This window comes from Bubalus bubalis, chromosome 10, assembly GCF_019923935.1.
Source record: "Bubalus bubalis isolate 160015118507 breed Murrah chromosome 10, NDDB_SH_1, whole genome shotgun sequence".
NCBI lineage: Eukaryota > Metazoa > Chordata > Mammalia > Artiodactyla > Bovidae > Bubalus > Bubalus bubalis.
The window spans coordinates 367,350-438,210 of NC_059166.1; the positions used below are offsets into that span (position 1 = coordinate 367,350).

At 56.3% G+C, this 70,861-nt stretch overlaps 1 long non-coding RNA gene across 1 annotated transcript; it reads left to right on the forward strand.

Moving 5' to 3' along the window:
- Positions 1-26,164: 26,164 nt before the first annotated feature.
- LOC112587305 lies at positions 26,165-33,212 on the forward strand. Its single transcript, XR_003111756.3, has 3 exons — positions 26,165-26,302; positions 27,446-27,578; positions 33,045-33,212. It is a non-coding gene; the product is annotated as an uncharacterized LOC112587305 (long non-coding RNA).
- Positions 33,213-70,861: the final 37,649 nt, after the last annotated feature.

Consider the following 70,861-nt stretch of genomic DNA (forward strand, 5'->3'; position numbering starts at 1 on the left):
CTCTGCTGCTGGCACCACCGTGGGAGCGGCTGGACGCCCCTGGTTTCCGTTTTACTTCAGTAACAGTCGTAGCTGAGAAATGTCATCAATGTGCTGATGGGATGCAAGGAGCGATTTTTAAAAGTTCAGCAGCCTAAGACAGTCACACTTTTATCCAAAAGGAAACAATGGACTTTCTGTTTTCAAATTGACCTCAATCCTTCATTTGTAGACAGTTCCAAGGATGTATATTCAAGTTTACAGTCAAGTCTAAACTGATGAAAAAGAAGTGGGTCCCAGATTCTATGAACTTGGCTACAGTCGGTGGTGGGAGCGAGGTCCTGCAGGTGAGGTGTCTGCACGCTGGCATCCGGGGTGCCCCGCCTGCTCGGGGGGGTGTGTGACACCCGGGGCCAGAGCCGCAGACAGACACGTGGTCAGCGCCCTCACAACCCCATGGAGCAGGGAGCCCTCAGCAGCGTGGGCTGAGGAGAGGGGGCGCTGGATGGGCGGGCTCTCGCAGCCTTGCTCTGCCTGCTCCCTGTCGGCAGAGTCCCTGCAGGGGCCATGACTTGGGTCAGGAGCTCGGGAGGAAGCAGGCACAGATCGTCCGTCTTTCCACTGGGAAGGCTGGCCCTGGGTGTGACTGTCACCTTCAGGACTGGACCTGGAGCCCTGCTTCCTCACCCCTAGGGAGACAACCACCCAGACTTATCAGGTGGCTGGCAGACTGACCATGGCCTCAGCCTCCCCTCCACTCTACTGGGGAGTGTCCACCCTCAGCCCAGGCGGGGCCTGGCGGGCCTCGGGGCCCCTTGGGGCCACTCCTCTGCCTCACTCTGACCCAGGGTCCGGGAGTTGGGTGTGATGGACTGAGTCCCGCGGGCTGCCTGCGGGGCTGGCCCTTCTCACAGGCCTTCGGGGCCCTCTGGATGAGTGTTCCTAAGTGTCCTCAAGGCGCTTACGAAAATTTATTTGGAAACAGTGAGTCGAGTTGTTTTCTCTTGGGAATAAACCAGATCATACTCTCAGATATTCCTGACCAGCCCACAGTGAAGCCCAGGAGGCTTCACCACTTCTGAAACTCCCCGACGTGTTCCTCAGGGGGAGTCGGGGAAACAGGCTGGACCATCAGGCAGGACCGAGAAACCCCCGCCTCGCCCTGACCCCGGCCAGGACAGGAGCAAACAGTTCTGAGGCTGAAGGGATTTCTATTCCGTTCTGTTCCAGGAGCTCCGGCTCTTCCGGCCTCGGGGGATCTAAGCTGAGGGCCCCTGCTCCCAGGAGGCCGCCCTGCATTCTGTCTCCATTTCCTTTCAGCTGACCTCTGACTCTCGACCCTACACCTCCCACCCACCCGCCGCCCTTGGCCTCTTCCCTGAACAGGGCCGTGGGGCGGGGTTGGACAGCCTGCCTTCAGGGTCCGCAGAGGGGGGCTTCCCCCCACGCCTCCCGAGGGGCCCGTCCTGTGTTTGCCCTGGGTGGGGGTGGTTGTCCTAAGCGAGCCATCAGGGTGACTGTCTCCTCAGGCTGTCCCCTGGCTGTCCCCCGGGCCACGTGCCTGGGCTCCGTCCACTCCTGCAGGACCGTGGGCCCCCCTGCAGCTGTGTCCCCGGCTGTCATCCCGCCCTGCCCCAGGCTCCGACGCTGAGAGCCCTGGGAGCCCACACTCCTGTCCCTCCTCCCCTCCTCAGTGTCCCCCGCGTCTCGCACTGCCGTGCGGAGGACAGGCCTCACCTCACAGAAACGCTGGGCCAAGTCCTGGAGCCCCACCTGCCAGCACCTCCTCCTGGGTGACGCCGCAGCCCTCCAGGGCGCCGACCACACAGTCCTGACCCCAACACCGAACGCTTTGGCGTGTTATCTCCGCGGGCGTCTAGGACCAGATGGGCGTTACACAGAGGCCTCTGGGTCGTAAGCCCGTTCTTTAAAGGGAGGGCGGGGACACCCGTGAAGTGAGTCTCAAGGACAATCCAGTCTCGGGTCAGCCAGGCCCTTACACTTCTGATTCCACATGTCCTGCTGGCATCAGTCCTTCTGTCCAGCAAAGACGGTTTAAGTGTCTGACACGCTGAGGACCGCGTGGGCCTTGGGCCAGAAAAGCAAGTGGCTGTGGTGCTGGCCTGGATGGGCTCACAGACTCAGGTGGAAACTGACGGACAACAGCAGTGATGATGGCAGAAGCCACCTGCTCGGGGCCGTCACGGCACCTGCCCGACGCTGAGGGCGCCTGAGGCCAGTCTGCCTGCAGAGGCTGGCGCAGCAGGGGCGCCTGACTTGAGGCCTCTGGGCAGGAGGGGAGCCCAGGGGCAGGTGTCCGGCCACAGGAGCTGCCTGTGCGGGGCCGAGGTGGAAGGTCAGGGGGCCTGGAGCCTGGTCCGGGCTAGGAGGGCCCTGGAAGTGTTCTGACGGACGAAAGGGCGGCCCCACCGGCCCGGGTGCAGGAGGGAGGCGGAGGCTCCTCAGGAGGACACGCGTGGCTGTCGCGTGAGCACCGCCGCCTCTGGGCACGTGGACGACACCTGGTCATGGGTCTGCATTTCTCTTAGGTCTGTTTACAAACGTCAGCGTGTGTCTTCATTCTCTCAATACACACACCCAGCTAGCATCTGCTGATGCTGTTATGCCCACCAGGCGAGCCCCCTGGTGACATCCCTTCCTTTTCTTTCTGATCCTCTCCTGGCTCCAGTTCTGGCCATGGGGTGGGGGACGGGGCAGGGTGGGAGTCAGGAGAGTGGTGGGAGATAAACGCAGCGGACGCTCCTAAAACTAGAACAACTGCAGCTGAACCTCCAATTCTGCATGTCTTCCTCCCCAGGACAAGATGCCCCTGTTTGCAAAATTAAATCAGACAGAACAAGATGTTCAAGTGGATGCTCCCCCAACCCCACTCACCAGAGGCAGGTCATTTTCTGAACCAAAAAGCTCTTCAGATAATTCTGTGTGTTTGTTTTATCAGTTGACCATCCTGATAGGTGTCGAATAGGTGTGGCCAAGTGTGAGATGTGAGCTGTGTGATGTTCCACCGGGAGCTTGCACCCCTGGGCCTGTCTCCTACCCTATAAAGGGCCACAGCATCAGCACTCTGTCCTTAGAATCTATTGAGACAGACAAATAAAGCGAACAGAAGTATTAAAGTAGTGCTTAGCCCAAGCGCACGTTCAATAGAAAGCTATTTTAACTAACAATAGGCTATTCTGTCTACATGTCTGGTGTTGTTTTAAGTTCTTGTGTGTGTGTGTTCAAGAATGTATCTTTGTGTGTATGGTATATGTGTGGTGTGTGTAAATGTGTGTGGCATTAAATGTTTGTGGTATACAGGATGTGTAAATGTGTGCATAAATGTATGTGGTTTGTGTGAATGTGTCATAAGGTGTACATGTGAATGTGTGCGGTGTGTGTGGTGTGTGTGAATGTGTGTGGTTTGTGTGAATGTGTATAGTGTGTATGGCGTGTGTGAATGTTTATGGTGTGGGTGGTGTATGTGTGAACGTGTATGGTGTGTGTGTGTGAATGTGTGTGGTCTGTGTGAACATATGTGGTGTGTGTGGTATGTGTGAATATGCGTGAACATGTGTGGTGTGTGTGAATGCATGTGATGTGTGTGGCGTGTGTGAATGTGTGTGGTATATGTGGTGTGTGTGGTGTGTGTGATTCTGTGATGTGCGTGAACATGTGTGTTGTGTGTGTTGTGTATGAACATCTGTGTATGTGAATGCGTGTGTTGTGTGAGCACGTGTCGTGTGTGTGAACTTGTGTGGTGTGTGTCTGGGGCTCTGTGGTGCTGACCTGGTGGCCAGGCTGCTGAAGTGAGTGTTCTGCAATAGGACCCGGGAGGCAGAGGCAGAGGGGAGCCACTTCTTGGAAACCAGCTGAGGGATCCTTCTTTAGATTCTGAAGCCAAGACTTTATGTTGGAATTTGATCTCCAGCAAGATGGCCCAGAGCACGGATGCCCCAGGAGCCCACGTCTTCCCTTCCCAGGGCCTCCCCTGGAGTAGGACGGCCCAACCGGAGGTCTGCTGCCACAGGGCAGTGGGCGCCCAGCATGTGGACAAGGCCGTGCTGTCTGGGCCACACTCTGAGACCTTCCCGTCAGCCACGCGGCCCGGCCCTGGGAGCACAGGCAGTTCCCAGCACCTCTCCTCCAAAGGGACGCACATGTGTTGCATTTTAATGCAGCAGGATGGCTATTAAACTGCTCAGTGAACACTAATGACTCATAAGAAGCACATTGCTTGAGGTTTTCCTTATAAAAGACAGATATCTAGCTACACTGTGGCCAATCCTCAGTGCATACGTTTTTAATAACCGATTGGTCTGCTCTGAACAATGGCCTCAGAGGCCTTTGCAACTAGATGAGAAGCGTGTTTAGAAGCAGCTGTTGAGACCAGACTGGCTTTGAGGGCCGCCCTTCTCCCTTCTGTCGGGTGCCCAGGGTTCCGAGGGGCTGACTTGGGGCCATGTGGGCCTTGCAGCCCTGGAAAGGCCACAGGGCGCTTGGGTGGATGAACTACATCTTCCCTGGAGGTGGGTGAGGAGGCCACGGGGGCCTCCAGGTGCTTGCCCCACCTTCTCTCGGTTCCTTCGTGTTCCTGTGAATGTTTCAAGGCTCCCCTGTGCTCACCACTCACGGAGGTGTCATCTGAGCGGGGAAGGTGCAGACATGGGACTGTACGTGCGGGGGGCGCCATACGTATGGAGAGCGCAGTGTGGGGGGCCTCGACAGGCCTTCAGATAGTACCTTCTGGGAAGCCCTCTCTACCTAAGGAGGATTCAGTCCACGCAAGGGCCAAGCACAAGCGTGATGTCCCTGAGACAGGACGACGGGGACACCCCTCTGTGGCAAAGCCGGGCTGAGCAGAGCATGAGGAGGGAGGAGAAGGAACTGGATCTGCGGTAAATCAGGGCCAAGCTTGCAAGCTTGTGTCAACAGGATGAAAACGCCTTCACTTTACAGGTAAAAATCTGTTACAGCATCTTTTATATCAACTTTACTGAGGCACAATCCATATCCCATACAAACTGTTTAAAGTAAGTGGCAGTGGTTTTTAGCACTTTCACAGAGTTGTGAAACCACCATGCATTCTAATTTTAGAAAATTTTCATCATCGTGAGGAAACCTGATACTCACTGCCCATCACTCAACATTTCCTGCCCACACCCCAGCTTAGAGAATGAGATCTACCTGCTGTCTGCATGAATTTTCACATTCTGTACACTCCGCATGAATGGATCACGTGACACGGCCTCTGTTATTGGCGTCTTTCGCTTGGTAATGTTTTCAACGCTCATCTGTGTTGTGTCACTGCTTTATTACCTTCAAAATCTAAGACCATGGCATCTGGTCCCATCATGCATGGCAAATAGAAGGGTAAAAAGTGGGAGCAGTGGCTGACTTTATTTTCCCGGGCTCCCAAATCACTGTAGATGGTGACTGCAGCCATGAAATTAAAAGATGCTTGCTCCTTGGAAGGAAAACTAGGACAAACCTAGACCACATATTAAAATCAGATACCAGTAAAGTTGCAGTAAAGTTGCAGGGCATCTGATTTTAATATGTGGTCTAGGTTTGTCCTAGTTTTCCTTCCAAGGAGCAAGCACCTTTTAATTTCATGGCTGACTGAGGAAACCAGAATTGAGAGAGACACGTGTACCCCAATGTTCATCGCAGCACTGTTTATAATAGCCAGGACATGGAAGCAACCTAGATGTCCATCAGCAGATGAATGGATAAGAAAGCTATGGTACATATACACAATGGAGTATTACTCAGCCATTAAAAAGAATACATTTGAATCAGTTCTAATGAAGTGGATGAAACTGGAGCCTATTATACAGAGTGAAGTAAGCCAGAAAGAAAAACACCAATACAGTATCAGATCAGATCAGATCAGATCAGTTGCTCAGTCATGTCCGACTCTTTGCGACCCCAAGAATCGCAGCACGCCACGCCTCCCGGTCCATCACCAACTCCCGGAGTTCACTGAGACTCACGTATACTAACGCATATATACGGAATTTAGAAAGATGGTAACAATAACCCTGTATACGAGACAGCAAAAGAGACACTGATGTATAGAACAGTCTTTTGGACTCTGTGGGAGAGGGAGAGGGTGGGATGATTTGGGAGAATGGCATTGAAAAATGTATAATATCATATATGAAACGAGCTGCCAGTCCAGGTTCGATGCACGATGCTGGATGCTTGGGGCTGGTGCACTGGGACAACCCAGAGCGATGGTACGGGGAGGGAGGAGGGAGGAGGGTTCAGGATGGGGAACACATGTATACCTGTGGTGGATTCATTTTGATATATGGCAAAACCAATACAATATTGTAAAGTTAAAAAATAAAATTAAAAAAAATTTTTTTAAAATGAAACATCTACTCAATATTCTGTAATAACCTATATGGTAAAAGAGTCCAAAAAAGAATAGATACACGTATATGTAAACTGAATTACTTTGCTGTATACCCTAAACTCGGAGAAGGCGATGGCACCCCACTCCAGTACTCTTGCCTGGCAAATCCCATGGATGGAGGAGCCTGATAGGCTGTAGTCCATGGGATTGCTAGGAGTTGGACACGACTGAGTGACTTCTCTTTCACTTTTCACTTTCATGCATTGGAGAAGGAAATGGCAACCCACTCCAGTGTTCTTGCACAGAGTCGGACACGACTGAAGTGACTTAGCAGCAGCAGCAGCATACCCTAAACTAATACAACATTGTAAATCAACTAGACTCCAATTAAAAAAAATAATAAAATAAAATCAGATATCACTTTGCCAATAAAGGTCCATATAGTCAAAGCTATGGCCCAATAGTCACATACAGCTGTGAGAGTTCATCATAAAGGAGGCTGAGCACAGAAGAATTGATGCTTTCGACTTTGGAGTTTGAGAAGACTCTTGAGAGTTCCTTGGACAGCAAGATCAAACCAGTCAATCCTAAAGGAAATCCCTGAAATCAGTCCCTGGAAGGACTGATGCTGAAGTTGAAGCTCCAATATTTTGGCCACCTGATGTTAAGAGAAAAAACCCTGATGCTGGGAAAGATTGAAGGCAATGGACATGAGTTTGTGCAAACTCCAGGAGATAGTGAAGGACAGGAAAGCTTGGTGTGCTACAGTCCATGGGGTCACAAAGAGTTGGACACAACTTAACAACTGAAAAATAAACCTACAGTAATCAAGACAGTGTGGTATTGGCACCCTGATAGACAAATAGATCAATGGAATAGAATTGAGAGTCCAGAAATAATTTTGACAAAGTTTCAAAGGCATTTCAATGAAGTAAATTTAGCCTTGTCAACAAAAGTGAAATGTGAAAGTTGCTCAGTCATCTGACTTTTTGCAACCCATGGAATATACAGTCCATGGTTTCCATGGACTCCAGGCCAGAATACTGGAGTGGGTAGCCTTTCCCTTCTCCAGGGGATCTTTCCAACCCAGTGGTTGAACCCAGGTCTCCCATGGTGTAGGCGGATTCTTTACCAACTGAACCACAAGGGAAGCCCAAGAATACTGGAGTAGGTAGCCTATGCCTTCTCCAGGGAATCTTCCCAACCCAGGAATGGAACCAGGGCCTCCTGCATTGCAGACGGATTCTTCACCAAAGATGCTGGCAAATTTTGATATCTGTATTTGAAAACAGAACATTATGCCATGTACCTAAATGAACTCAAAGTGGATCATAAACTTAAATGTAAAACCTGAATCTGTGGAACTCCAAAAGAAAATACAGGAGATAATTTTGTGACGTTAGGTAAAGATTTCTCAGATACAACACCAAAAGCATGATTTATAAAAGAAACATGATGAATTATAGTTCTTTAAGAACTGCTTTGTGAAAAATGGACTTCCCTGGTGGCTCAGATGATAAAGAATCTGCCTGCAATGCAGGAAACCCAAGTTTGATCCCTGGGTTGGGAAGATCCCCTGAAGGAGGAATGGCAGCCCACTCCAGTATTCTTGCCTGGAGAATCCCATGGACAGAGGAGCCTGATGGGCTACGGTCCATGGGGTCACAAGAGTCAGACACAACTGAGTGACTAACACTGTCACTTTCTGTGAAAAATCCCATCAAGAAAATAAAAGGACAACTACAGATTGGGAAAAACCGCAAACCACACATTTGATAAATTCCTTATCTATAGAACGTATGAAAATGTATAAGCCTACAATTCACTGGGATGAAAAGAAACAATGCAAGTTGGCAAAAACTGTGATTTGGCACACTCCTAACGTGGATATACAAGTGTCAGAGAAGGGTGTAAATGGGGCTGAGTGTCTCCAGCCCCCGGAAGTGTGTGTACAGCCCTGTGAGAACTAGAATGTGTAAGTTAGGGGTGCTGCAGCCAGGCTGGGGTGACACGGAGGCTCCGGGACCTCATTCACTGGTGAGCACAACGTGCTGCAAGCACTTGGAAGCACTTTGTCTGTGTCTTGAAAAGGTAAACACACGTCTCCTATGTGACCAGCCACCTCCTCCTTGTATTTCCCTGAAAGAAGTTCATGTATTCATCAATGAAAAGATCTGTATATGAATTCTTATAGCAACTTTATATGTGATAACTAAACACTCAGTTCAGTTCAGTTCAGTTACTCAGTCGTGTCCGACTCTTTGCGACCCCATGAATCACAGCACTCCAGGCCTCCCTGTCCATCACCAACTCCCGGAGTTCACTCAGACTCACGTCCATCGAGTCAGTGATGCCATCCAGCCATCTCACCCTCTGTCGTCCCCTCCTCTTCCTGCCCCCAATCCCTCCCAGCATCAGAGTCTTTTCCAGTGAGTCAACTCTTCACATGAGGTGGCCAAAGTACTGGAGTTTCAGCTTTAGCATCATTCCTTCTAAAGAAATCCCAGGGCTGACCTCCTTCAGAATGGACTGGTTGGATCTCCTTGCAGTCCAAGGGACTCTCAAGAGTCTTCTCCAACACCACTGTTCAAAAGTATCAATTCTTCAGCGCTCAGCCTTCTTCACAGTCCAACTCTCACATCCATACATGACCACAGGAAAAACCATAGCCTTGACTAGACAGAACTTTGTTGGCAAAGTAATGTCTCTGCTTTTCAATATGCTATCTAGGTTGGTTATAACTTTCCTTCCAAGGAGTAAGCGTCTTTTAATTTCATGGCTGCAATCACCATCTGGAGTGATTTTGGAGCCCCAAAAAATAAAGTCTGACACTGTTTCCACTGTTTCCCCATCTATTTTCCATGAAGTGATGGGACCAGATACCATGATTTTCGTTTTCTGAATGTTGAGTTTTAAGCCAACTTTTTCACTCTCCTCTTTAACCTTCATCAAGAGGCTTTTTAGTTCCTCTTCACTTTCTGCCATAAAGGTGGTGTCTTCTGCATATCTGAGGTTATTGATATTTCTCCCAGCAATCTTGATTCCAGCTTGTGCTTCTTCTAGCCCTGCATTTCTCACTGAGAAAGCCCAAATGTTCGCCCACAGGTGAAGGGGTGAAGAGCCTGGGATGAACTCACACACGGAGGGATCAGGTATTTTTTTCTATAATTGTATTTATTTATTTTGGGGCCTTTGCTGGTCTTTGTTGCTGCATGGGCTTTTCTCTAGTTGTGGAGAGCAGGGGTGCTCTCTAGTTGGGGTGCGCAGGCTTCTCATTGTGGCAGCTTTTCTCGTAGCGGAACACAGGGTCCAGGGTGTGTGGGCTTAAGGTGGTTGCAGCGTGCAGGCTCCGTGGTTGCAGCTCCCGGGCTCCGGAGCGCAGGCTCAGTGGTCGTGCACCGCCTTAGCTGCTCCACAGCATGTGGGGTCTCCCCCAACCGGGGACTGAGCCAGTGTGTCCTGCATTGGCAGGCGGACTCTTGTCCACTGGACCACGAGGAAGCCCCGGGGATTGACTGCTACCATATATTAACAGCCTTGGCGAGTCTCACAATCCCGCTCAGAGAAGGAAAGCAGATGACGGAGTGTGTGTGTGAGAGTGTGTGTGTGTGTGTGTGTGTGTTTGTGATTCACACAGCCCTGTGAACCGCAGAGCAGTTTATGGTCAGAGAAACCTGCAGCCTGCAGGTTTCGGGGTGAGTGTGGGGCAGGACAAGGTGCTTCAGAGGGAACCTTGTGGGTAATGGGTTTGCTCAATCTGTTCACTAAGGTGATGGATCCACAGGCGTATATGTCTGTCAAACATCAAATTACACACTTTACATATGTCTGGTTTAGTGTGTGTCATGGTAAATGTCCATAAAACTGCCTCTGAAGATAAGTATCATGGAACAGACTCAGAGAGACTGAGCTGCTTGCTGGGGCCACAGCACAAGGTGGGGCTTAGCTGGCATCCTGAGAGTCTTCCCCCAGCTTCCAGTTTCACATGGTTCTGCCCTGGCCGGCAGGTCTGGGAGCTCCTGAGCTCCAGGGAAGTCCAGGACCTGAGCGGCCTCAGCTGCGCTGCAGGTTGGGTCTCCCTGCAGACCTGTGCTCCCTCTGCGGGGCCCTCACACCAGCATCCCTGGATGGGGCAGAACAAGGCCCCTCCCCCGGTGCAGCCAGTGACCGGGGTCCCCTGGTGGGGCTTGAGCGGCTGTGCAGCGGAAGCTGGTTCCAAGGCATCTCTCAGGCAAAGGGCACACTTGTGGGGCTGTGTTAGCTCCCAGCTGCTGCTGTATCAAACCCTGCAGACCGAGGGGCTCCCCCATCAGGAGCTGTCCTCTCCGTCTGTCCTGTGTCCTCCGCGGGCCTCACGCTGTCAGCTGGCCACGCAGCCCCTTGGTTTTGGGTGTGTCTCCACGGCCCCCTGGCCCCTCCTCAGTGTGTGTATGTCCCCTCTCGTGAGGAAGCCAGTCCCGGGATTGGTCCCAGCCTTCTTCGGGGCAGCCTTCTCCAGAGCGGCCCCCAGGACGGCCCCCGCCCAGGTGAGGCTGCAGGCTGAGGTTCCAGGAGACGAGCTGAACTTGGGGAGTACATCAAGCCTGGGCCGAGGGCTGCAGAGCTGTGGGCCCTTCTTCTCCTCCAGGTCCCCGTGTCCTTCTCAGTCTCCCGGCAGCCTCTTGTGACCCACGTCGAAAGAGAGAGCAGCCAGCAACTCCCAGGAGGTTGGCCCTGGGGAGAGGCCCCACACTGGGAGGCCAGGGAGCCACGAATGGATGCTTGCTCAGCTCTGACAGAGGTCAGCGAGACCAGTATCCCCCATCCTTGCTCTGGGGCCCAGCAGTGTCTGGGCCAAAAGCCACAGCCTGGGTTTGGCCTGGGTGCGGTGGTGGGAGCCTGAGCTGGAACCTGCCCCGAGGGCTCAGCGTGTCCAGGCCGTTTCTTCCCTGGGGCCACCAGACTCCTATCTGGGGCTTCACTCCCCGAGCCGAGCCCTGATTGAGCCTCTCTGTTCTCAGCAGGATGAGGTGATGAGGCATGAGATGTGTCCTCTGGGGAAAATAAAGTCTTCCAAGCTGGCAAAGAGCTTTGGAGCCATAAAAGAAAATGGATTGGCTGCCTGCTGTTCCCAGCGTGGCTTCATGCTAATGAGCCCCCATGATGCCATTTACAGAGAAACATCTGAACCAGGCTCCCCACGTCCAAGTGGGTCCCTGCCAGACACAAATCATCTCAGCAGAGGACGCCGTCCGCCGACAGGAGCTGCAGAGCCTGGGCGTCCGCCGCTGCAGCCATGACGTTTCCCAGGTGTGGCCTCCACGCCCTCAGCGGGATGGCTGGGCATCGTCCTCTGTGTGGCCTGTGGTGGCCTCTGCTGAGGGGAGGCTGTTGTTCAGGGCCTGGGTCAGCCTGGGTTGCCCTTGGCCCTGGGCCACTGGGCCGGGCTTGGCTGTGTCCCGACCTCGTGGGCACAGCAGTCAGTCAACGGCAAGGCCTTGTGGGACCGCAGAGCTGTGTGTGCCCCGAGCAGAGGACCTCTCCAGGACTCAGAGAAGAGTGTGAAATCAAATGAGAGAGTCGCCCTGAGCAGAGGACCTATCCAGGACTCAGAGAAGAGTGTGAAATCGAATTAGAGAGTCCCCAGGCTAGGACATCCCAGAGAGCCGGTCCACAGGCATGCAGACAAGGCCTTCTCAGAGGTGCCCTGAGTGCCTTCTTCTCTGGCTGGAAGTCTCCGGAGCACGTGTGTGCAGGGCAAGGGCTGGGTGGCCCCATCCAGGGCCCGGGAGGAGCCCTGTGGGAGGACAGGCAGGCAGCCAGGGTCCTTGCAGGGTTGGGGTGGGGCCGGGAGGCTGAGGAAGGTCGGCTGTAAGGACCTAAGTGCTGACGCCTTCGTGGGTCCAGAGCTTGGCCCAGAGACAGCCAGTCACGCCTCCCCCGGAGCCCCAGCCAGGGCCAGCCTGTGCCATCCTTCCTGGAGCCCTCCTGGGGTGGCCCTCATCTGCAGCGGGCAGGGGCTCACCAGAGCACTCTTCCCTCGGTCCAGGCAGGGGCCCCAGCAACCATGGCGTCTCTGACCCTGCAGCCCCCACGGGGCAGGCTGGCTGGTCAGCTCCGCCACATCCTCCTGTCTTCTCTCAGGTCTGTTCAGGAGGCGAGGCTGCAGACGCTCCCAGAGTCCCAAGTTCCCACAGGAGGGAGGCCGCCTTGCACTGGGAGGGGCCTCCGTCTCACGGCAGCATCTGGCTAATCATGGCCCCGGGCCGAGGCTCTTGTCCACCCACATCTGCCAACCCCAGCCACTTATTTGTGAAGGGGCAGTTAAAGCTCACTTCACAACCATAAGTCACATCAGCGGAGAAGGGGGCACCGTGGGCGCCTCCCCGCCCCTGTGCTTCCACGCCCCCGCTGGGCCGCTCCCCGGGTTCCACCCAATCCCGCGGCTGGCCGCAGCCCCAGACAGGGACCTTGAGGCCTCAGGGGTAAATGGTCTGAGCTGCAGAGAAACATAAGCAACCCAGCAGCCGCAAGGGTGGGACAGAGGCCCACAGTGCATCAGCAGCTGCAGAGGAGGGCCTCTCCTGACAGATAACAACACCCGACAGATAGCAGACACCCCAACAGACAGCGGACACCATGACAGAGACACCCCGACAGACAGCGGACACCCCGACAGACAGCAGACACCCTGACAGACAGTGGACACCCTGATAGATGGTGGACACCTTGACAGAGACACCCTGACAGACAGCGGACACCGTGACAGATAGCAGACACCCTGACAGGCAGTGGACACACTGACAGAGACACCCCGACAGACAGCTGACACCCCGACAGACAGTGGACACCCCAATAGATGGTGGACACCTTGACAGAGACACCCTGACAGACAGCGGACACTGTGACAGAGACACCCCAACAGATAGCGGACACCGTGACAGATAGCAGACACCCCGACAGACAGTGGACATCCTGATAGATGGTGGACACCTTGACAGAGACACCCTGACAGACAGCAGACACCATGACAGAGACACCCCTACAGACAGCTGACACCCCGACAGACAGTGGACACACTGATGGAGACACCTTGACAGATAGCAGACACCCCAACAGACAGCAGACACCCTGACAGACAGTGGACACACTGATGGAGACACCTTGACAGATATCAGACACCCTGACAGACAGAGACACCCTGATAGATGGTGGACACCTTGACAGAGACACCCCAACAGACAGTGGACACCCTGACAGAGACACCCTGACATACAGAAGACACCCTGATGGAGACACCTTGACAGATAGCAGACACCCTGACAGACAGCAGACACCCTGCTAGATGGTGGACACCTTGACAGAGACACCCCAACAGACAGTGGACACCCTGACAGAGACACCCTGACATACAGAAGACACCCTGATGGAGACACCTTGACAGATATCAGACACCCCTGACAGACAGAGACACACTGACAGACAGTGGGCACCCTGATGGAGACACCCTGACAGATAGCAGACACCCTGACAGACAGCAGACACCCTGCTAGATGGTGGACACCTTGACAGAGACACCCCGACAGACAGCAGACACTCTGACAGATAGCAGACACCCCGACAGACAGTGGACACCCCGATAGATGGTGGACACCTTGACAGAGACACCCCGACTGACAGCAGACACCCTGACAGACAGAAGACACCCTGATGGAGACACCCCAACAACAGACACCCTGACAGACAGAGACACCCTGACAGATAGCAGACACCCCAACAGACAGCAGACATCCCAACAGATAGCAGACACCCTGACAGACAGCAGCTCAGACAGAAGCCCAGCCAAGGGGGCTGAGGGCCCCGCCTCCCAGGGCTGACAGGGACCCGCCTCGTGCTGGGTCCTCGTGGACAGAATTCTTTACCCTGGGTCCTGGGCCAGGGGCATGCCCCATCTTACAGACCACCACGGTCTTTGTGGAGCACAGACGTTGGCCTGATTGCAGCCTGGCTCAGCGGGCTCCAGAGGCTCCTGCGCAGGTCGCGGTCATGGCGCCTGCCCTCGTGTGAGCCAGCACTGGTCGCTGGGGAAAGCCCGGGTCTTGTGGGAGGGGCCGTGGCTCTGTGTTCCTGGGTGGTCCTGGCTGGTGAGAGCTCCCCTGGCCGATTCCAAAAGTTTACATGTTAGAACAACACAGCAACATCCTCCACGGACCCTGGAAATAAGAGGCAGAAAGTGGCTCATCTGTAAGCACGCCCACATGCTCTCAGACACACACACTCACACAGGCTCACACACACTCAGACACACACACATGCTCACGTGCACTCAGACACACTCACTCACACACACTCAGACACACACACTAAGACACATGCTCACACTCAGACACAGGCTCACATGCTTTCAGATACACACTCTCACACAGGCTCACAGGCGCTCAGACACACTCATACATACATGCACTCAGACGCACATACACACACACTCACATAGGCTCACACACACAGACACACTCACACGCGCACACACGACTGGGAAGCTGGAGGAGCCCTGTGCTGGGCGCACCCCCACACGTGATCATCACTTGAGTGTGGGGGGCCTAGGGCCTCTGCATCCCTCACTTCAGGAAGGCCATACCTGGGATGGATTTCAGGGCTTGAAGTGTCCATGGCTCCTTGGAAGCTGAGCCAGAGGGAGGAACCCCAAGTCTGCCTGCAGGTGTGGGGCTGGACCAGGCTCTGACCCTCCCTGTGCCCCCCTGGAAAGCCCCCAGTGTACAAACAAGGCACTCAAGTGGGTTGGGCATCTCCCCCTGGTCAAGTCCTGGCTTCTCTCCCACCCCACCAGCGCCCTCCCCTCTGCAGGCCTGCACCAGCCCCTCCTACGGCAGGGCCCAGACCTCGAAGGGCTCCACAGACCTTCGGGGAGCAGCTTGGGCACAGACACCAGGAGACCGGGAGTGTCCCGGGCGCGGCCGGGCTGCAGGGGGGCTAGGGACTGTCCCCTCCAATGCTGCCCGCAGCATGGGGCCCAGGCAGCCTCCGGCCCCACTCAGCACTCAAGTGGGCAGGTGGCATAGGTTTCTCCGGACCTGTTGACCAGCAAGGGGCCGTGAAGAAGGCGCAGAGGACAGAGAGGACGCGGGCAGGGGGTATTCCCTGTTCCACAAAGCCTTCTGGGCACCAAGCCGTTCTTTCAGGCTTGAGGGCCAGGGGCAGTCTGGGGGTGCGGCTGAGCAGGTGATGCTTGAGAACCCGGGTCCTCGGGCCTGGCAGGAGCTCGACCGTGGACAGAGGCTGGCCTGGAGGTCTGTGTGCAGCAACGTCACCATGGTCCCTCCTGAGCAGACGGGGGTCCTGGGCCCGGCTGCCGCCCGCTGACTCAGCATGGGGAGGCCCGAGGTCGGGGGGCTGGCTTGTGACCTCAGAGCTGCACCGCCTTCCAACCTGACGGCCCCAAGGAGCCTCCTCAGCAGGGAGAAGGGCCTGGGGGTGGGGCAGGGCCCCGGCCTGCAGTATCCAGAGGCCGAGGGGCCGTGGGGTTTGGTTTCTGGGAGTCTGGGCTCCGCGGAGCCCTGGGAGTTTGCTCAGCTGCAGTGGCCGTGGAGCCCGGGGGTCAAGGCCCACTGGGAGTTGGGGACAGACCGTGAAATCCCACAGGGCTCCTGCCCCGAGCTGGGCTCTTCACGGGCCTCACAGTTGCCCTTTGCGGCTGGACAAGCTGTCTGCCTTGAAGCTGGTCGGGCACCCTGTTCAGCAGAGGGGAGAGCGCTGACTCCCCCAGCCCCCTGCCCTCTCAGCTGGCCGGCAGAGGCCGGCAGGATTGTGAGGATGGTGGCAGCCTCTCGTGAGGGCAGCCGGGGGGGCAGGCTCCCTGCAGGAGGGGCCCGGCTGACCACAGGCAGGAGGGACAGGGCCATCCCGGGCTGCGCCGTCATCCCCGCACTAAGCTCACTGCTCTGGGGCTGCGTCCCAGAGAGCGGCCGTGGGCTGTGCACTGGCCCCTGCTCCGTCCTTGCAGGGCCGGGTCAGCAGGGGTGGCCCAGGGATGCCTCGGGGAAGGCAGGGCTGTCTCCACAGTGTCCAGAGTGGCTCCCGGGAACCTTGGACGGCGTGGCTGCGTGACACGTCCCCACCAACCTGCCGTCCATGTTCTGGCCGCCTCTTGCCCGGCACTGCCCCACGCTCAGCGGAACGCACCTTGAGAAAGCGCCGCCAGGCTTACGGCAGAGCCAGCAGCCGAGCTCCGTCTGCTGCCAGCCCACACACACGTTCCCCACACCCTCTGTGCCAGAGGCAGGACGGAAACCCAGGGAAGCGACGGGGTGATCTTCTGGCCCCGACGGCCGGAGGGTGTCTTGATTTTGAAGCCTAGACAGGCCTCCAGGGCTTGCACTGTGGCCATGATGCCCGCAGACTCGACGTGCAAGCAGGCTGTCTGGGGACCGAGGGCCATTCTCAGTGAGCTGGGCCAGGGCACCCACTCTGCAGGCTCTGGTCAGAACTGAAGACTCTGTGACGGTGCAGATGGCTTCGCCCCTGCTGACCAGGTGGGCGGGCCCACGGCTGCCAGGCCGGACCGCTGACCGCCCTGCTCATCACGCTCCTGGCCACCCTCACGTTTCCCTTTCCCCGTGAGAGTGAGGCTGCTGAGACGACAGAAGAAAAGACAGAGAAACTTGGAGAGCGAGTGGCCTGGGGGGCGACAGGCTGTGTGTGTGACCGTGGTGTCGGCTGCAGGGCTGCCTGTCCCGTGCGGGACTTCACAGGCCGAACACACAAGAGCAGAGACCATTCTGTCGAGGGCAGGTTGGGGACATGAAACTAGTTCTGGCAACTTAAACATTTGTCCTATTTTAAGTAATTTATGATTGGTTTTATATTATAGAAATAGATAAATTGGCATGAAAAAAAGTGAAAGCAGTATTCCACACAGTTTAAGATAGGAAGTAGGGCTTCCCGCCTGGCCCCGCTCTCCGGGTAGCGGTCATGGCGGGGGACTGGGCGTCACCTGAGCGTGCTCTTGGCTGCCGCCTCCCTGCACCCGCGGGGCTGGCTGGACACGCTGTCGTCCGCCCAGGCCCTGGAGGTGTCAGGCTATTCCTGGTTAGGTTCTGACACTCCTACACGGCTGGGCATCCATGCATTTCTCAGCACTTTTCTTGGCTGTTGCACGAGTTCTGGGACAGGAATCCTGGGATCTGAGGATGCCAGACTCCAGTGCACATTGTCAGACCTCCTGGCTGGTGGCCTTGAGGCCAGGACACAGGGCAGAGGCTACCTCGTCCTCGGGCACAGCTCCTGGGAGGTTCTTAGCCCCGACCGCAGACAAGTATCCTCAGGTTCCCCAGCTGTGCCCAAGGACGGGGCCCCGGGGGGGGGTCGCATTGCCTCCCCATGTGGGCAGTTTACAGAATTACTTGGGAGGCTGGACACTTGGCTGCTGCATCTGAAGGCCGGTTCCACCCAAGCTCCACACAGTTTTAGTTTGTTTGCCAGCAGGACACGGAATCCCCAGGTCAGAATTCACGTCACTGCGTGAGGGGCAAGTGAAGAAGCCCTTTCACACGAGGGTAGGTTTCAGAGACGGCTAGTGAACGCAAGGGCATCTGCACCTCACACCCTGCTGTCTGATGGGCATCCCGGTGGGAGCCGTTTGAAGAGCCTTCTCTCCTTCCCTCAAGCATTCTGCTTTTAGGACAAAATAAGCGATGGGGACGCTGGGCCCAGAAGGGGCAGCTGTCGGTTCCCCAGGGGCTTGCTGTCCAGTTCAGCAAGCACCAGGCCACTCTCCCCTCTGAGGACGCTGGTGGCCCCGGGGCAGCCTGGCAGAGTTCAGGTCTTACGCAGCAAAGCCGCCCAGGAAGGAGAAACTTCCCAGCTCTGTCCCTGGTGCTCGCCGGCTGCGTGGCCCACTGAGCTCAGACCATCAGGGTTCAGCACATTCAGTCAGCAAACCCCAGGACAAAGTCGTCACATCTCTAGCAGATACTTTGCGAAACACTTAAGATCAGATCTGTTTTCCAGGGCCAATCTACAAAATGGCTGGGAAGTTTGAGAAGGAACAAGTTTTTATCAACCGAACGGGCCCCTTCTTCTCCCCTAAGAACAGTATCCCTGTGTTAACAGAGGAGGGGGTGTCTCAGCTGCTGTCGGGGGTGGGAGGAACTCTGCTCCCTCTGGCAGGCTGAGGTCCCCTCAGGTCAGTACTGAGGCCAGATGCTCAAGGGAACAGACCTGTTGTCCAGTGGATTAGCTACTAGATTTGGGGAGAAATCATTTAGTTTGTGGACAAACATTTGGCTATAAGATCTTTGCACTGTGCTTTGTAACAGGGAAAAATTGAAACAAGAAAAATAAATATTTCAATACATTAGGGCACATTGACCTGACAAGAGCATAAATGGATACAACGTCATTAAACGTTGTAAGTGGCCTGAGGTGTTCACCGCCCTTCTCAAGCTCCAGCCCCGCCACTTAACCCTGTGTGACCCTGGCGAGGTCACGCAGCCTCTGTGCACCACAGCCTGTCGCAGCACCTGCGAAGGTCGTGACCGTTCAACAACCAGCACGGCGGACAGTGCCTGGCACTCACCCGGTGCCGCCCTGACTGTGTCACGAAGGACGAGCAGCTCCTGATGCTACACGTACAATTTTGTTTTTTTAAAGATCACATGCTCATTAGAAGACTGTATACTTGTCAAATCACATCTACAGATGAGAGATGTAGATAGACATGCAGAAAATGTCCAGAAAGATACTTACAATGGTGCTTTTTGGGTGGTAAGGTTATGGGATTGTTTTCAGTTCTCATCAGTATTGATCTGTGTCTTTTCGTTTTTCTGCAATGGACATGTGGTGCTTTTGCAGGAGTAAGAAGTCAACAGTGGTTAATGTGAGGAATGTAAACTGTATCCAGATGGCCTCCATGCCAGTATCCAGCCCTCCTTCCAGGAAATCCTTTCTCAAAATCCCAGGATTTCGTTGGTGCTAGTCCGCAGAGCTTCTGCTTCCTCCTCTGGTAATCCACGACTTGCCGGATATTTGTCAGCATCTTCAGTCTCAGATTTCCCCAGTGAGTCACTTCGGTAGTTTTCAGCAAACTCAAAAAACTGCTTTTCTCTTTGTTCATGACCTGTTTCTTTCTCTCCCTACCTTCCTTTCAATTATGGGCCATTTCTTTCGTATCAGAAAATTGTGATGGGAAAGGATACATAAAGCATTGATGTTCTCTGATCGTACGAGATGACTGGAGAGCAATGATGAATAAACGCATGGGTATAATTTCACGACAGAACCAGTGAATCATGTGTTTGTAACAGTAACTTCCGCAAGAGCTCAAATTAGAAATGTCCAGGGGTTGCATATCGTTTGTGGGTCCTCTGTGGAACTGTAATCAGGCTTCCCGCTTGGAATTCTCCTTCCTTCCAGCCACCACGCAGACTGCAGCCAGAGAAACTCCAAGAGTGGACTTGGCCCAGGCGTGTCCTGCTGGCCGGCCCAACCCCTGCCAGGCCTCAAGCCCCCAGCTTCCCTGGAGTGGCCTCCCCTGCTCCTGCGGGAACCTGGCGTCGAGGCAGGACCCTGACCGTATCCTCTAGGGCACACCACACCTGCCCCTCCGAAAGCTGTGATGGTTTTTCCTCGGTCCCTGGTATTTGGGCTCCTGATTCTTTTTTCTACACTTGCACTTGTCAATGAATACACCTGATTTTGCATCGATTTCTGCCCGGCTGATCAGTCATCCTCACGTTCTTCCTTGTATTTTGGACTTTAAGGCCTTCAGGGCCCAGAGTTCCGTTCCCAGTAGGAGCTGCCCAGGTGACTTGCAGGGAAAAGGGCCAGCTGGACATGAACAGCTGGACAGTCCCTGAAGTGCTTGTTCAACCTGCACTTTTGCCCTAAGAATCGAGGCTGGACTGTCATGGCTGAGCTTGAACTTCCAGAGCATCCCCGGTGCCTCTGCCAGTCTCCTGGCTCCAGCCGTGGCAGGACACCACGATATCCCCTGTTGAAGAGGCCTGCTGTACATTTGTCCCAAGGCCTACTGCCCTCACCTCAACTCCAGCTCTCTGAGCCAACCACCAGCAACCACACAACTTCTCACCCTCGCTAACCTCGCCCCACCCCACCTCACCTCACCTCATCCCGGTTCACCCGTCTCACCTCACTCCAACCTCCGTTCACCCCACCTCACCCCTACCTCATCTCGTCCCGTTTCACCTCATCTCACCTCACACTCACCCCTAGCTCACCTTACCTCCCTTCACCATGACCTTACGTCACCTCACCTCGCCTCAACTCACCTCAACTTCACCACAACTCACATCGCCTCACCTCACCCCCAGACCCCCCCAACCTCACTCCATCTCACCTCACCCCTCCTATCTCATCTCACCCCACACCACGTGGGGGCAAGTCGCAGAGACAACACACCCCACGAGCGGGGACATGTCACAGCAGACACTGACCCTCAGGGCTCTGGAGGCAGGCTGTCCGTGGTCAGGGTGCATTCTGTGTCCGGTGAGGCTGTCCTCACGTGGCAGTCAGGGCGAGGGAGCTGTGCGGGGTCTCTGCCATCAGGGCCCTCTCGTGACCTCTTCACCCAGCCACACGGGGTTCCACCTTTGCAGCACGGATGTGGGGACATGAGCGTGCCGTCTGTGGCACCGTGAGCCTCTGAAGGTGATCAGAGGGAAAGGGCACCATTTCCCCTAGATTTCTTGGCTGATTATGTCAGAATAATGCAGCCTGAAGGGCAAAGCGGTGCAGTGGGCCTGAACTCCCAGAGCTGGTGCATGTGGGATCAGCCCAGGTCAGGGCATTCGACACATGCCCGCCACCCTGGTGCTTCTCGGGATAACCAGTCCATCTTGGCTGAAATCTCAGTTCTGCTTATTAAAACATATGTGGAGTTGAGTGAGTTATTGAAGTTTTTCAAGCCTCAATTTTGTCTGGAAAAAAAAAAGGAATAACACAGCACAAGCGTAGGTTGTTGTGAAGCTGAGCAGAGACAGAGCGGAGGGTCTGGACTCACTGCTCACGTTGTTCCCGGGCGGCTTCCGTGGTCCCCGCACCCACCCGCGTGAAGCGAGTTCCCAGTGCAGTTCGGCTGGGTGTCCTGCTCCACACGGGAAACCTGAACGTTCCTCTCACGTCTGGAACAGGCTGCTTCTGGGCAGAAAAGGGCCCAGGGCTGGGCAAGAAGGCAGCCTTGTTGGAAGGCAGGTTTGACCAGTATTTTAACCTCTTTACTTATTGGTGCCATGTTGGATAAAAATCCAGGGGACACTCCTGACCACAGGCGGTTACTCTAACCCACACGACCAGGACCCAAGGCCTCAGGGTGTTTGGTCACCAGCCCTTCTGAGCTCAGTAACTTGTAGTTTTCTGATGAAACCATCTACTTACAGAGGTGGAGGTGTGTGGGGCTGTCTGTGTGGGGCTGTCTTCTCACCTGCGGAGGTGCTCAACTCCAGCTTTTGAACTCTGAATGTGGGTGAACCTGGCAGGCAATTAGCCAGGCAGACACGCTCAGGGAACTTGCCCTGTGACCTCACGTTACAGGGCAAGGCCTGACAGGAACGGCCTTCAGGGGAGGCCAGGTCGGCATCATGGAGACGAGGCCCGTGGAGGTGCGAGCGCCGTGGTGTACGCACGAGGAGGAGACAAAGAAGGCCAGCTGCTAGAAAACGGCAGACAGACCCAGCTGAGGGGGCTGCACAAAACACATCCTCCCGCTCTTCAGAAGGGCCAGGCAGTGGGGGGAAAGGACAGTCCAGGGGCAGGCATGGTGGGGCTGGGGGCTTCAGTGGGCAGTGGGGTGTCAGGGCACACGTGGTGGGGCTGGGGGCTTCAGTGGGCAGTGGGGTGTCAGGGCACACGTGGTGGGGCTGGGGGCTTCAGTGGGCAGTGGGGTGTCAGGGCAGGCGTGGTGGGGCTGGGGAACGGGGGCTTCAGTGGGCAGTGAGGCTCCGGGGCCCTGTCTCCTGATCCTAGGGCTGCCTCTGGTTGGGGATGCGGCTCACACCCAGGAAATGCTCTGTGACCCTGAAGTTAGTGCAACAGAAAAACTTAGGAAAACAAAATGTCTGACGTCATTCAAAATCCTTTGCCCGTCAATTGGAAACAGAAGGAAATGGGCATGCCCCACCCCAACCCCGTCTTGGGAGGCGACAGGAAGTAACCCACGGCACCTATCAAAGGTTAACCTGATGCATCAAAGACCAAATTTGTGAGCGTAGGTGTGAGTGTTTCCGTCTGGTCTGCCACTTGGTTGCCTGATCCAACCAGGGAAGGTGGGGGAACTTTCCAGGCAGGTCTCGAGCCTTCCCCGAGCCTCCCCTTGGAGCCCACAGAGCAGAAAGCATAACTTTCTCAAGGTGATTCAAGGCAGCAGATCCCTGTCTTAAGAAATGTGCCATTATGCGTCGAGAAAGTTCACTGAAGAATTAAAATGTAGCTTGTAAAGGTGGAGATTGGCCTGCACGTTTCTGGGCTGTGATGACTGGGTGTCCACGACGCGGGATGAGTGAGGCTCCCACCTGATGTGCACAGGGTTGGGGCGTGCTGGGTGGGGGAGCCTTCCGGGGTCCTCACACCCAGCAGCCGTCACCCGGGGGCAGTGTCCCTCACTGCCAGGGCCCCATGCTCTCTGAGCGCCCCTGGCCCCCTGACTCACAGGCCCCGACTCCACCGCCCGCCACCCCGGGGAAGGCGCTCTTCCCACTTTTGTGAAGCTCGCTCTCCCCGGGACCCTCCATTCCGTCTCCACTGCCCCCTGCCCTGGTCCCCACCGGCACTGTACCTCCTGCACATCACAGGTGACCACTGCCCGTCAGGGGCACTGGGCGTCATCTCAGCTTGAGGCAGCGGCCCCTGCCCGTCCCAGGACAGCACCACCAGGGACCGTGCTCATTCCTTTCTCCCTGGATGCCGAGCTCCTCTCCCCTCCACAGAGGCTTCCAGGCCAACAGCAGACCCTCTCCTCCCCGTCCTGGGCTGGGCAGGTGCCTGACCTGGGCAGGTCCCAGCAGCACCAGCCCGGGGAGGCTGGGCACTTGTGGCAGCAGGGTGCCCCCCTTGGGGGCCAGTGTGGGGAGCGCCCTGTGGGCCATGCCTCCCCACGGAGCCTTGCTTAGTTCATGCAGGGACAGCCTGGGCTCATTTGTCACCTCCTAACAGTGACGAAGTGGCAGGAAGCAGCTTCTTGGTGGTTCTCGAGGAGAGCCAGCTGTTCCATGCCTCCACGAAGGTGCCAAACTCTGGGTCATGTTTTTGGAATGGAACGTTTTAATTGAAATATTTGGCTGAGATAAATAAGACTTTCCATATGTCTCATTTGCTGAAAAGTTAGGAGATGGGAAAGCTTCGGAGTGTCGTCGAGGACAAATCACAGCACTGGGATGCCACCTCCACCAGGATCTGGACAGGATGGGAGAGGAGGAGAGCTGCTCAGCCCATGGACGCGTCCTCCAGGAAGGCCCCCTCGGCAGGGGGGGAAGGTCAAGGGTCTGGCCCCCAGGAGCTGAAGGCGACGATCGACCCTTGTCAAGGCCAGTGGGAGGGAGGAGCTGAGAGGACAGGGAGGGCGCGGGAGGCGTGGAATCCCCAGGGAAGGCCAAGGGTGGAGAGCCAGGCAAGCAGGGCCCCTGTCTCTCATGGCACCCACGCTTCCACGCTGGGGCTGGGCTCCAGCTGCACTCAGAGCAGGACGAGTGTGAACCCCGAGGAGCCGGAGCCGGATGGGAGAGTCTGCTCAGGGGCTCAAGGTGCTGAAGGACGCAGAGGTGACAGTTTCACCCTCCAAGTAAAAGTCAAGAAAGAATCATTTAGAAATATGGTTTCCTTTCTGAAGAGGCCAGTTCGAGGGCCTCCCTTAAATGCAGACATTCTTGGGGGTACTGAGTGTGCAGGTTGGTCTCTTTAGAGTTCTTCATTCCAGGGACCACCACGCTATAGAGGGTCACTGTCCTTTTTACTCAGTCTTAGAGAGTTTCCATGACAAGCATATATATTTTTTAAATTTGTTTATGACCAACCTAGATAGCATATTCAAAAGCAGAGACATTACTTTGCCAACAAAGGTCCGTCTAATCAAGGCTATGGTTTTTCCTGTGGTCATGTATGGCTGTGAGAGTTGGACTGTGAAGAAGGCTGAGTGCCGAAGAATTGATGCTTTTGAACTGTGGTGTTGGAGAAGACTCTTGAGAGTCCCTTGGACTGCAAGGAGATCCAACCAGTCCATTCTAAAGGAAATCAGTCCTGGGTGTTCTTTGGAAGGACTGATGCTGAAGCTGAAACTCCAATACTTTGGCCACCTCATGCAAAGAGTTGACTCATTGAAAAAGACTCTGATGCTGGGAGGGATTGGGGGCAGGAGGAGAAGGGGACGACAGAGGATGAGATGGCTGGATGGCATCACTGACTCGATGGACGTGAGTCTGGGTGAACTCTGGGAGTTGGTGATGGACAGGGAGGCCTGGCGTGCTGCGATTCATGGGGTCGCAAAGAGTCAGACACGACTGAGCGACTGAACTGAACTGAACTGAACTGAAGTGTCTGGGGCTGCGCTGGGTCTCCGTGGCTGCGTGCAGGCTTTCTCTAGTGTCAAAGGTTACTCCCTGGTGGAGATGCACCGGCCTCTCGTTGCAGCAGCTTCTTCCATTGCCGAGCACGGGTTCCAGGGCTCGCAGGCTCCAGTGGTAGCAGCACGCGGGCTTAGTTGCTCTACAGCATGTAGAATCTTCCTGGGCCAGGAATTGAACCTGTGTTCGGCATTGGCAGGTGGATTCTTAGCCATTGGACCGCCAGGAAGTCCCAGTCATGTATTATTTGACTTAAATTGATAGTGGTTATTTAGGAAGCGTAAGAACAGCTGACAGACATGTAAAAATCGTAGCAATTCTGGAAATGAACTTCAGGGTGATCGTGAGGGGCTTCCATTTACCAAAATCCCTGGACAGCAAGTGCGTCGGGCACTGAGAGTCGGAGGGGCTCCCAAGGACCCTCGTCCCTGACTGCCCTCCACTCGGGGTCAGCACAGGTCCTCGTGCCGGCAACGTGCTCTCCACGAAGAAGAGCTGCCGATGTCCCCGGGCCCGTGTCCTTTGGGAACAAAACATAACCACGGGGAAGAAAGGTCTAAACTTTGAATCACGGTTTGAGGGAGTAATTCATGAAAGCAATTCCATAAATTAATATACATCTGCCCCTCAGTACGCCCCAATAGTTTATCTTAAGTGTATTGATGTATCATGAGGTTTTTTACACTATTAATTGAATGCAAAGAAAACATATATTACTTGCTAAATGAGGAACTCACATGATTTTTATTAATGGTCATGTCTAAATGAACTTTATAATACATACTTTAACAGTAGATAAATTTAAAGAAATTACTGGAGATATCAGTCACTTGGCAGGAGTCGGGGGAGAAGGGTCAAGAGAAGTTCAGGACAGGGCAGGCAGCCTAGGAGTCAGATAGAAAAGATACGGTCACATGCCAGGTTAGCCCTTGGCTCCAGCCCAGTGATGTTGATTTAAAAGGGAGGGGGGCCTGGAACAGAGGGCCCATCAGTCCAGGGCCATCAGAGGAGCTGTCCCTGGCCTCTGTGTCCTTTACCCCGGGGGCAGGTAGCTCCCCAGTGGCCCTTTTGCCCTGCATTTTGGGCAGTGTCTGGGGGAGTTTTTCTCTATTGGCACATTCCTCCGCCCAGTGGCCAGGCTTCTTGAGAGCCAGACGCAGGGCTTGGCCTGCAGTAGTAGGCCTGGGCCCCCCAGATGGGCTGTGTCCTGGTAGGGCTGCTGATAGGTCTGCCCACGCTCCTTCCTGCTTCTCCTTCTCTGAGCCTTGGCCTCCTCTTCCTCTTGGTCTCGGTTATAAATGGTGGTGGTGGCTGCTGCCAAGAGCTCCTCCGAGAAGGTGTTAGACGTCGTGTGAGCTGTTGGAGCTTTCTCTGGGTGTCTGGAGCAGATTGGGTGAGGAATTACCCTTTAAAATAATCATTCCCTCAAAAGAGTCCAAGCTGAGGTTGGTGTGCTTGATTTGCTTCAGCTCCAGCAAGGTCAAAGGCTTCCCTGGTGGCTCAGATGGTAAAGAATCCCCCTCAGTGCAAGGCACCCTGGTTTGGTCCCTGGGTCGGGAAGATCCCCTGGAGAAGGGAATGGCAACCCACTCCAGTATTCTTGCCTGGCGAATCCCATGGGCAGAGGAGCCTGGCGGCTACAGTGGGCTACAGTCCATGGGGTCACAAAGAGTCAGACACGACTGAGTGACCTTCTCTTCACTGCAGTGAGGTCGAAGGCTTGAATAAGTTGGGTCTGCATTCCACTGGGGCCTGCACTAGGGGGCATGATCTCAAGGACTCTGTCCGAGGTCTGGCTTTCCTGAGTGACGAGGCAGAGGAGCAGCCAGAAGAGGTATTGGAAAGAGGACAGTCTGGTGGCAGAAGGGGTTCTTTAGGGAGCCTCTCCCTCTTCTCCATCTCAGTCAGCTTCCCCAGCAAGCAGGTGACGTAGGTCCCACCAGAGCTGATGCTACAGGGTCTGTCTTACAGACCTTACAGGGTTCTGTCTGTCCCCAAGGGCCAAAAAAGGCCCACATGTAGGGGATTTACTCCATCCCCTGCCTCTTACGGGACAGCCCAACTGAAGGAAGGTGCTGTAGTCGATGCTACCAGAGGGGCATTCCTCCTGGTCATCCCCACTCACGTAGGGGCCAGGTGGAGTTACAGAAAAAGATCACTCCCTCTGCTTTGGGGTCTCAAGATCAAAGCCTGACCAGTCCTTGAGGAGGCAACCTAGGGGTAGCAGGTGCAGGAGGCCAGAGCTGTGGGTACCAGCTGAGAAGAAAGAACTTCCAGCACTGGGATCAGGGCGGTCTCAGCCTCTGATGTCACCGACCGTCAGCATTCTCCTCCCGAGGCCTGAGAGAGGCCATCCTTTCCTTCCTGGATTCACCTGGAGAGCCGACGGCTGGGTCAGCAGCACGCCCGGCCCTTCCTTCCTGGATTCACCTGGAGAACCGACGGCTGGGTCAGCAGCTTGCCTGGCCCTTCTCCTGGGGGGCTTGTGGCTCTCTGGCCCTAACCTCGTGATGTCTAGTTGTCCTCCTGTCCCCAGTGCCTCCTTTTGGCTGCGGTTCCCAAGTGGACAGCAGAGTCGCAGAGGCCACCCTCCTGATGGTCCCCTGCACACTGGCCCTTGACGGAGGCTGTGGAGGAACAGCGGTGACAAGCGAAGGCGACGGCCCCAGGTAGGCACCTGAAAGGATTCTTTTATTATTTCCTGTCAGCTGGGCCCTGCCAGCAGGGAACATGGATCTATCAGGAGCCCTCATGGGTCACAGGAAAAAATGTCTTGAATGGTCACCAACTTGATTTAGCAACAGAAGGAATCCCTTCAGATATTCAGAGATAGAAAGAGCCCCAAAAAGGAAACGGAAAAAGTATTTCCAGTGAAACCAGAGGACGCAGGACAGAAAAAGGTGGGACCCAGGCAATGTCACTGAAGCCACCTGCTGCCTAAGCCTGGACCGTGGCCCTGCCCCTCAGGGCGACCGCTGCCAGCAGGGAGAGGCTATCGGGGCATCAGCGGGAGGGCTTGACCAGTGCCTCGGCCAGCGGAGTGGCACTCCCTCAAGAGGCCAGGTGTTGGCGGGTGAGCCGTGCCCTCTCTCTTCTCTTTCCCAGGCACTTGCTCTAAACCTGGAGCAGAGGGCAGGGCCCAGCACTCGAGGGCGGGCCTGGAAACTGCCTTGTCCCTGCCTGGCTTGTCCTGCCGGTTCCTCCCTCCAGGGTGGACGTGGGCGCTCGTGGGCCCGGGCCTGGTGAGGAGGACTCATTTCTTGGTCCTCGCTCACCTTGCAGTGCCTCCTGCTTCTGGTCCCCACTTCCTTGGCCACCAACTGGGCAAGATGCTTCCTTCTGATGCCCGCCTGCAGGCCAGGGACACTGGGCCCTTATCTGTGCCCACTGGAGAGGGGACAGACAGCCCCCAGGGGACGGCACTCACTCCCCTGGGACCCCTGACCCCAAAGGCCCTGAGAATCTGGCCCCAACCGCCGCTTCCTGCCCACAGGAGCTGCTGCGTCAGCACCAGCTTGTTCTGCCTTCCTCCCCGAGTGTCAGTTCTCCCGCAGGCACCGGATGCCCTGAGCCACGGCCCAGGGTGTGGTTGAGCCCCAGACGCCCTCTTTTGTCCCCTTTGGGTCTCAGATGTTGGGTGTGGCCCTCCGAGGATGCCCAGCTCACAGGGGCCTGTCTCTGTCCTCGGCCCTGGGGGGCCTGGCGGCCTTCCTGCAGGACTCCCAGGGACATGGGTCACCCCCGCCCGCCATGACGACCAGCACTCACTGCACTAAGCCAAGTGCTTGTCAGTGCCACACGCTCAGAATCACACTTCCACACGCAGAGCGTCACACAGGGACACGAGGGGCCGCCTTCTCCCATGAGGGGACCGGGGTCTTATTCCTCCAACTCCAGCTGAAGCGCCGGGGCGGCCGTTGGGCACCGTGTGGAGGTGGCACCCGCCCCTCTGGAGGAGGATTCAGACCTGGTGCCAGCCAGCTGGGCCCGTGGGGCGGGGTGACCCGGTTAGCGGGGAGCTGGGGGAGACCCGGGCTTTAGGGCATCTCACCGCCGAGGAATTGCAGAGGGGCTGCCTTCCGTTTGGCTGACAAGTTTGCTCTGCAGAGAATGAGCAGGATGCCCAGCGCTCTGCATGCAGAGCCCGGGGGCCCAGCCCCGCCCGTCGGGAGGGTGTCCTCGTGGCTGGCGGGCCCCCACCCACCTCCAGAAGTCCAGCTGCGACCAGGCGAGCGCCTCTCAGCCGCTCTGTAAATATTTACTGGGCGTCCAGGCTGCATGCTCGGAGGCTGTTGCCACATCACAGAACAAGCAAGTTCCCGAAAGTGGAGCCTCAGAGGAGGGCAGGGGTCTGGCCGAGGAGGCCCTGCTCTGGCTGCCCTGGCTGCTATGGTGGACAGGGGGTCACTGCTGCTTTTATTCCCATCAGGCAGCTGAAGAATGAGGCTCTGAAATCTGTCCAAGTCAGGCAGCTGCCAGTGGCCTTGCCATTGGACCAGCGCTGGGATGTTTACACGGACACAGAACAATCACCCGAGGGCCCGTGCTTCGCTGGTCAGCGTTTACTAGCCCCTGCCACCACCCAGCTTTAAAGTGTCGCAAAACATACCCAACATGAGCTTCACTCTGCCACAGGGGGCTCCTGGTGACCCAGGCGTTCACGCTCGGAGAACCACAGTAAATTGTCGATATTCACTGCTTGACCCACAGAACGACAAGCTGTGCGATCAACCTCTGTTGTGTTATTTTGTGAAACAAGAGGGAAGAGAAGCCCTGGACGTCACAGGGGCTCCTCCTGCAGGTGTGAAGGAGGCCCCGCCATCCCTGTGTTTCCCGGACACCAGCCTCAGGCTGTGTGCAGCCGCCTGGCAGAAGGGATCCCGCAGGCAGGGGTGGACGCCCTCCCAGGCCTGCCCTGCCATCCTGTACTCGAGCACGCAGCAGCTCCTGGGAAGATGCTGGCCAGACATCTTACAGCTTCCGAACCAGCACCTGCACTTTCCTCAGGCTCAGCCGCGATGGTGCATGGAGCCGGCGAGAAGATGGGGCGGGGGAGGGGGTCCAGCGGAGCCAAAGGCTGGAGGGGAGGCGGCAGGGCCTGCAGCCACATCAGGCTGTGTTCTCTTACTCCTGAGCCTTCCAGTCACCTGGAGGGGCCGGTCGTCCTTCAGGTCACGTCCCAGCTGCCATCTGAGCCAGCAGCACCCCGCCCTCCCCGCACGGATCTCCCTCCTCGGGGGTCTGCAGCGCCTGGTTCGCCCGGATCAGAACAGCCTGGCCGCACCCTCCCCGCTCTGAGGAGGTGGAGAAGATACATGCTGTGTTCCAGCAGCCGGCCCTGCTCGTGGCGTGCTCCACCAGTGTGTGCTGGGTATGCAGGCGGGTAGGGGATACTCCAGGCTGGGGAGCAGATGCGCAGACGGCCACATGCATTTTCACGTTTGTGTCTTCAATAAGGAGACCAGGAAGAGGGAAGACCTCAAACCTTGAACCCGCCCTCCCTGTGGGGCTTCATCTCCTCAGCCCGTCCGTCCTCCTTTGACCTTTCAGTGGATGTCTGGGGAAGGTGGTGGCCTCAGTGATTCAGGGCTCGGGCTCTGGGGTCAGATGGACCCCCAACCATCCCCTGAGCCGTGGGGTCCTCACGGTCTGGCCTTACGGATACGGGGGGACATGGTGGATCTGGTAGGCTGTGGTGGGACCTGGCGGACGCTGTGGGACGTGCTGCACCAGGAGGAGGGATCAGTGGATGCTGTGGGACGTGCTGCACCAGGAGGGGGGATCAGTGGATGCTGTGGGACGTGCTGCACCAGGAGGGGGGATCAGTGGATGCTGTGGGACGTGCTGCACCAGGAGGGGGGATCAGTGGACACTGTTGGACGTGCTGCACCAGGAGGGGGGATCAGTGGATGCTGTGGGACGTGCTGCACCAGGAGGGGGATCAGTGGACGCTGTCGGACGTGCTGCACCAGGAGGGGGGATCAGTGGATGCTGTGGGACGTGCTGCACCAGGAGGGGGATCCGTGGACGCTGTGGGACATGCTGCACCAGGAGGGGGATCGGTGGACGCTGTGGGACGTGCTGCACCAGGAGGGGGATCAGTGGACACTGTGGAACGAGCTGCACCAGGAGGGGGTCGGCCCGGCTGTCCTGGGGTAGCTGCTGTCGCCATTGAGCAGCGCCTTGAAACACTGGAAACGTGGACAGAGTTACTGAGACAGACAGACAGACAGACCTTCACTCACCGTAGGTCAGGCATCTGCACTGAGCCTTGAGGAGGCACACAGCCCAAGCCTAGACTTTGACCAGGGGCAGTGGGGCCTTGGCGGTGCGGGAAGAGGAAGCGATGTGCAGGGCAGACCTGCGAGGAGCTGAGGCCAGCACGAGGTGGAGAACTGGCCTCTGGAGCTCACCCGCAAGCCCCCTGGGGACCAGCGAGCTCTGTGTCTGAAGCCCATGAGGCCCGGAGGAAGTCCTGTGGCTCCTGGAACATTCTTCCTTGTCCCACTCCTCCAGGCCCAACCTGCATAGCACATGTGTCCGGCGTGGGCCTCAGCGGAGACGGCAGGTTGGGAGGGTCAGGCAGGGTCCTTGTGGATGCGGCTGCAGGGCTGGACAGGATGGCTGTAAGCGCCCTCCCCTTGTCCTGCCCGAGCTGGACGGCACAACCCCCTCAGCCCCAGACCCTGGAAGCCCCGCTTCTGTCCCGCTGTGTCTGGCCTTCGATGCCACACGAGTGCTTCTGGGACCCGCTGGAGGCCAGCGTGGGGCCCGACTTGGGGTCCTGCCTCATGGGGACCACAGTCTACAGGAAGCTGAACAGAGAGCAAGTAGCCACACCCAAGTCGCTCACTGCAGCCGCCCTGAGTGCCACGACGTGGAGGGCGACCGTCACTCTGTGCACAGGAGGGAGGATTCGGCTCAGGACCAGGGCGGACAAGGCCTTTGTGGAGGCCACCGGCAGAGCCCTGAGGCACCAGCAGGAGTCTGTGGAGACCGAGGACCGAATGCCCAGGTGGGGGGCAGTCACAGGTCACGGGCAAGGACCCCAAAGCCCAGGCAGTTTGAGACTCAGGACCTGGGCTCAGTGGGGTGCAGGTGTGGCCCGAGGTGAGCCCAGTGGGAGGGCAGGTCTTCATGGGAAGGAGGCCAGGTATCCCCTGACTGAATGGTACCTGTGGCCACGCAGGACCATGTTCACCGGGGCCTTGGTGCTTCTGAGAAGCTCATCAAGATTGCCGGGAGAAATATCAATAACCTCAGATATGCAGATGACACCACCCTTACAGCAGACAGGGAAGAACTAAAGAGCCTCTTGATGAAAGTGAAAGAGGAGAGTGAAAAAGTTGCCTTAAAACTCAACATTCAGAAAACTAAGATCATGGCATCTGTTCCCATCACTGAGGAAACAATGGAAACAGTGAAAGACTTTATTGGGTTCCAAAATCACTGCAGATGGTGACTGCAGCCATGAAATTAAAAGATGCTTTCTCCTTGGAAGAAAAGTTATGTCCAGCCTAGACAGCATATTAAAAAGCCAAGACATTACTTTGCCAACAAAGGTCCATCTAGTCAAGGCTGTGGTTTTTCCAGTGGTCCTGTATGGATGTGAGAGTTGAACTATAAAGAAAGCTGAGCACTGAAGGTTTATGCTTTTGAACTGTGGTGTTGGAGAAGACTCTTGAGAGTCCCTTGGACTGCAAGGAGATCCAACCAGTCCATCCTAAAGGAGATCAGTCCTGAATATTCATTGGAAGGACTGATGCTGAAGCTGAAACTGCAATACTTTGGCCACCTGAGGCGAAGAGCTGACTCATTTGAGAAGACCCTGATGCTGGGAAAGATTGAAGGCAGGAGGAGAAGGGGATGACAGAGGATGAGATGGCTGGATGGCATCACCAGCTCAATGGACATGAATTTGGGTAAACTCCAGGAGTTGGTGATGGACAGGGACGCCTGGCGTGCTGCAGTCCATGGAGTTGCAGAGAGTCAGACACAACTGAGCGACTGAACTGAACTGAACTGATCCTCGTGGCGGCCCGCCACCTGGACCTCGAAGCTCCCCACCCCACCTCCCCGCCCCCCGGGTGACTTCAGCCTCCCGTCACCACCTCCCTTTGCCCCCCACCCTCCAGGTGCTGTCTCACCAGGTCCTGCCTGTGGCTGTCTGAGGCACACGTGATGCAGACTCAATAGGCCTCCTCTCAACTCTGGGGTCTCCAGTAGCTGCCTGCTCCCTGGCCTACCGTGAGTCCGTGAAGCCCCTCGTGGCCTATCTGCCCCTCATTCACCTCTGCCCCTCAGCACTCGCCCTCCTCTCTCGCCCCGTGAAGCTTCCTTCAGCATCGTGGACTCCCTCCTCGTTTGAATTCAGGGTGCCCCCTTTCCTGGGCCTTTGCAACACCTCCCTCCGGAAGATGCCCCGTGTCTCCCCATCCTGGGTGAGGCTCCGGCACCCCATCTGTCCATCAGGCCTGAGGCCTGCAAACCCCGGACACTCTCTCAAGTCTACCCCTGCCTCTCCCGTCACCCGTGAGGGCCTCGCCATGACATGACCTACACCTTGGTCTACATTACCTGCACCCAACACGATGCCTGAGCTACAGAAAGGAGCTCAAAAAAAAAAAAAAAAAGAATTTTACATGAAAAAAATGACTTTCTGTTTCTCTCTGACTCTTAGGGGAACCAAGAGACTTTCTTGCTTCACAGGATCTGGACTTGGTGGTGCTGATTGACGAGCTGGGCGGCGAAGTGCCCGAGTGGAGGAGGAATTTGAGAAATCAGGGCCCTGGGTCTTGCAGGGAATTTCCTGAAAGCCCCACGTTAGTGAGCAGGAACTAGTTGCCATTTCAAGGAATGATGAGCTCTCCTTTTGGCACATTGGTCTCTAAATTTCCACATTTAGTGGTAAGCTTTGCTACAGAACAAAGACTCAGCAAACCTCAAATTATGCCTCTGTGGCTGCTCGGTTTGCTAGAAAGCTGGGCCAGGCCTCCAGGAGCACTTAGTGAGAATCGAGGCCTTTACGTCTCGATGCCTCGTGACCTAACTTTCCTGGGGAGTGGGAAGTCTGTGTCACTGATCCTTATTGCACAGCTGACGTGCCATGTCCCCAGCCCTCACACGCACAGTCTTATCATCCCTCAGAGCAAGCCTGTGGCACAAGGGCTCGGTCCTCACCACCTTACTACTGAGAACGCTGACGCCTGGAGAAGCTCACTGGCCAGCACAGGTCACACAGCTGGTCAGGATCAGTGCACGAATGCACTCAGGAGGCCTTGTCCAGGGTCAGCCAGGACTCCACGCGCTCATGTTTGCTGTAAGTCTCTCAAATGGCTTAGCTTGCAGCCAAGACCCTAGTATATACATAGGCATCAAGTGTGGTTCTTTCTAGAAGTGGTCTTCCCCTGCAAGCACCTTTAGCCCTACTTCTCCTCCAGACCCATTACCCTGTGTTCACCTAGGACGTGAGGTCACCTGTTGTCTCTGATCCTCCTCATGGTGTGCGCAGGGGGAGTGGAGGAGCACCACCGGCTGTGGGGGAAGTTCAGAAGCAGCAGCCTCCCAGCCCCTCAGTCTCACTCCACCCCCTTACTTTCTGATCTTAGCCCCTCAGTCTCACCCCAGCCCCCCAGTCTCACCCCCGCCCCCTTATGTCTTATCCCAGCCCCTCTGTCTGACTCCAGCCCCTCATCCTGACCCCAGCCCCCTTATGTCTTATCCCAGCCCCTCTGTCTGACTCCAGCCCCTCATCCTGACCCCAGCCCCTCAGTCTCACCCAGCCCACGCGTCTCCTTCCAAGCCCTTCCGTGGCCTCAGGACACCCACACTGGGGACACTGGCAACACCTCCCTCAGCCACTGCTGACAGGAGACACCTTTCCTCCCACGGAACCAGACACTCCCGCCCCCGATGCTCTGCACAGACCACGTCTGCATCTTGGACACATTGGAAATGCTCCTGCACAGGAAACCAGGGGATCCCTCCTGTCCACACCGCAGGGGAGGGGACAGTCCCCCCGGGGTCTGACGGGAGAGGACCATCTCCCACACGGCCCGAGGCGGAAGGACCATCCCCCGCAGTGTCCAAGGAGGTAGTACCTTCCCCATGTGATCCAAGGGCTAGGACCATCCCCGTGGGGCCTGAGGAGGTACGACCCTCACCTGTATGGCCCGAGCGGCAGGACTGTCCACAGGGGTCTGAGGAGGTAGGACCGTCCCCCACAGGGCCTGAGGGTGGAGGACCTTCCCCCGTGGGGTCTGAGCAGGTAGGACCTTCCCCTGTGGGAACCAAAGGGTGGAGGATCATCCCCCATGGGGTCTGAGGAATAGGACTGTCCCCCACAGGGTCCCAGGGGTGTGACCGTCCCCCGTGGGTTCCAAAGAGTAAAGGACCGTCCCCTGTGGGGTCCCAGGGGTAGGACCATCTACTGTGGGGCCCAAGGGAGGAGAATCCAGCCTTTTCTAGTGGCTGAAGGAGGAGGCCTGTCCTTCGCTGAAGAGACTCCCCTGAGTTGTGTGTCTGCAGGCCTCGTGCCCTCTGCAGCCTGCGGCAGTCATCTCTGGGTACGTCTCTGGGTTCTGTGGGCCCCCCCGGACGTGCAGCTCCCCCTGGACATGGATGTCATCAGCAGGGAGGACCCAGGCCCACCCCCAGGCAGATCCTGGGCTCAGGGTCACTCTTCAGAGGCAGGAGCCATCCCATGGGTGTGACTCCCTCCTGCCTCCAGCTTCAGGCTCCAGAGCCTGCCGGCAGGGTCGCCGAGTCCCTCCCTCTTCCCCGTGGAGGTGTTGCTGGTCACTGGCTCAGCCTCTGCCCCTCACGGGCTGGGCCTTTGTGCTCTGTGTGCAGCCTGTCTGCCAGCGGCGAGTCAGGCTGCCCTCTGCGCGGGGCCCCTGGAAGGGAGAGGCTTCCTCCAGCAGGTTGGCCAGAGCCCCGAGCCCCAGCCTGTGGCCTCTCTGCCCTGTGGCCTCCTTCCTGGTGTGTGGCATCCAGGGCAGGCCCAGTTTGCCAGGGGCTAAGGGGGCAGCACCCTCCGGGAAGCCCTGCCCAGCAGCGGCCGGCTGTCCTCACGGACAGGGAGCGAAGGGGGGTCCATTCCTTTTGCTGGGTGGCCCCAGCTGGCAAAGCTGCCCAGGCTGAGACAGGGGCCCAGATCAGTGGGGGGCACACTGGCCCAGGACCCCCGTCTGGGCCCTTCTGCACTTCGCCCCTGGGCATGCTGGCAGTGGGCAGATCCTGGCTTCTCCTGGGGTCCCCTGGCTCAGAACCCCTCAGCTCTGTGCTGAGGCCCCTCCTTGCTCCTCCTGCCCCTCTGCCTCCCTCCCTGCCCCCCTCCCCTGCCCCGACCTAGTTAATCGCCTTGGGGGGAGCCAGCAGGAGCTGTCACTGGACACAGAGCTGTAAGGGGATGGAGCCGAGACTGCGAGTCCTGGGCGGGCGCCGTCTACAGAGACCCTGGCAGGGGCCGCACCCAGAGAGGCGTGTCCAGCCTCCCCGGAACCTCAGTGACCCCTCTGCCGGCTAAAGCCTGGCCTCTGAGCTCGAGGACAGAGTCCTTCTCCTGCCGTGGACCTGGACCGGCAGCTTAGGGACTCGGGGTGGCCTGCTGACCCCTGAGAGGATAACTGCCCGGTGCTTCTTCTTAATCAAACAGAGTCAAGGCAGGGCATACACACTGCTATGCAGCTAGGATATGTGAACATGCAGAATCGGAGGAGGAGGACTCCACCCACCCCGCCAGCAGCACGTGGGAGTGTGTCCTGCCAGGCCTTGCCTGGGGCAGAGGCTGCATGCAAACCAGTGCAGGACTGAGCCTTCTGGCCTGGTGATAAGTCTTGAATGCCTTGATCAGTTCAGTTCAGTTCAGTTCAGTGGCTCAGTCGTGTCCGACTCTTTGCGACCCCATGAATCACAGCACACCAGGCCTCCCTGTCCATCACCAACTCCCGGAGTTCACCCAGACTCACGTCCATCGAGTCAGTGATGCCATCCAGCCATCTCATCCTCTGTTGTCCCCTTCTCCTCCTGCCCCCAATCCCTCCCAGCATCAGAGTCTTTTCCAATGAGTCAACTCTTCGCATGAGGTGGCCAAAGTATTGCAGTTTCAGCTTTAGCATCATTCCTTCCAAAGAAATCCCAGGGCTGATCTCCTTCAGAATCGACTGGTTGGATCTCCTTGCAGTCCAAGGGACTCTCAAAAGTCTTCTCCAACACCACAGTTCAAAAGCATCAATTCTTCAGTGCTCAGCTTTCTTTATGGTCCAACTCTCACATCCATACATAACCACAGGAAAAACCATAGCCTTGACTAGATGGACCTTTGTTGGCAAAGTAATGTCTCTGCTTTTCAATATGCTGTCTAGGTTGGTCATAACCTTCCTTCCAAGGAGTAAGCGTCTTTTAATTTCATGGCTGCAATCACCATCTGCAGTGGTTTGGGAACCCAAAAAAATAAAGTCTGACACTGTTTCCCCATCTATTTCCCATGAAGTGATGGGACCAGATGCCATGATCTTTGTTTTCTGAATGTTGAGCTTTAAGCCAACTTTTTCACTCTCCTCTTTCACTTTCATCAAGAGGCTTTTTAGTTCCTCTTCACTTTCTGCCATAAGGGTGGTGTCATCTGCATATCTGAGGTTATTGATATTTCTCCTGGCAATCTTGATTCCAGCTTGTGCTTCTTCCAGCCCAGTGTTTCTTATGATGTACTCTGCATTTAAGTTAAATAAGCAGGGTGACAATATACAGCCTTGACATACTCCTTTTCCTATTTGGAACCAGTCTGTTGTTCCATGTCCAGTTCTAACTGTTGCTTCCTGACCTGCATGCAGGTTTCTCAAGAGGCAGGTCAGGTGGTCTGGTCTTCCCATCTCTTTCAGAATTTTCCACAGTTTCTTGTGATCCACACAGTCAAAGGCTTTGGCATAGTCAATAAAGCAGAAATAGATGTTTTTCTGGAACTCTCTTGCTTTTTCCATGATCCAGCGGATGTTGGAAATTTGATCTCTGGTTCCTCTGCCTTTTCTAAAACCAGCTTGAAGATCTGGAAGTTCACGGTTCACATATTGCTGAAGCCTGGCTTGGAGAATTTTGAGCATTACTTCACTGCCGTGTGAGATGAGTGCAATTGTGTGGTAGTTTGAGCATTCTTTGGCATTGCCTTTCTTTGGGATTGGGATGAAAACTGACCTTTTCCAGTCCTGTGGCCACTGCTGAGTTTTCCAAATGTGCTGGCATATTGAGTGCAGCACTTTCACAGCATCATCTTCCAGGATTTGAAATAGCTCAACTGGAATTCCATCACCTCCACTAGCTTTGTTCGTAGTGATGCTTTCTAAGGCCCACTTGACTTCACATTCCAGGATGCCTGGCTCTAGGTGAGTGATCACACCATCGTGATTATCTTGGTCATGAAGATCTTTTTTGTACAATTCTTCTGTGTATTCCTGCCTCCTCTTCTTAATCTTCTGGTTCTGTTAGGTCCATATCATTTCTGTCCTTTATTGAGCCCATCTTTGCATGAAATGTTCCCTTGGTATCTCTAATTTTCTTGAAGAGATCTCTAGTCTTTCCCATTCTGTTGTTTTCCTCTATTTCTTTGCACTGGTCATTGAGGAAGGCTTTCTGATCTCTTCTTGCTATTCTTTGGAACTCTGCATTCAGATGCTTATATCTTTCCTTTGCTCCTTTGTTTTTCGCTTCTCTTCTTTTCACAGCTATTTGTAAGGCCTCCTCAGACAGCCATTTTGCTTTCTTGCATTTCTTTTCCATGGGGATGGTCTTGATCCCTGTCTCCTGTACAATGTCATGAACCTCTGTCCATAGTTCATCAGGCACTCTATCAGATCTAGTCCCTTAAATCTATTTCTCACTTCCACTGTATAATCATAAGGGATTTGATTTAGGTCATACCTGTATGGTCTAGTGGTTTTCCCTACTTTCTTCAATATAAGTCTGAATTTGGCAATAAAGAGTTCATGATCTGAGCCACAGTCCTGGTCTTATTTTTGCTGACTGTATAGAGCTTCTTCATCTTTGGCTGCAAAGAATATAATCAATCTGCTTTTGGTGTTGACCATCTGGTGATGTCCATGTGTAGAGTCTTCTCTTGTGTTGTTGGAAGAGGGTGTTTGTTATGACCAGTGCATTTTCTTGGCAAAACTCTATTAGTCTTTGCCCTGCTTCATTCTGTATTCCAAGGCCAAATTTGCCTGTTATTCCAGGTGTTTCTTGACTTCCTACTTTTGCATTCCAGTCCCCTATAATGAAAAGGACATCTTTTTTGGGTGTTAGTTCTAAAATATCTTGTAGGTCTTCATAGAACCGTTCAACTTCAGCTTCTTCAGTGTTACTGGTTGGGGCATAGACTTGGATTACTGTGATATTGAATGGTTTGCCTTGGAAACGAACAGAGATCATTCTGTCGTTTTTGAGATTGTATCCAAGTACTGCATTTCAGACTCTTTTGTTGATCATAATGGCTACTCCATTTCTTCTGAGGGATTCCTACCCACAGTAGTAGATATAATGGTCATCTGAATTCACCCATTCTGGTCCATTTTAGTTTGCTGATTTCTAGAATGTCGATGTTCACTCTTGCCATCTCCTGTTTGACCACTTCCAATTTGCCTTGATTCATGGACCTGACATTCCAGGTTCCTATGCAGTATTGCTCTTTACAGCATTGGACCTTGCTTCTATCACCAGTCATATCTACAACGGGGTATTGTTTTTGCTTTGGCTCCATCCCTTCATTCTTTCTGGAGTTATTTCTCCACTGATCTCCAGTAGCATATTGGGCACCTACTGACCTGGGGAGTTCCTCTTTCAGTATCCTATCATTTTGCCTTTTCATACTGTTCGTGGGGTTCTCAAGGCAAGAATACTGAAGTGATTTGCCATTCCCTTCTCCAGTGGACCACATTCTGTCATTCAGAATAAATTTTAGAGTGAAGTCAAAGAGCCACGCATATAAAAATTGACAGACTATATAGTGGACAGATTGTATTCACTCTGTGAACCTCCAGGTGTTAAAAGGCAAGTCACATTGTGTGGGTGGGTGGGTGAAGAGTTGGTTATACTTACTCATTTAATAATAACCCACTGAGTAAATACTAGGTATGAAGCACTGTTTTGGGAACTGAGGCTACATCTCTGAGTAAGAATGACTCAAGTAAGGTTCTTGTTCTTATGAAATGTATACTCCGGTTTTTATGAATTTGGCCATTTCTGTACCTCACTTCAGTCACTCAGTCATGTCCAACTCTTTGTGATCCCACGGACTGCAGCACGCCAGGCCTCCCTGTCTATCACCAACTCTCAGAGCATGTTTAAACTCATGTCCATTGAGTCCGTGATGCCATCCAACCATCTCATCCTCTGTTGTCCCCTTCCCTCCCGCCTTCAATCTTTCCCTGCATCAGGAGTCAGTTCTATGCCTCAGGGGGCCAAAGTATTGGAGCTTCAGCTTTAGCATCAGTCTTTCCAATGAATATTCAGGAATGGTTTCCTTTAGGATGGACTGGTTGGATCTCCTTGCTGTCCAAGGAACTCTCAAGACTCTTCTCCAATACCACAGTTCAAAAGCAGTGATTCTTGAGTGCTCAGCTTTCTTTATGGTCCAACTCTCACATCCATACATGGCTACTGGAAAAACCATAGCTTTGACTAGGCGGACCTTTGTCAGCAAAGTAATGTCTGCTTTTTAAAATGCTGCCTAGGTTTGTCATACCTTTTCTTCCGAGGAGAAAGCATCTTTTAATTTCATGGCTGCAGTCACCATCTGCAGTGATTTTGGAGCCCAGAAAAATAAAGTCTTTCAGTTTCCATTGTTTCCCCATCTATTTCCCATGGAGTGATGGGAACAGATGCCATGATCTTTGTTTTCTGAATGTTGAGTTTTAAGCCAGCATTTTCACTCTCCTCTTTCACTTTCATCAAGAGGCTCTTTAGTTCCTCTTCGCTTTCTGCCATAAGGGTGGTATCATCTGCATATCTGAGGTTATTGATATTTCTCCTGGCAATCTTGATTCCAGCTTGTGCTTCTTCTAGCCCAGCGTTTCTCATGATGTACTCTGCATATAAGTTAAATAAGCAGGGTGACATTATCCAGGCTTGACGTACTCCTTTTCATATTTGGAAACAGTCTGTTGTTTCATGTCCAGTTCTAACTGTTGCTTCTTGACCTGCATACAGATTTATCAAGAGGCAGGTAAGGTGATCTGGTATTCCCATCTCTTTCAGAATTTTCCATAGTTTGTTGTGATCCACACAGTCAAAGGCTTTAGCGTTGTCAATGAAGCAGAAGTAGATGTTTTTCTGGAATTCTCTTGCTTTTTCTATGATCCAGTGGATATTGACAATTTGATCTTTGGTTCCTCTGTCTTTTCTAAGTCCAGCTTGAACATCTGGAAGTCCATGGTTCAAGTACTGCTGAAGCCTAGCTTCAAGAATTTTGAGCACTACTTTGCTAGTGTGTGAGATGAGTGCAATTGTGCCATAGTTTGAACATTCTTTGGCATTGCCTTTCTTTGGGATTGGAATGAAAACTGACCTTTTCCAGTCCTGTGGCCACTGCTGAGTTTTCCAACTTTGCTGGCATATTGAGTGCAACACTTTCACAGCCTCATGTTTCAGTTCAGCTGGAATTCCATCACCGGCACTAGCTTTGTTAGTAGTGATGCTTCCTAAGGCCTACTTGAGTTTGCAAGATCACTTACCTGGCTCCAGGTGAGCGATCGCACCATCGTGGTCATCTGGTCATGAAGATCTTTTTTGTACAGTTCTTCTGTGTATTCCTGCCACCTCTTCTTAATATCTTCTGCTTCTGTTAGGTTCATACCATTTCTGTCCTTTATTGAGCCCATCTTTGCATAAAATGTTCCCTTGATATCTCTAATTTTCTTGAAGAGATCTCTAGTCTTTCCCATTCTATTGTTTTCCTCTATTTCTTTGCATTGATCACTGAGGAAGGCTTTCTTATCTTTCCTTGCTATTCTTTGGAACTATGCATTCAGATGGACATATCTTTCTTTCCTCCTTTACCTTTTGCTTCTCTTCTTTTCTCAGCTATTTGTAAGGCCTCCCCAGACAACCATTTTGCCTTTTTGTATTTCTTTTTCTTGGGGATGGTCTTGATCACTGCCTCCTGTACAATGTCATGAACCTCCGTCCATAGTTCTTCAGGCACTCTGTCAGATCTAATCCCTTGAATCTATTTGTCACTTCCAGTGTATAATCATAAGGGATTTGATTTAGGTCATACCTGAATGGTCTAGTGGTTTTTCCTACTTTCTTCAATTTAAGTCTGAATTTGGCAATAAGGAGTTCATGATCTGAGCCACAGTCAGCTCCCAGCCTTGTTGTTGCTGACTGTATAGAGCTTTTCTATCTTTGGCTGAAAAGGATATAATTAATCTAATTTTTGTATTAACCATCTGGTGCTATCCATGTGTAGAGTCTTCTCTTGTGTTGTTGGAAGAAGGTGTTTGCTTGATCAGTGTGTTCTCTTGGCAAAACTCTGTTAGCCTTTGCCCTGCTCCATTTTGTATTCCAAGGCCAAACTTGCCTGTTACTCCAGGTATCTCTTGACTTCCTACTTTTGCGTTCTAGTCCCCTAGGATGAAAAGGACATCTTTTTTGGTGTTAGTTCTAGAAGGTCTTGTAGGTCTTCATAGAATTGTGCAACTTCAGCTTCTTCGGCATTAGTGGTTGGGGCATAGACTTGGATTACTGTGATATTGAATGGTTTCCCTTGGAATCGAACAGAGATTCTGTCATTTTTGAGATTGCACCGAACTGCTGCATTTCAGATTCTTTTGTTGACTATGATGGCTACTCCATTTCTTCTAAGGGAGTCTTTCCGACAGCAGTAGATATAATGGTCATCTGAGTTACATTTACCCATTCTGGTCCATTTAGTTCACTGATTCCTAAAATGTTGATATTCACTCTTGCCACCTCGTTTGACCACTTTCAATTTGCCTTGATTCATGGACCTAACATTCCACGTTCCTGTGCAATATTGTTCTTTATAGCACTGGACTTTACTTCCTAAATGTTTTTGGACCTAAATCACAGATTACAAGGAGGAGAAATATATTTGATGCCAAAAAATTTTTACTTTTAGAAATTTTGAAGATATCAATGAAAAATTGGTACCGTCTATTACAACCGTTTCTAATCCTTAAAATACTAAACTGTGATATTTTAAGGATTCATTCAAAATTCCCCAATCTGCTATATTTTAGTCTAAAAGAAAGTGGCACCTTAATACAGTTTAAAGGAAATTTTTCTTATGGTTTTAATTCAATGCATTAACAGATTTAATTTTAAAAACTGTTGAAAGAAAGTGAAAGTTGCTCAGTCATGACCAACTCTTTGTGACCCCACGGACTGTACAGTCCATGGAATTCTCCAGGCCAGAATACTGGAGTGGGTAGCCTTTCCCTTCTCCAGGGTTGGACCCAGGTCTCCTGCATTGCAGGCAGATTCTTTACCAGCTGAGCCACAACAGAAGTCCAAGAATACTGCAGTGGTTAGCCTATACCTTCTCCAGTGGATCTTCCCAACCCAGGAATGGAACTGGGGTCTCCTGCATTGCAGGCAGGGAAGCCCATTGTGCATTTATTACAAGTTCAGCAATCAAAGCAATACCCAGGGGGTTACATGGGGCCAGTTTCAGCAGCCCCAGTCCCTGTCACCACCAATCCCCCCCAGGGGCCTCCGGCTCCATCACTGTCTACCTGTGACTCTCCAGCTGTGACTTTTCTCCTGAAGTCTTACTGACTCAGCTAACGTAACCCTCAACATTTCAAGGAGATAAGAGTATGAACAGCCAGCACATCACGCTTCATGATGGGGGCCAGTGTGGTCCAACAAGGAGTTACCATGGATACCATGTAAGCATCCCTGAATCTCTAGTCTGAACGCCCTACAATTTCCTTCCAGGGGCTCCAAGCAGCAACCCTGAGAACACGGATTCCTTGCCCTCTTTGCAGCCCCTCCTCCGTGAGCAAGTGGGCAGGCACGGAGACAGAACACTTGAGACAAATATTCTAAGGAAAGGCCTTGTCTGCTGTGTCCATGGCATTGGAAGGAGCCTTGCAGGCCTAAAGCTCTGCCAAGAGCAGAGAACGTGTTTGGCTTGGAGCAGCTGCGGAGTCGTGGGTCTGGTCCCCTGTTCTAGACACACCAGCCTCGCTCCTGGAAACACCCCGTCCCAGTGGCTTCAGACCACCTCTCCCGAGACTGGATGCCCTCATGGACTGCTGTCCGTTTCTCCTGGGGTCTCCTGACCCGCTTCGTGCCCCTCCCGGTTCCCCAGGGCCCCTGAGCAGGGCAGCGCTTCCCTCGGCAGCCCCGTGGTACAGCGTAAATTAGCATGCTCCATCATTACATGCACGGCACACACGTCGGGAGATGAAAAGGGCTGCGGGAAACACAGGCTCTGCTCCGTGCTGGAGCTTAATATGCAGTAATCAGTGAGAAGGACAAGGACTATCCCAGCTCATTACCTCCCTGAGGCACAGGCCCGTGGGCGGCCGGGGTGGTGATAGGCATCAGCTTGTATAAAGAAATCATCAGAAATTCCTCGGGTAGCCAGGGGAGGGAAAGATCGTAAACAACATCTATTTTAAGCATAAACTCTTGCTGCTTAGTCACAAGCTGGGCACAGGGCTGCTGGTGCTTCCCTGAGAATAAATAAGGCATAAAGGGCCTTCCCAGTGCCCAGGAGGGCAGCTCGGCTCAGCCCACGCGTGGCCCTTGATCATGCTGACGTCCAGGCCACTTCCGGCTTTCACCTGGGGGGGAGATGCCCCCTGGTACATCCAGGCCTTGTTGTGGGGTCCTGACCGAGGCACACTGACCCCTTGGTTGTGACCATCTGCTTGTCACTCTCAGGGAAATGTGGTTTCTAGAGTCCCTGGTGGCCCGAGCCCGCCCCATGATGGTTTCCCCTGGGATCCCATCCGCCCAGCACAGCGGTGAACCCGCCCCCCCCGGCTGCACCCACAGGACTCAGCATCAGTAATGATAACGTCCACCCGCCCACTCCTTCCCGCGGCCCCCAGACCAGGCCCTGGACCACCCAGCCCGCATGAGCGGGGCCGCCCCAGGCACTCGCCCTGCAGGGGAGCCTGCACTTGCCGAGGAGCCTTGGGGTCTGGACTGGACCCTGGCCTTCTGCCCTGTAACCCTCTGGGGGGATGGCTGAGTCCACCCCCGATGTTGGCGACTCCATGCCTATGAGGCCCCCATCTTCAGCCCCTTGAGGGGACTGTTCTCACGGGCGCTGCCTCCTTTCGGACACAGGGCAGGGATCCAAGCAGGACGGCTCCCGACCCAGAAGCACAGTGCAGCGTGAGACTGTGGGTTCAATTCAAAACCGTGTGACACGGGCGTTAGACCCGACGTGGGGCCTGCAGTGTGTGGCCACCTGCCCTGACGTGCACGCAATGCCCCCTCGACATTAATGTGACATTAACGCTGCACGACACACACGCACGGAGCTCTCTCACGGCTAGGATGCACACAAACCCAGGCGGTGGTCTCCTCATCGGGAGGCCCCTGGGGTCTCCATGTACAGCGCTCTCTCACGGCTAGGATCCACACAAACCCAGGCGGTGGTCTCCTCATCGGGAGGCCCCTGGGGTCTCCATGTACAGCGCTCTCTCACGGCTAGGATGCACACAAACCCAGGCGGTGGTCTCCTCATCGGGAGGCCCCTGGGGTCTCCATGTACAGCGCTCTCTCACGGCTAGGATGCACACAAACCCAGGCGGTGGTCTCCTCATCGGGAGGCCCCTGGGGTCTCCATGTACAGCGCTCTCTCACGGCTAGGATGCACACAAACCCAGGCGGTGGTCTCCTCATCGGGAGGCCCCTGGGGTCTCCATGTACAGCGCTCTCTCACGGCTAGGATGCACACAAACCCAGGCGGTGGTCTCCTCATCGGGAGGCCCCTGGGGTCTCCATGTACAGCGCTCTCTCACGGCTAGGATGCACACAAACCCAGGCGGTGGTCTCCTCATCGGGAGGCCCCTGGGGTCTCCATGTACAGCGCTCTCTCACGGCTAGGATGCACACAAACCCAGGCGGTGGTCTCCTCATCGGGAGGCCCCTGGGGTCTCCATGTACAGCGCTCTCTCACGGCTAGGATGCACACAAACCCAGGCGGTGGTCTCCTCATCGGGAGGCCCCTGGGGTCTCCATGTACAGCGCTCTCTCACGGCTAGGATCCACACAAACCCAGGCGGTGGTCCCCTCATCGGGAGGCCCCTGGGGTCTCCATGTACAGCGCTCTCTCACGGCTAGGATGCACACAAACCCAGGCGGTGGTCTCCTCATCGGGAGGCCCCTGGGGTCTCCATGTACAGCGCTCTCTCACGGCTAGGATGCACACAAACCCAGGCGGTGGTCTCCTCATCGGGAGGCCCCTGGGGTCTCCATGTACAGCGCTCTCTCACGGCTAGGATGCACACAAACCCAGGCGGTGGTCTCCTCATCGGGAGGCCCCTGGGGTCTCCATGTACAGCGCTCTCTCACGGCTAGGATGCACACAAACCCAGGCGGTGGTCTCCTCATCGGGAGGCCCCTGGGGTCTCCATGTACAGCGCTCTCTCACGGCTAGGATCCACACAAACCCAGGCGGTGGTCTCCTCATCGGGAGGCCCCTGGGGTCTCCATGTACAGCGCTCTCTCACGGCTAGGATGCACACAAACCCAGGCGGTGGTCTCCTCATCGGGAGGCCCCTGGGGTCTCCATGTACAGCGCTCTCTCACGGCTAGGATCCACACAAACCCAGGCGGTGGTCCCCTCATCGGGAGGCCCCTGGGGTCTCCATGTACAGCGCTCTCTCACGGCTAGGATGCACACAAACCCAGGCGGTGGTCTCCTCATCGGGAGGCCCCTGGGGTCTCCATGTACAGCGCTCTCTCACGGCTAGGATGCACACAAACCCAGGCGGTGGTCTCCTCATCGGGAGGCCCCTGGGGTCTCCATGTACAGCGCTCTCTCACGGCTAGGATGCACACAAACCCAGGCGGTGGTCTCCTCATCGGGAGGCCCCTGGGGTCTCCATGTACAGCGCTCTCTCACGGCTAGGATGCACACAAACCCAGGCGGTGGTCTCCTCATCGGGAGGCCCCTGGGGTCTCCATGTACAGCGCTCTCTCACGGCTAGGATCCACACAAACCCAGGCGGTGGTCTCCTCATCGGGAGGCCCCTGGGGTCTCCATGTACAGCGCTCTCTCACGGCTAGGATGCACACAAACCCAGGCGGTGGTCTCCTCATCGGGAGGCCCCTGGGTCTCCATGTACAGCGCTCTCTCACGGCTAGGATCCACACAAACCCAGGCGGTGGTCCCCTCATCGGGAGGCCCCTGGGGTCTCCATGTACAGCGCTCTCTCACGGCTAGGATGCACACAAACCCAGGCGGTGGTCTCCTCATCGGGAGGCCCCTGGGGTCTCCATGTACAGCGCTCTCTCACGGCTAGGATGCACACAAACCCAGGCGGTGGTCTCCTCATCGGGAGGCCCCTGGGGTCTCCATGTACAGCGCTCTCTCACGGCTAGGATGCACACAAACCCAGGCGGTGGTCTCCTCATCGGGAGGCCCCTGGGGTCTCCATGTACAGCGCTCTCTCACGGCTAGGATGCACACAAACCCAGGCGGTGGTCTCCTCATCGGGAGGCCCCTGGGGTCTCCATGTACAGCGCTCTCTCACGGCTAGGATGCACACAAACCCAGGCGGTGGTCTCCTCATCGGGAGGCCCCTGGGGTCTCCATGTACAGCGCTCTCTCACGGCTAGGATGCACACAAACCCAGGCGGTGGTCTCCTCATCGGGAGGCCCCTGGGGTCTCCATGTACAGCGCTCTCTCACGGCTAGGATGCACACAAACCCAGGCGGTGGTCTCCTCATCGGGAGGCCCCTGGGGTCTCCATGTACAGCGCTCTCTCACGGCTAGGATGCACACAAACCCAGGCGGTGGTCTCCTCATCGGGAGGCCCCTGGGGTCTCCATGTACAGCGCTCTCTCACGGCTAGGATCCACACAAACCCAGGCGGTGGTCTCCTCATCGGGAGGCCCCTGGGGTCTCCATGTACAGCGCTCTCTCACGGCTAGGATGCACACAAACCCAGGCGGTGGTCTCCTCATCGGGAGGCCCCTGGGGTCTCCATGTACAGCGCTCTCTCACGGCTAGGATCCACACAAACCCAGGCGGTGGTCCCCTCATCGGGAGGCCCCTGGGGTCTCCATGTACAGCGCTCTCTCACGGCTAGGATGCACACAAACCCAGGCGGTGGTCTCCTCATCGGGAGGCCCCTGGGGTCTCCATGTACAGCGCTCTCTCACGGCTAGGATGCACACAAACCCAGGCGGTGGTCTCCTCATCGGGAGGCCCCTGGGGTCTCCATGTACAGCGCTCTCTCACGGCTAGGATGCACACAAACCCAGGCGGTGGTCTCCTCATCGGGAGGCCCCTGGGGTCTCCATGTACAGCGCTCTCTCACGGCTAGGATGCACACAAACCCAGGCGGTGGTCTCCTCATCGGGAGGCCCCTGGGGTCTCCATGTACAGCGCTCTCTCACGGCTAGGATGCACACAAACCCAGGCGGTGGTCTCCTCATCGGGAGGCCCCTGGGGTCTCCATGTACAGCGCTCTCTCACGGCTAGGATCCACACAAACCCAGGCGGTGGTCTCCTCATCGGGAGGCCCCTGGGGTCTCCATGTACAGCGCTCTCTCACGGCTAGGATGCACACAAACCCAGGCGGTGGTCTCCTCATCGGGAGGCCCCTGGGGTCTCCATGTACAGCGCTCTCTCACGGCTAGGATCCACACAAACCCAGGCGGTGGTCCCCTCATCGGGAGGCCCCTGGGGTCTCCATGTACAGCGCTCTCTCACGGCTAGGATGCACACAAACCCAGGCGGTGGTCTCCTCATCGGGAGGCCCCTGGGGTCTCCATGTACAGCGCTCTCTCACGGCTAGGATCCACACAAACCCAGGCGGTGGTCTCCTCATCGGGAGGCCCCTGGGGTCTCCGAGCAGCCTGCTGCCCCAGGGTCACATGGTGCCCCCAGGCAGCAAGGCTTGCTTGCCCTGAAGTCCGCACCTTTCGTAAGTGGGGAGATCCTTGAAGGCAAGAACGAGCTTTCATTGTGTGTACCCAGTGCCTACTGCAGGCTCTCAGTAGTTTCTCTCATGGTGGTAAAAAATGCACGACATTAAAAACGCATCCTCATGGTTTCTAAGTGCACAGTTCAGGCGTTCTCACTGTTGTGTAATCATCTCCAGAAGTTGTTCATCTTGCAAAACAGAAACCTTCCTCAGAAAACAGCAGCTGTTCCCCGCCCCACCCCTGGCAAGCACCCTGACCCTGGGCATTGACTGGTCTGTACTGTAAAGCAGCTGAATTGTGCAGCGGTCAGATTTTTTGAAAATGGCTAATTTTACTTACATAATGTTCTCAAAGTCTATCCATGTTGTAGCATATTGCAGATTTCCTTCCTTTTAATTTAGTTTTCATCTCCTTTATTGTTTTTGTCTTTTCTAGTTATGTTGAGATACAACTGGCAAACAGCACCGGGTCAGCTGGAGGCCGGCAGTGTGATAGCCTGACTACGCTCACCGTGGAGCGGTCATCACAGTAACGCTCATGGACATCCATCTTGTCATACAGACACAAAACACGAGAAAAAGAAAAAATATTTCTTCCTTGTGATGAGAACTCAGGATTAGTCTCAACAATTTTTAACACACAGCAGTGTTAACTATATTAGTCATGTTGCACATTGCCAACGCTCCACTTACTTGTCTTATAACTGGAAGTTCGTACCTTTCAGTCACGTTCATCCAATTCCCGCCCCTGGTAACCACAACTCTGAACTCTTCTCTGTTTGTTTTTGAAACCCTGCCTTTTTCATATTCCTGAATAATATCCCACTGTATGCGTGGACTATGTTCTCCTTACCCATGCATTTGTCAACAGGCACTTGGGTGCTCTCATGTTTTAGCAAGAGTGAACCATACAGCTCTGCACACCAGTACACAGAGACCTTGCTTTCATTTCTTCTCGGTGTATAACCAGCAGGGCAATGAGGGATCGTATGACAATTCTATGTTTACTCTTTCCAGAAACCACACAGTCTGTTTTCCACAGCATCTGAGCCATTTTACAACCCCACCCACAGCGCACAATTCCAGTTTCTCAACGTTCTCACCACACTTGTCATTTTGGGGGCTGTTTTTTATTTATTTACTTTAAATGTTATTTTAATCATTTGGTCGCACTGGGTCTTGGTTGCAATGCCCAGGCTCTCTAGTCGCAGCGCAAAGCTCAGTTGCTCCCTGGAATATGGGATCTTTTTGCCTTTTCATACCGTCCATGGGGTTCTCCAATACTACGGCTGCAACACTTCCACTTTCTGATGTGAAGAGCCAACTCATTGTAAAAAGACCCTGTTTGGGGGAAAGATTGAAGGCAAAAAGAGAAGAGGGTGGCAGAAGATGAGATGTTTAGATAGCATTACCGACTCAATGGACTTGAGTTGCAGCAAACTCCAGGCAACAGTGGAGGACAGAGGAGCCTGGAAAACTGCAGCCCATGGGGTCGCCAAGAGCCCAGCATTACTTAGCAACTGAATAACACGTGGGGTCTCATGTTCCCAACCAGGGATTGAGCTGTGGGCGGACTCTTAACCACTGAACTACCAGGAAAGTCCTTGCTTGTTTTTATAGTAACCCTCCCAGCAGGTGTGAGGGGCTATCTCGTTGTGGGTTGGATTTGGATACCCTGATAATTAGTGATACTCGGCATCTTTTTATGTCTGTGGGCCATTTGTATGCCTTCTTTGGAGAAATGTCTGCTTAGGTCCTTTGACCATTTTTAAATAAAGTTGTTTTTGGTTGTTGCTGAATTGTAGGCATTCTTCATATATTCTGGATCTTAACTCTTTAGTAGACTTGTGATTTACAAATATTTTCTCTCATTCTGCGGGTTGCTTTTCATTCTGTTGGTAGTACCTTTTGATGGAAAATTTAAATTTGATGGAGTCCAACTCATCTGTTTTCACTTTTTGGTGTCACATCCAGGAAATTCTTGCCGAATCCAATGTCCTTCACTTTATGTTTCTACTAGAAGTTCACAGTTTGGGTTCTAACATTTTTGTCTCTGATTAGTTTGAGTTAATTTTTGCATGTAGTATAAGAACCCAACTTCATTCTTCATTCACTCTTCATTTTTTGTTGTTCATATTTATTGAAGAAATGACTCTTTCCCATTGGGCCATCTTAGCTGCCTTGTCAAGACTGTTTGGCCATGTGCACAAGGACTTATTTCTGGGCTCTCTGCTCTAGTCCATTGGTCTATATGTCTGTCTTGCCAGGATTACACTATTTTGATTATTATTAATTTGTAGTAAGTTTGGAAATGGGGATGTGTGAGACCTCCAACTTCATCCTTTTTCAAGATTGTTTTGGCTATTTAGGTTCCTTGACACTCCATGAGAATTTTAGGATGGATTTTTCGATTTCCACAAAAATACCATTGGGATTTTGATAGAGACTGCATTTAATCTATAGATCGCTTTGGGTATTATTAACATTTTGACAATTTTAATTCTTCTGATCCATGAGAGCATCTGTGCTTCATCTATTTAGGTTGTCTTTACTTTCAGCAATATTTTGTAGTTTTCATGTAAAGTCTTTTTCCTCCTTGGCAGCGTCACCTCCTGAGGCGGCTGGGCCCTAGCTCTGAGGAACAGATGCCGCTCTGTTTGGTCTGATGGGAGGAGGAGAGCCATCACCTCACGATGGAAGGACAGACTTCGGATCAAGCCTGACAGGAGCCTCTCGCCGCCTGGACCCCAGAGCCCGTGAGGGAGCCAGCTGGGGCAGCAGCTCCTAGGTCGTCTCCGCGGGGAGAGGGGACGCCTGGGGACACTGCGCTCGTAGGGGCCCCGCTGCCCTTTCTCTGCCCCTTCCAGGGCCCAGCCCGGCCTGGAGGCAGCAACGACCCTCTGGGCTGGCGGCTGAGGCCCTGGGGGCCGCCCTCCCCTCCCTGGGCTCAGTTTCGTTTACCCATGAAGGCAGCAGGCCATCGGGGGGAGCGGGGTCCCTTCCCCTTCCCCGTGCGCAGCCCTCCGGGGTCCACGCCGCCCTTCACGGAGAGGACACTGCAGCGCAGCCCCTGCCAGGGGTGCAGAGCCCATCATCTCCTCCCCTCCGGGCAGCAGTGGCCACGGAGGCCCCAGGCCTCTCGGGGCCTGTTTCCCTGAAGGACAAGATTAGCCTCCCTGGGCAGGGACGACGGCTGAGCCTCAGAGCCTGGCCTTCCGCTTGCTCTTAGATGATGAACTGTGCATTCAGCTTCTACCCACAACACACTGCCCTGTCCTCACATTCCCTGGCCCGCGTGATGCCCGCCAGGGTCAGTTCTCTTTCTCTTTCTCTGAGAGGAACTCAGGACCCAGGGACTCATCAGTGGCGGGAGTGGGGGTCCTCTCTGCCCCCATCCTTGGTGGTCATGCATCCCACCCCTTCTGGGTGATGAGTTACTCACACAGACATGGACCTGTCTGCCTCCAAAGCCCTCAAGCCTATGCTGTTTGCCCCAAATAATATCTGCAAAATAACTCTCTTTGTCTCAAAATAGCCAGGTTGCAAGACTTTCAAGGCAAAAAAATAAACACTCTAAAGAAGTGAGGAAGCCTAGAAAACAGCCTTCAAAGGAGGCAAACCCTCAGAATCAGTGTGATCCTGGTGTTGCCTCCTCCTCGGGGCGGGGAGCAGGGTTGGTGACCCCAGGTCCCCCCGGCCCTCCCCCAGCCTGAGGGGGAGACACCGCCCCTCACTGTGGGCGAGGGAGGGGTCGACACGAGCCTGAGGCAGTCAGCAAGCTGCGCCTGAGTGCAGTGCCCGCTGGCCACACGGAGCCCGGGGTTCCCAGCTCAGGCCTGCTGGACGAGACCTGCCAGGGTCAGTCAGCCCTGGGTGGCAGCGGCTGTGGTGGGTGGGCACAGCGACGTCCACTGCGGGCTGGGGGGCCGAGACCCAGGCAGCGTCACTTCCTCCAGGTTCACAGGAGGAGGATGACACGGTGCTCAGCTCTTGTGACTTTATCTCAGCCACCGGAGTTGGGGTTCTGAGCCCCCCTGCCCTCCGGCATGCACATCCCACCCAACTCCAACCACATGGTTATAAAGGGAAGCAGAGACGAGCTGAGATGGGAAGGAAGAAGGTTGTGGACCCCCAACTCCGTAACCCCGGACAGCAGACTCACAGCCTCGCCCTCGGGAAGCCCAGGCGCCTTCCCTGGCTGAGCAAGAGGGGACTCTGAGGCTCAGACCAGGCACGGTGGACACGGAGGGGACTGGCTGTGGAGGGGATGTCCACCCACCCAGACCGGTGTCCACCCACACATGGGCGATGTTGAAATTTCGATGCTTTGGTCTTTGACGCTGTATCAATGTTCCCTCTTCAGGGGCAGGTGGGGACGCTTGCTTTGGGGTCTTCCGTGGGGGTCAGACCAGCTCCATGGTTCTTCCCAAGGAGGCACTGGGACAAGATATTGCACTGCAGCCTGCAGACTCTCATGGGCAGCCTGGCAGGTGGACGGGCCTCTTCCGTGCACCCCAGGCCCACCCCAGCCCTCAGCATCATCTGCAGCATGGCTGACCTTGCGGGCTGACCCACTCAGGGCTTCTCTCTGACCAGGTTGAGGCCAAATTTCCCTGCCAGCTGCCACAGCCCCGGGAGTAGCACATGGGGCCACCCCTCTTGCCGAAGTTCTTGTCCAGGGGAGGCAGGTGGACCCTGTCCAGCAAGGACGATGCCCGGGGCTCTCAGGTCTGTGTCTGGTCTGTGACAGGGTCTTGAGACCCATCTGCAGCGGCCAACACTCCCAGACCCCGAGGCTGATTCTGGACCAGGGTCTCCGTGTGGCCTCTGCCAGCCCCACGAGAGCTGTTGGGAAACTTGTACTGGTCCTCACCTGAGCCTGGCCTCCCAGCCCTGGACCCCAGGGCCCCTGAGCACAGACACAGGGGGACACCAGACTGGGGTCCTGTCACATGCTCCGCATGCCAAGCCCCCCGACTCGTACCTCTGATGGCCCTGTTCTGCCTGGGGCAGACGCCCTCTCGTCACCAAGTGCCCCAGGCACCTGGGTCTGAAGCCCTGGGTCCCTACCAGACCATGCACCCCAGGGGCTCCTGAGGCTGGAGCCCCTTGTCCTCATGGTGGCTGAGTGTCTCCCACAGGCTCTGCCCACTCCTCAAGGCAGACAGGACTCGGCGAGACTCAGGGCCCATCCCTGGTGGCCGAGCGGCTGGGAACCCACATCTCCTCCGCGTGGGGCCTGTGTTCCACGGGGAGAGCTGGGCTTCCTGCAGCCCCAGGCCTGGTCTCTGCTCCTGGGAGGCGTCCATGCAATCGTCCTGATTAGCTAGTTTCACAGAGGCCAGAGCTAAGCTGTGAAGGCGGTGACTTACGCCCTCTGCCCCCAAGCCTGGAGCTGCTTCCAAATGGACAGCAGCACCTCAGAGCCAGCGGGTGTCTGACAGGTGCCCAGCTGCCCAGGGTCCCAGAGCTGGGAGGGCGAGCTGAATGGCAAAGTTCCTGGGGAAAGGAGCCCTGCAGGGTGGACCCTGAGGACTCGGGGTCTGCTCGCCCAGGCCTCTCCGGGCCCCACTCAGCTGCTGCGGCCCTCCCCAGCCTGCGGCCACGCGGACGCACCCTCCCCAGGCGGCCGCAGCTGCAGGCCTTTGATCTAAATCCCCCCTGGACTCAGCCACCACTTGCAACAGCTTCCTGCCGGTGTCGTGTTCCCCGGCGGCCAGCCCTGCGTCCTGCACGCCCTCCCGGGCGCCGGGGGCCCTTGAGTGACGACCACACATGGGCCTCTGCTGGCCCTCCGCGTCTGACCTCAGGGAATCCCGACCTCCCTCCCCCCGCTCCGGCTCATGTCCCCGAGGCAGCCACAACTCACCAGCTGTCGCCCTGCCGGGCCCTGCACCGGCCGCTCACTTTCAAAGGTCTGCGTGTCCTCTGTCCCCCGGGGCAGAGCTGGCTGCGGACGGCACCGGCAGCTCAGCCCTGCGCTTTCCTCTGGGTGCTCGGGTCCTGTGCTGCTCAGCGATGCCCGTTGTCTGGGAAACCAGCGGGCCTTGTGCGTCGAGGCCGGCCTCGAAGGCCACTGGAAAAGGGAGCCGCCCTGCGTGCAGCGTCCAGCACACTGTCCTGGGGACACGGTCCCGCCTGGCCCAGGATGGGGCCCAGAGAGGCTCTTCACAGGAGTGTCCTTCTCTGCGTTTCACGGGTGCCCATCTGCAGCCGCCACCCTCGTCTCCAGGAGCTGCTGCCTTGGCAGGGGGCGGGTGGGGGGTGGGAGGGTGGTGTGCTGGGCAGCGTGGGGCACAGGGAGCCCTCCAGGGGCAGTGATCACCCCCAGGCGCTTGTGGGCACTCCAAGGCCGGGCTGCAGCCCCAGGGCTTCCACTGCCTAGCGAGGCCCACCCTCAGGCAGCAGCCGGGAGGCCCAGAGGCCACAGTTTCCCGCAGGAGCTCCAGGCTCCTCTCTGAGGCTGCCAAGGCTTCACACGGGCGGCAGCTCGGGTGAGATCACCCTTCTCACGCTGGGCTGGCCGTGTCCAGGTGGAGGGCAGGCAGGCTTCCAGCCTGGCCAGGCCTGTGGCTTCTTTCCCAGGGGATGGGCCTGCGGATGCAAACACACGGGAGAAAAGCCGTGAGACCCGCACGGGCGTCCCGCACTGGGCCCACTCAGAGGACGGGGCCGTGACGTTGGCAGGACACAAAGCTGGGCACGAGAGGGGGTCTCCGGCTGCCCCGTGAAGCCCACCGCGGCGGTTTCGTGATGTTAATCTGGAAGGCTGGAGAACCGTCTACAGTCTGCACCATAGTTCAACCACTCCTCTATTCATGGTTTCTGTGCTGTTCCCGTTTCTTTCCTCTTTACATACGACACCACCAAGAAACTTCTCACCTGCGAACTGTGGAAACAAGCGGGGAGGGCTTCTCAGGGCCCAGGCCACAGACTCAGCCCCTGTGGACAGAGGCCCCGCCGGGCCCTGCACGCCCGACCTGGGGCTCTGAGACCACGTTCGTGCCCAGGGTTCTCTCCCTTCGCTGACTCGGTTTCCCCATCGAGACCTGTGTCTCAGCTGCAAGTTCTGTGTGACATGCTGGAGGCTCTGAGGCCTTGCTGGGCAGACATGGAAGGAGGTGTGGCCTCACAGGGGGACCAGGTCTGAGGACCTGGGCGTGGCTGGGGCCAGTCCCTAGCATCCAGGAAGGTCTGAAGCCCGCGGGGAGAGTGGCCCTCAGCATCCCAGGGTCTTAGTGAGACCCTGACCCTGGACTCCCGGGGTCCACCCAGCAAGAGGGGGCAGGACCAGGGATGGAGGGGAGGCTTCAGTGTCCACCTAGGACCCCACCCACCTTGTTCCCATCCATCTAAGAAAGACAAGATTAGCACTCAATTCTTTCACTCTGTTTATCTGTTAAAAATTTTTTAAAAAATAAACAACTTGCTTCACTAGCATTCTCCAAGAATAACCAATTTCATATTTTTTCTTACAGATTTTTAAGAATTCTTTGCTATCGTTTGCCAGCAAGAGCTACCCTAACACACTGTCGAGTTTTATGATTGTTTACCTGCATTGATTCTATCGCTCCGTCACGCGCTTTGTGAATGCTGATTTGTTCATCATATCAAATGACAATTCTGTTTCCGGGTTACTGTGAACCCCCGGATCTGCCTATTCAGTGCTTCATACCCCAGGGTCACTGTCCCACCAGTGTTCCGTCTTCCCATGGGGAGAGTTTACTGTTTACCTATGTAGCTCCATGGGCTTCCCTGGTGGCTCAGACAGTAAAGCGTCTGCCCGCAATGCGGGAGACGTGGGTTCAATTCCTGGGTCAGGAAGATCCCCTGGAGAAGGAAATGGCAATCCACTCCAGCACTCTTGCCTGGAAAAGCCCATGGACGGAGGAACCCGATAGGCTACAGTCCGTGGGGTCGCAAAGAGTCGGACACGCCCGAGCGACTTCACTTTATTTAGCCCCTTGTGTGTGTTAGCTGCTCAGTTGTGTTCAATTCTTTGAAATTCCACGGACTACAGCTCCAGGCCCTTCTCCATGGAATTCTCCAGGCAAGAATCCTGGAGTGGGTGCCATTCCCCTCTCCAGGGCACCTTCCTGACCCAGGGGTGGAACCTGGGTGTCCTGCACTGCATGCAGATTCTTTACCGTCTGAGGCACCAAGGGAGCCCCGTTCAGCTCCTTAGGCATCTGGAAAGTAGCCCTGGCTTTGGGGTGAGGAGGGATCCATCCACTTGACACCATACTTCGTGGAGAAAGGAGAGGAGAGCCCTGTGCCCTGAGGGGACCCCAGGAGATGCTGCCCCCGGGCACCGTCCCCCAGCTCAGGCTTGGGCGGGCCACCTGGGGCCAGCGGGGGACCAGTCGCAGCTAAGCCAGCCAGAGGGGAACCACAACCGGCCCACCCCTCCTGGCACTGTAGTGAGACCACCGGGAGCACAGACCACGCGCAACCGAGGACTGTGTCCGTCCTCGCTTCGTGGGTCAGAGGGAAGCAGAATCCTGTTCAGTCTGGTGAGCGGCAGGCCAGGCAGGCTCCACACCCACCCCGCCCCTTCCCGGCCAGAGGCCGTGTCAGCCGTGTCCGGAGGCCACAGGTGAGCTCCCCGGGCCCTGCCCCAGCCACGCTGCTGCAGAGTCGTCAGCGAAAGGTTATGTGACGTTTTTCTTTTCAGTAGTTTCCCCTAAATATCCACCTGTAGTCAAGTGGATCCAGCAGCAGCTCGGTGAGAACACTTCTTAGTAAGACTCTGTACTGACTCTTCACAAACCTAAGTTTCCTAGTTAATGAAGGCCCTTGATAGCTCTCAAGACGTGTTTTCAACAAGTAGGAATTAATTAATCCTCTCATGAGGCTTCCCAGGTGGTGTTAGTGGTAAAGAACCCCCCTGCCAGTGCAGGTAGACATAAGAGATATGGGTTCAATCCCTGGGCCAGGAAGATCCCCTGGGGGATGGCACGGCAACCCACTCCAGGATTTTTGCCTGGAGAATCCCATGGACAGAGGAGCCTGGTGGGCTACAGTCCCTGGGGTTGCAAAGAGTCAGACATGACTGAGCAACTGAGCATGCAGGCTAACAGCAGTAACACAAATGAAGCAAGATGCTGAAAGGGAAGCAACCTTACATCTTTGATGGTAGTCATTTCCTGCAGAAAGTCTGAATACACTGTCTTTGCCTACACTGTGCTCGATGAGAACAAGCGCTGAAAGCAGCGTGGCGTCAGACACTCCCATGTTTACTGAGTCCCCATGTTTAAGGGCACTTTTGACGGGAATCCCAGAATCTGCTGTGTATGGAGGGTTCCAGCTGTTCACAGTGGAGTTGATGTTTTCCAGAAGGTGAGGACACTGGGGTCCGCCCCCCATGATGCCAAGCACATCCCCTCAAGCCCAGGACAGGGTAGGGGGCCTCTGACTCGCAGCTGGGCCCACGGGCTCCCCTGGCCTGGCCATGCGTCCTGCAGTGCTTCACAAAGCCACAGGCATCTCTGCAGACACCACACCAGATCTCCTGCAGCCCTGGAGTCAAATCCGGGCTCTGGGCCGGGCAGCTGCCCTCCCGCACACCTGCTGCCGGGCCAAGAAGAGCACATGGCTTGGTCCTCCTGCCCACCGCCTGCTCAGAAGCACCAGCCAGCCGAGTCCAGCCTCTGCGACCCAGGGCCCCTGGTGACTCCGATCCCTTCCTCACCCAAGTGAGGGTGGGCCCCCATCAGGGCCCATCTCAGCACGAGACTGAAAATGTCCTTCCAGGGAGAGAGAGAGGGCCGCCAGCCCATGTGCTGACCCGCGGTTTGGGCCCATGTGCTGCAGGACACTTGGCGTGACCTTCAGGAGCTCTTCTGCCAAGGGGCTGCGTGGTCTGCTGAGGGCGGGCCCCCAGGCCACCTGTGTGCAGGCCGGGCCCACGCAGCCAGCGCCTGGCTTCTGAGGACACCCTCTGCTGGGGAGGAGTGGGTTACGGTGGAAGGACAATGCCCCACTCTGTCCCCACAGCCACACAGACAACACCCCTCCATCCAAACAGTCCCCCAGGAGCCGACCTGCCAGTCTGCCCTGGAAGCTGTGGGCTGTTTACAGGAGGAGCTGGCAGGGTGCACTCGGGGCGGACCTGCGTGCTGGGTGCTGGGGTGACCAGGGTCCCTGAGGGGTGTGGACTCACCCTGCCGACCTCTGGGCCCAGACTTGAGTTCATGATCCCATGTCAGGCTTGTTTGGGGGTGAGGGGGCAGGGGTCCTCCCATCACGGCCTGCAGACCCTCTGCCCTCAGGATTGAGCACCTGCCTCTGCACACAGGCTGCCTCCAGACCCCCGTGCTGCCCAGCAGAGGAGCTGGAGCCCACCTGTCCACTGGGGTGCTGGTCTGCAGGCAGCCCCCACCTGCCAGCCAGGGGGACACGTCCTGCCTGCAACCGCAGGTCTCCTTGTCCCGCCGGGATCCCGAGGAGGCTCCTGGCAGGCGACCAGGAGAAGTTATCAAATCCTTAACTGTCAGCAGGGGCAGGGGTTTCGTGTCTATTTCTTCCCCAAAGTGTCTTTTCTTATTATTGTGTCATAATTAAAAGCATCTATTTCTTTCCAAAAGGCCAGCACACCCAGATTCATCTCTTTTCTTCTAACAACGTCCTTCTCTGTGAAGACACACCCCACAGGCACAGGTGGGCTCAGGATCCCGGTGGTCTCGGGTGGGCAGCTGGCTGACATCCTGCAGGGTGGCCCGGGCACACTGGTCCAGTGCTGTGTTCAGCATAAAGAGAGTCACGGGCAGTGAGGGTTCTGGCCAGAGACCCGCACTCAGGCCTGCCGGCTCTGGTCTCAGCCTCCCTGATGGCCTGGACAGCACCCCACCCTGCGCTCAGCCTGGCCCCCCCCCCGGGCCAAGCTGCAGTCACCCCCGACCTTGCTGCTCCACGCGGAGGGGCTATGAGAGGGGAAGAGGGTGCGTCCGTGCCTGCAGCCGGGCCCCCATCATCATCGCTGGGCAGGAGTCAGGTGAGAATACCCAGAGCCTGGGAGAGGGGCCGGGAGACACGGCTGTGGATGAGACCCCGGCTCTGTGCCCAGGGGAGGTCCCACCCCCTTAGCAACCAGGTCTGTGGGTCACAGGGGCTTCCTCTCCCAGGGCTGCCCTAGGCTGATGAGACATCTCAGCACCCGCGATGCCTGGCACTATTAGACACCATGTTATGCTCATTATCGCTTTACTGTCTAATCTGTTCTCTGGCCGTCACGTGCAGGTACTACCTCCTCAGCACCTTAGGTGATGCGAAGTAAAAACAACTTAAAGTTAAAATAGATTAAAACAAACCATGACCTTGTGAAAGGCAAGGGACAGTCACATCAGATGGGAACAGCGATCGTCCCTGGGGGGAGGGACTGAGCTGCTCTTGCCAGCACAGAAGCACCCTCTGCAGCCCCTCGGACCACCCGATGATGTCTGTCCCCTGGAGGCTGCTGAGAGTCCTCCCCCACGAGCACAGGTGACAGGCCCCCACAGCCCCTCCTCTGGGCTCCGCTGGGCTCCGCGGTCTCAGCCGCTGGCAGGACGCTCACAGCCCTGCCTGCCCCACACACTGCTTGAGGACACAGCTCCTCACCTGCTTCTCGAGAGCAGGGGGCAGCTCATGGATGGGGCAAGACGGAAGGCCGAGGCCCCGGGGCGGTGGGCACGGAGCCCACAGGGCGAGTCGTCCCATGAGGCCTGAGTCTGTGCCCGTGCTACGTTCAGCCTCACCAAGTCACTTCTCCTCGCTTTGTTCATCAGGAAGACAACGGCCTCAGGAGGGAGGAAGAAGGAAGATGAGAGGGCGAGTGAGCTGGACGCTCGGGGATGGGGGAGGCTGCACGCGGGGCTCAGCCTCGAGGCAGGGCGGCCGCGGGGGAGAGGGCACCCGCACGGCAGAGCCGCTACCGGGCAGCTGTGGTTGAATCGTTTCAAAGGACGTGTTACCGAGAGTCAGAGACGGGGCGCCGCAGTCTCCTGCAGTCCTGGAGCCGCGGTGGGGTGAAGGGTCCACAGACCCTCAGTCCGGAGAGGGCGGCGACCTCAGGCCCACTTGGGGCAGCAGCTCCCGGGAAAAGCGCAGAGCTGCGCCGGTCTCGGTAAGCAGCACCCTTTCGTCAATGAAGCCCACATTTGAGAAGGGCCTGTCATGCGCTGGGGACAGTACATCCTGGGTCTGCAGGAAGGAGTCTCCGGGGCCGGTCAGGTCGTGGTGGACAGACCCACAGGCATGAGAGACATTCACAAGCCCTTGGCCTGAGATCCGGCCGGGTGCTCGCCGGGGATGCTGAGGCTGTCTGCAGACCTCACAGGCGACGGGGCCACCCGGAGGCCATGGATGCCATGGGTGAAAACCAGGACGTGGAGGCCTTGAAGCTCCTGAGCCTCGGGAGGAGCCACATGGACGCCCCCACCCATGCGACCAAGGATGTGCCAGGCACGGCCCGCCGCCTGCTTCTTAACCCAGCACTGTTGGCGTGGCCACTCCTGGATCCAGGTGTCCCCTCTGGTTGCTTTGAGGACGGGGTCCAGAGCCGTGACAGAGCCCAGCAACCCCGAGGCTGAGCAGAGAAGGTTTCCGCACCCGGGTCAGGAGAGGCCACAGAGGCTCAGGCCCTGGGGTGCATGCAGGCCTCCAAGAAGTCACCAGGTGCCCAGACCCACCACTGCAGAGCACAGATGGACCCGTGTGCAACATGTCTATGTGCTGGAGAAAGAATTGTCTAAAATTCCGTCCATTCACCAAAAACAAACAGGGAGATGCAGAGAATCAGAACAGGAGCTACGGGTCAGCTCACTCACCGCTTGTCCATCAAAGATCTGGGCCCGTGGCCGCAGATGCAGGGATGTGGGGCTCTCCAGGCTGGCAGAGGCTGAGCGGCCACGAACCCACGGCTTCCCGTCCGCGCGGAGCCAGGACGGCCCGAGCACGGCCAGGAGCAGGGACTCGAGCGGGGGGAGCAGGGCACAGCCGCCCAGCTGGGGTCCTGCAGGGCGACCGGGTCTACCAGCCTAGGTGCGTCCGAGAGTGAGTCCACCCACCTGGGGACACACGATGGTGAGTCCAAGAGCCTGCAGACACGCAATGGTGAATCTACCCGCCTGGGAACACACAATAGTGGGTCCACCCACCTAGGGACATGCGATGGTGAGTCCAAGAGCCCGGGGGCATGTGATGGTGAGTCCACCAGCCTGGGGGCACCCAAGAGTGAGTCCAGCAGCCTGGGGGCATGCAATGGTGGGTCCACCAGCCTGGAGACACATGATGGTGGGTCCACCAGCCTGGGGACACATGATGGTGAGTCCAAGCACCTGAGGATACATGATAATGAGTCCAAGAGCCTGGGGACACGTGATGGTGAGTCCACCCGCCTAAGGATACATGGTGTATCCACCTGCCTGGGGACACACAGTGGTGGCCTCATGCTCCCCCACGGCAGAGGGGCGGCCTGGTGTCAACAGCAGACGTGGACTAGGCTTGGCAGAAGGTCTGAGACCCCAATCCCAGGCCTCCCTGCATTTCTGCTCCTCCCCCCAGTCCCAGGGTCCCCGAGGAGCCTCACGAGCACAGGCTGAGTATGGCCACTGGCTGCCTGTCCCCTGGGGCAGCGTCCTCCAGAGGCCACATCCAAGGGCCCCTGAGTCCCGAGCTTTGGCCGCGCCTCCTGGAGAATGAACATGACTCTGGAAAATGTGGTCACACCAGGCTCACCCCGAAATGAGTGGCTTCCCTCCCCTGCCCCGACCCTTCCTGCCATCGCCTCCCCAGGGCCCTGCCTCACAGGAAGTCCCTGCCACATAAACGGCCAGTACCTGGTCCCTTGGGCTGACCTCAGGTCCCCATGGAGCTGGGGTCCCGAGCGGAGCCCACTTCACCCCAGCTCTGCAGACACCGAGCTCCAGGACACACACTCCAGCCCACCCTGGAACTCCGAGCCCCCAGACTCAGGTTCAGGGATGGCCTCAGTCTGCAGCTCAGTGTTTCCAAAACCTCTGGGACTTGTGCAGGGCTGGAGCCTTCCTGGCCGGCAGCCTGGGTCCTCCCGGACCCCCAGCCTGCGGCAGGCCCCTCCAGCCCCAGGTGCTGCTGGCAGAAGCCCACACAGGTGCTCTTGCTGAGGTCCAGTGGGCTCCTCGCATCCTCACAGCGCTGAGCTCCATCTCGAGCTTCTGCCTGAGAAGCGTCCCACACGCACTCAGCCCTGCTCTGCTGTGTCCCCGTCACCCATCCAAGCCCAGCGCTAGGAGGGGTCCTGGGCGCAGGGCTCAGGGCTCAGCCGCCCCTTCTGATCCAACGGGTGAGTCAGGTGTCAGGCAAATGAGACAAGCACATTTCTAAGTGTTGCTGACGGTACAGGCTCAGCATTGAGGCCTGAGCGGGTTCGGGGATCCGCCACGGAGTGATGTTACCGGACCCCAGGGATGAGCGGGCCCGCTGTGGTGGGGAGAGCCAGGCAGGACGCAGATGTGCAGTCAGGCTGGAGATGCGGGCAAGGCAGCCCCGCGCGGCCGCCGTGGTCTGGATTTTAAGAACAAAGGGCAGCTACACAGAAGGCAGAGAGCCATGCCTGATGGAGACAAAGCTCCGGTTACATAGGGACATCGTGGGCTGACGGTGGGGCATGGGCAGGAAGCGGAAGCTCCTTGAGGGTGGTCTGGGGGAGTCGACGCTGCAGGAAACAGCCTGGAGGCCGCAGACAGGGGGCTGGGGGCTTCGCAGGGCCTCTGGGACGAGCCCTGAGGGGCTGGCAGGGGGTGACGCCTGGGACAGGTGGGCCTGACCGAGAGACTGAGGGGGAAGCCCGCCCAGCAGGCCTTGGGCCCACAGCTGCCGCGCCCCCGACGGGAGGCGCTCCAGGCAGAAACAGGGTGTGACCACAGAGCCCTGCGTGCTGCGCCTGCGCGGAGAGCCCCCAGGACACCCGGCTCACCACTCGACCCCAGGCAGAGCTGGGGCCTGGGTCGGATCCGCCGGCAGAGTGGAGGCTCTTTCCCAGTAGCTAGCCCTCCGAGGCGCCTCTGGTCTCCACGAAGCAGAGAGTGCATTATTCATCAGGACTTCACGAGCGGCAGAAGTTGCCCGCTGTGCCCCTTATGGATGGTCACCTACTTGTGTCTGTAAGTGCCCATCGCAGTGCCAGGTCCAGGCAGAGACAGACGGACACAGCTCGGAACATAGACGGACACGCCTGTCTGTGCCACTGCCTGTGGACAGAGCTGGGAGCCTCTTTCCTACTCCAGCTGGATGACTGTGAGGACGATGTACACACTTCCCAGACAAACTAGAAGATAAAGACGTGCCTGTGGTGTGTGTGCGTGTGTGCGCGTGTGTGCATGTGTGGGCGTGTGTGCCTGTGTGTGTGTGCATGCATGGGCGTGTATGGGTGTGTGTGCATCTGTGGGCGTGTGTGCATGTGTGTGTGTGGGGGGCAGGTGTGCCTGTGTGTGGGCGGGTGTGCGTGTCTGTGTGTGCCTGTGGTGTGTATGCATGCGTGCCTGTGTGCGCATGTGTGGGTGTGTGTGCATGTGTGTGGCGGGTGTGCCCATGTGTGTGCGTGTGTGCCCATGTGTGTGTGTGCATGTGTGTGTGGGCGGGTGTGCCTGTGTGTGGGCAGGTGTGCATGTCTGTGTGTGTCTGTGGTGTGTATGCATGTGTGCATGTGTGCACACATGTGGGTGTGTGTGCATGTGTGTGGGCGTGTGTGCCCATGTGTGGGCGTGTGTGCTTGTGCATGTGTGCATATGTGTGTGTGTGTGCGTGCGGGCATGTGCATGTGTGTGGGTGGGTGTGCCCCTGTGTGGGCATGTGTGCCTGTGTGTGTGTGTGCATGTGTGTGCGGGCGTGTGTGTGTGTGCGGGCGGGTGTGCCCGTGTGTGGGCATGCGTGTTGGTTTGGGGAGACTTTGAAGACACACAGCCGTTCCTGAGTCCGTCACATCAGATGTGTGGGGTGGCCATCTGCTGTGTCCCAGGTGCTCGGGGCTCTGTGTGGGCCTGTGCGTGTCAGGGGTGCGGCATGAGGCCCGCCCTGCACCTGGTGGACATGGGCTCACGTGTCTGTTCTCGTGCGGATCATCGCCCTGTGTTGGAGACAGTTTTCTGTTTCTCTGTCTTTACACAAAATGATCAGAACGAAGGCAGCCGTCATCATAGTAGTGAATTTAATGACTTGCACACTATAGTCTGAGAAATGCTTTTAAATTAAAATTACTCATTACTGCTCATTGCTTAACAAGGGAAATGTAACTGGGTGTGTTTTAGGAGAAACGAAAGGCAAGCTCAGAGAACGAGGTCATGCTTCCTGCAGGGACCGGGCCCCCGGACTGGGCACGGAGCCTCGTTTGATGTCGGTGGGGACGAGAAACCCCGCGGGAGAGGAGAGACCCGCCCAGGGCCACGCGGCCTTCCTGGGGCCGCCTGGACACAGCCCCTCGCCCATGGAGCCTCCTCCCAGGAGTCACCAGGCTGCTGTTCTTGCCTCGACCTGGGCGGCGAGGAAAGTGTGAGAGATTCTCAAACCTCAGAGGCCAGTGCTTCTGAGAGGGCGTCTGGTTGTGACTAAGCTTTTCTTTAGGTGAACAGTGAGTGGCCGCAGACGTTTCCCGGGAGCTGGCTGCTGCTCTGAGTGCTTACTGTTCAGGTTCACACCTGCTGTTACGCATGAACTGTGGGTGAAGGCCACGTTCCACAGAATCCAAAACGGTAGCAACACAGAGCTCAGGGGGGAGACGCTGTGTGGCTGCCAGGCTCTTGCAGCTTTACTGGAACCCCCGCGCCCCCGCGGGGCCTGGGGCGATTTATGGCCCTGGAGTCGCAGCACCACAGAAGGGCAGAAATTAGCCGGGTGGTAAACGCCTCAGACGCAGAGCCAGGAAAGAGGGGATCAGAGGGGCCACACCCGGGCATCTCCAGGACTGGCAGCTCAGCTCGTCAGCATGTGAGGGGAGGGCAGCTGTCGGTCCGGTCCACGCTCGCAGCCGGCCCCAGCCCCGTCCAGGGGGCGGGCGGACATGCAAACCTGCACCAAGGGCGCAGACCACGTCCGTCTCTGTCTCTGAGAGTCTCGCTGCAGACAGGCGGGCAGGCAGGCGGGGGCACCACCCCACCTCACCCCACCTCTTGGGGACCTCACCCCACCTGACCCTACCCCATCCCATCCCCACCTCACCCCACCTCTCGGGGACCTCACCCCACCTCTTGGGGACCTCACCCCACCTCTCGGGGACCTCACCCCAAATGACCCCACCCGACCCCACCCCATCCCATCCCCACCTCACCCCACCTCTCGGGAACCCTACCCCAACTGACCCCCCCACCCCACCCCACCCCACCCCCCCATCCTATCCCATCCCCTCCCCACCCCATCCCACCCCATTCCATCCCCACCCCACCTCACCCCACCTCTCGGGGACCCCACCGCACCTGACCTCACCTGACCCCACCCCACCCCACCCCATCCCCACCCCACCCCACCCCACCCCCACCTCACCCCACCTCTCGGGGACCCCACCCCAACTTACCCCACCCCACCTCTTGGGGACCTCACCCCACCTCCTGGGGACCTCACCCATCTTGGTGTTGCCGTCACTGGGACCCCACTTCCTTCCCATGAGCTACCCACCCAGCCCACCTCTGTCCTCCGCCACTGACTGCCCACACGTTCACGCCTGGGTCCAGCCCCTTCCCAGCTTCCAGGCCAAATGTTCTAGTCCCCAAAATGGCCTCATTTTAATCTCTGCCCTTCCGCTTGGGCTAAGCGACAAGAAAAGTCTGAACCCCGGTGCTGACTTCGACGTGGACAGAAAGGAGAGCTTCTCAGAGGCCTTCTCTCCCCCTGACGGATGCCGGCCCATGAGCCGGGACAGACGCGCGTCTCCTGTTGGCCGAGTTGGCCTCCCCTCCCATCCCTAACCCATGGCTCTGGTCTCCTCAGTGTTGCTGGGGCGTGAATGAGGGTGTGAATGTGGGGTCTGACACGCTGGTGTGCACACAGCCTTATAACTCTCACCGTGTCAACGTAGCGAGTGTTTCCAACAGCCCAGGGTCCCTTCCTGCCCCTCAAGACTGGGGTGAAGGTCCCGCCCCCAGGCCACTCACACGGCTGGCCTCGGGCCCCGGTGTCTCAGAATGAACAGAAGGACAGACTCAGGAGGACAGGAAGCCGCATCCAGGGTCTCGCCCAGAGCAGACCTCCGTGGCTTTGCCAGGAGAGCTCGGCCAGAGGCCCCGGGCCGCTGCCGGCGCCCTGGGGGCCTGTCTACAGCGAGGGATGCGGGTACCACCCAGGGCGGTAATGCGGGCTGGGCCGGCCGTGCCCACACTCACCAGCAGGCCCTGCCCGCACCCACCACACAGCAGAGGCAGCAAGGGGTCTCCCCCATAACTGTCTGCGGGAAGGCAAACGCCTCGCATCTGAGAGCTGAAACGGACAGTGAGACATCTTTTTGTTCAAGCTCATTTTCACAAACAAATCTCGGAGGACGACGATGAGGTCGTCCTGCCTCCTCACGGGCTCCTAGTCCCCGCTTCCCACACCCAGGTGGTCAGTGGCCATAGCTCTCTGCTCGCCCCTCAGGGTGTCAGGCCCCCAGGCAGCAGGACCTCAGCAGGGAGTGATGGAGGGCTCTTCAGACCCACAGGGAAGCAGCACGTTTACCCAGCATTTTGGAATCACTTAGCCTCCCAGGTCGGAGAAGGCAATGGCACCCGACTCCAGTACTCTTGCCTGGAAAATCCCATGGATAGAGAAGCCTGGTGGGCTGCAGTCCATGGGGTCGCAAAGAGTCAGACACGAATGAGCGACTTCATTTTAACTTTCCACTTTCATGCATTGGAGAAGGAAATGGCAACCCACTCCAGTGTTCTTGCCTGGAGAATCCCAGGGACAGGGAAGCCTGGTGGGCTGCCGTCTATGGGGTTGCACAGAGTCGGACACGACTGAAGCAACTTAGCAGCAGCAGCAGCAGCAGCCTCCCAGATGAAGCTCTTCCTTTCTCATGAGCAGTAAGTGAAGTGGAACTGCATTCCTTGTTATGGTGAATTGTTTCTCCATGTTTCCTGCTTATCAGTTGACTCAGTTTGCCATCAAATCCTAAATTAATTCTGATTATTTTGATGAGTGGTAACAGGGTTTCAATAGCCCCTAACACCAGACCAACCATTTAAAATCCAAAAGCTCATACATTTCTTGAAGAGCAGCTGGTCCTGGCCTTTCTAGAGCCTTATTTGGAGTGGGGACTCAGTGTGTTTTTGCCAAGTTGATTAAACTTGAATTCCCTTTAACTGAACTCCATTAACAGCATTTCAGGACATACTCAAGACATATCCAATTAAACCTGAAACTCCCTCCCTTTAGCGGACATTCTCAGAGGCCCCCGGAAGCTCCACGGTTCACAGTCAGCTGGCAAGGGTGGAAGTGAGCGGGGGCTTCTGCCCTGAGTCTCCATTTAGAGTCCAGGTCTCCTTGCTTTTGTCCACGGTCCTCCCAGATTTCAAGACAGGGCTTCGTCCTGTGGATCAGTGACGCTGCCAGCCCTGGGCCTGATAACACAAGAGCAGGAGGTTAGTCCACGCCTGGGCTTGGACGTTGGCCGGCTCATTGACACATGAGGGCCCTTCTGTCCGGTGGAGATGGTGTGCATGCCCCTCCTCCAGCCCTGGAGCCTTGTCCTTGCCCAGGACACCATGGCCTGGCCCTCGGAGGCCTGTTCCATCCGTCTGTCTGCACAGCTGCAGTGCAGGCTGGACTAGACTGTCCTCTAGCGCCAGCGTGGTGCTGGGCTCCTCGCCTGCCGCCAATGCTCCGCAGAAGCCCATTCCTGTGGCCAGTACTGTCCCATCCCTCTTCCCCCAGAGCGTCTGCAGCCCTCAGCTCTCAGCCACTCAGTGGCCCTCATGCCTCTGCAGCTGGACGGCATCCACGTTCTGAGCCTGGCGGACGGTGGAGGCTGCGATAGAGCACCATGACCACTCCAGCATCTCACTCAGCAGGCTCTGAAGGGGAGGGGGCCTGGAGGCAGAAGTCTCCCTAGTCAGAAGTCAAGAAGGAGCCCAGGAACGGGGCAGGGAGGGCAGGATGGGCAGGACTGCACTCACGGTGGGAAGCAGTCACCACGCGGATGTGACGCTTCCGCCAGAAGCCTGCCAAGGGCTGCAGGCCAGGCCTACTAAGCTTTCTAGAGGCTCTGCAGTCAGAAAGGGAGTGTTCTCCCTCGGATCTGACTCATGGGCATGCAGGCTGCCTTGGTTTGCTCCACAGCAGCGTGGAGAGGGGCACAGTGAGGAGGATGAGGCTGCAGGGAGGGTGCTGGAGCTGGGTCAGACCTGACGGAGATGGGTGTGCAGGTGCCCAGAGGCAGCTGTGCCCGGGAGTCCATCCTGTGCCCTCGGGAGACCCGAGGAGGTTCGAAACGCATCGGAAATCCCGTCCAGTAGAACTTCAGAGAGCCTTTGGGCAAAACGAAAGCAGAAGAGAATGTTGCAGCAGGATGAACTGCTGCTTCCTGGATCACCGCTTGGAAAGTGTGTGTGCTCTCTTTGATTTTTCCTGATGGGGGTACACGTTGTTTAGCAGCTTAGCACCCTGTTTTCAGACCCAGAAAAAGGGCAGTGACTGGCCCTAAACACACACACCGAGTCTGACTTCAGCAGCATAACCTGCAGAAGGCCCGGGTTGCGTCGGGCGGAGGGGGAGCAGGCAGGTGGGCGGAGGTGGGCTTCTCCTCACAGGTCAGGAAGAGGCTTCGCAGAGAATGGGTGCCTCACACACACACAGCTTCCCAGAGGCCCTCAGGGGCCCACGGGCTCCGTCCAGCACTAACTCGGCTGTGCCCACCCCATCCCTCCCTGCCCAGCAGGGGCTCGCGTGGGCCCCTCTCCCCAGAGCCTGATTGGAGGCCACCGGCCTCAGCAGCCTGCCTCCTGGAAAGGAGCTAAGCCGTCGAGACTGAGAAGTAAGAGCAGCCCCTCTCCGCTCCTGGCGCCGCGGGTGAACTCACATATCTGTGCAAACAGCCCAGACCCCCACCCCCGGGAAGCCAAGAGCCTGCCCAGAAAACACCGGACGGGCATGTTTACCCAGCACTGCCTGATCCCACTTCCATGAAGTTCTCTTTTTCACAAAATACGTGTCACCATTTGGTGGAACACATGTTCTTTTAAAAGCAGTTGTGAAAGTTCTCATCTATAGATATTTCTAAGTTAACAAGTGTTATTCAACGACTAACCCTAACCCTAACAGCTTTCTTGAGGTCTGATTTACATGGGATTCACCCATTTAAAGTGCACGATTCCGTTGGTGTTACACACCTCTAAGGCGCACCCCGTCACACTCTAGTCCTGAGGCCCTTCCGTCTCCCCGAGACAGCACCCCAGCTCTCACTCCCGGCGCTCCCCGCCACCTCCCCTGACAGCACGGCGTGTCCACTCTGTGTCACCTGGCGGTCAGCCTCTGCGACCTGTCGCCTCAACGCAGCCGCCGTTTCCGAGGCACGTCCAGAGTGTCGCCCGGGTCAGCCCTCCGCCTTCACTGCGGAAGAAGCCTCTGAGGGGAGCGCTGCCCCTTCCGTTCGGACCCCTGTGCACTGCGGTGTCGTCTGTGGCGCCTGCTCAAGCCCAGTGCAGAGACCACCAGGTGGGACTCCAAGTTGGGGGCAGGAGGTGGGCCCAGCTCCGAAGACAGCACAGAAGAAATGTGCAGACTCATGGCAGGGAGCCAGGGGAGGGGCTGGCGGACAGAGCGTCAGCAGGAGGAGGCTGGCCCGGGTGACAGGGGTGGTTTCTGACGGGACCTCGAGGGGACTCGTGCTGAGGGCAGC